At 42.2% G+C, this 72,089-nt stretch overlaps 1 protein-coding gene and 1 long non-coding RNA gene across 2 annotated transcripts; both read left to right on the forward strand.

Annotated features, from left to right (window-relative positions):
• Window positions 1–273: 273 nt before the first annotated feature.
• Window positions 274–6,842, forward strand: LOC135320807 (uncharacterized). Its single transcript, XR_010380134.1, has 3 exons — window positions 274–415; window positions 4,662–4,704; window positions 6,793–6,842. It is a non-coding gene; the product is annotated as an uncharacterized LOC135320807 (long non-coding RNA).
• Window positions 6,843–8,718: 1,876 nt separating this feature from the next.
• On the forward strand, window positions 8,719–42,330 carry LOC135320808 (uncharacterized). The gene is made up of 8 exons (XM_064483875.1): window positions 8,719–8,808; window positions 15,263–15,409; window positions 17,548–17,659; window positions 18,891–19,079; window positions 22,840–22,975; window positions 35,711–35,779; window positions 37,039–38,621; window positions 41,466–42,330. Exons 1-7 carry the CDS (start codon window positions 8,719–8,721, stop codon window positions 37,112–37,114), a joined length of 819 nt encoding a protein of 272 aa, XP_064339945.1. The 3' UTR covers window positions 37,115–38,621; window positions 41,466–42,330.
• Window positions 42,331–72,089: the final 29,759 nt, after the last annotated feature.

Raw genomic sequence — 72,089 nt, forward strand, 5'->3', positions numbered from 1 at the left:
CTCCTCCTCTTCCCGGCAGCCAGGAGCTGGCTTGACGGAGGGTCGCGTCTCCTAAACTTTGTGCCTCAGTATTGTCACAATGTCGCCAGTCGGCTGCTGACTTAGGCTCCACTAGGACGTAAACACGGACACGTGCCGCACTCAGGTGCCGCGGTAGCGGCGGCAGCGCGCACAGCCGCCCGCGTCCGTTGGCCCCGCCCCCAGCACCTCCGCCCCGCCCCGCCCGCTGGCTGCTGCGAGCCCCTCCCTTCTTCCTTCCGCGGAGCCGCCTGCGGGCTGGAGCCGCCGGTTGGCCGGCGGTGAGAGTGGCAGGTGCGCCCTGCGGTAGAGGTGGCCTCCGAACCCAGGAAAAGAGGAACAAAGACGGAGGGACTGAGAAGTTTTGAACTCCATTTATTCAAAGGGACCCTCAAGTGTAAGTTTTCCTCCATTCACCCGGGGGGATAACTTCTAAATATAGAAAGTACTCCGTATCATATGAACTATGTGCTTTATTTTATTGAGACCCCCTAGGCTGTTGAATTCTCTCCTAACATCCTTATGATACAATTTTTAAGATATGAAAGGAAGGTGTCTGATGACAACTCAGTAGAACTCCGAAACAAAATAAAATTAATTGAAAGTTAAAAAAAAAAGAAAGAAACAAACAAATAGAGGAAGGAAGGGAGGAAGGAAGAAAGGAAGAAAGAAAATACAGACACCCCAAGCCCTATTACCTCACAGCACCTCTATGGTTTCCCACTACCTCTCCTTTTCCTCCATTCTACAGTGGCATCTTACAATTATTTTCTTGGATTTTTATTTTATTTTTGCCATTGCTTCCTCTAAAAAAATAAGAACTTAATACACACTGGAGTTTCAGAGGACAGCATTTAGGATACTGAAAGGAAAATTGACAGCAGTTGAAATCAGTGTTGGCAGACGTAGTTAAGGACCTTATCATGTCTGTCCTGAACTTTTCATTCAGCAAGTGTTTATTGAGATACAAATGTGTACATGCCAGGAACTGTGCCGTATGATAAAGATGTGAAAAATAATGGAGCTTTTTTAAACCTACTATTTACTGAACACTTAAGTTGCGAGGAGCTGTACACACATTACTTCACTTAACCCTTACAATCTACAAGAGAGTTCAATGAAATTTATAAACTTTTTCCAATATGTGCTAAATGGGCTAGGACAGTCATAATCCCTGCCCCAGTAAAGTGTTTGGTCTTAGTGGAGCAGATAGATAAGTGATCTGACAATTGCAATTCTGTATGACAACAGCTACTGTAGGAGAGATACATGTGGCTGAAAGACATTGGAGGCCACCTCAACCCCTGGGAGGAAGGAGAAAGCTTCCTAGAGGAAACAAAGGCTAAATTTGACCTAAAGCACCTAAAGGATGAGGCAGCAAAGGTTGATGAAGAGAAACCGGCCACTTTCAGTGAGAAAAACCCAAAGTTGCACAATGTCTCTGTTATCCCCCCATATTACAGACAGATAAAGTGAAGCACAGAAATTAAGTAAGTTGCTCAAAGACATGGTGGCTGAACCAGAATTCAAAGTTTGTTTTCACTTCCTTGCTTATCCAACTTCCATTCTCTCATCCTCCCAGTGGTCTTTTGTCAATACTCTGAACTCTTGAACAACAGGGGTTGAACTGTGAAGGTCTATATATACACAGATTTTTCCCCAGTAAATACATGGTGAGCAGATTCCTAACATCAACTGTCACAATGCAAAACCCAGGGCCTGCACCCAACTTCTGGATGTATTTAATTTGAACAGACCCAGATACCATTGGCTAAAATGGAGGGTGAGTTCCCTTGAGAAAGGACTCTTTAATGACATAAGAATAATTATAAACATTCTACCTACCCTTCTACAAAGGGCCTTATGAGAAAAGTGTACCAAACACTTATTGGACTTAAATGATGCCCAGATAAATAAAAAGGTCTTCAGGAGGCCCAGGCAGTTGTGCAAGTTTCCTGGAATCTCAGGCCATGTGAACCAGCAGATCTGATGGTAGCTAGAAATAGCTGTGCTGATTAAAGAGAAAAAAAAATATTGGCCTGGTTCACATGTGGGTTAGGGTGGCAAACTGATGGCAGCCATAAGTGAACAGTTGTCACACTACAGCTGCACTCAGAGCTCGCCCTAAAGGAACGCATCCCTAAAGGGACATCCTCCCAGTGGGAAGAGCTCCAAACAGAACAATTCATACATTACATTATATGGAGGCAGAAGTGGCCTGAGCTATGGATATGCATAGACTACTGGGAAGTAGCAAATGACTTTTTGTCAGGGGCTTTGGTAAAGCAAGAAAAAAAAAAAAGAAAACAGAGACAAGGAAATCTGGGGAAAGAGGCAAGTGGATGGATCTCTGGGGGCAGATATATAGCATGCAGACCATTGTCTCGTGTTAGTGCCCACCAAAGAGCACTCTCTGAATAGAAGACTCTCAGCAATCAACTGGACAGCTTAGTTTGCTCTGTGAGTGTGAACTATACTCCATCCTTAACCTTTAGCGGTCCCCTGTTTGGACGATTGGTGCATGAACAGATATGACACCATGGCTGGGAAGAGCCGTGGGTACAGCAGACTGGGATCCCTCTCCCTAATGCAGATCTAGACCGTGCTCCTTTCTGAGTACCCAGCTTGTCAACAGTAGAGCCTGGTCCTGAGTCTGTGATATATTATCCCTCAAGGAGACCAGCCAGCCATTTGCTGTCAGATTAACTTTATTGGATCCCTTCCACTCTAGAGATGGCAACAGTTCATCCTTGCTAGAATTTAAACCTACAATGGTAATGCATTTTAATTCTCTGCCAGCAAAGCCTCCACCAGCACCATGAATTTGGGGCTTACAAAATGCCTTATTTATTGACACAACATCTTCTACAACACTGTGTTTGAGGGATTAATTTATGACAAAAGTTGTGAAACCAGGGGTGCATGAGCACAGATTCCACTGGGATTACCATCTGTCTCATCACCTAGAAGGAGTTGATCTGATATAGTGGTTGGATGAGCTGTTGATGGCTCAGCTCAAGTTTCAGGTTGGGGAAAGTGTGTGCTATGTGTGCTGTATCGATGGCTGACATATGGTGCTGTCCTGTCAGGAACCAAGACGTGAGAGTACAAATGGCCCCATTTACCATTACTCCTATTGACTCACTTTCAAAGTTTATGCTTCCTGTGTCTGAAGCTTTAGGCTCTACTGGATTGGAGATCTTGGTTCCCAAGAAGGAAAACACTTCCACCAGAGGACAACATAAGCATTCCACAGGAACTGACTATCATCTAGCCACTTTGGGCTCCTGATTCCAGTGATTGGCCTTCTCATTCCTGGATCATCAAACAAAAGAGAATTAATATGTTAATATATTTTCAAGATTAACTTGCCCTTAGTAACGTGAAGAACCTGGGTCACTGCTGTATAGTGGAGGCAGGAAGGAATAGTCACAAACTTCACTGATGCATCACCTGGTGTTTTGTGACAAGTGATAATGGTATCTTGGCATTTACAGCAACTATGTCCTCATGGAGGTAAAGCAAATCAAACCTAGATGAAGAAGGTCTGGCTCATTCTACCAGGCAGGCAACCTTAGATCAGCTGAGACACTGGTCAAAGATGAGAGAAATTTAGAATTAGTGGTGGGGAGGAGAGATGCTGACTCTCAGCAAGGCTTTGGGAGCAGCTGTAGCCACCAGGATATTCCACAAACCCTCTTATAGAGATTGCAGCTGGCCAGCACCTGGAAGGAGACTCAGGGGCAGATTAGAGTTAAGGGAGAGAAAAGGTGGGTCTGAGGAGTCCTAAGGCTCTAGTGCACCAGCACCCACTCTGAGCATCACTTAGCACCCTCCTGGCCCCGTGTCCTACTGCAGGCACCTGTCCTACTACCAGTTCTTGGAGACTTTGACCAGCTTCCTGCAGGTGAAACTGGGGAGTCTCTTACTCTGGCTAAGGCGTGAGCCTCTCCTTTCCTTTCCTGGAAGCTTTCTGACAAGAAATGCAGGATGCGGAATGTGCAGCCTACAAGTGCTTATGTGATAGTCAAAGTCCAAGGGCCACTAAATCCATGGCAGGTGGAAGCCTGTGGGAAAAGCCTTCTCTTCATTTCCTGGCTTTCATGAGGCCTCCCAGAAAGCCTGTGGACTCCAGAACAGGTCGGCCATGGTCATTGTGATAACATATCCATACTTCAGCATTTCCTTCTTCCCTGTTTTCACTGCCTTGTTCATTATTCCTACTCTATGGGTCACATTCCCAGATAAATTCCCTGTGAGGAGGCCTTTTTGGGAGGAATTCATGTCAAGACAGTAGTCTTATTAACTAAGTTGAAGTAATGAATTCAAATAATTCAGATCTTAATATACAATTTTGCTGCCTTATTCATATGTACAGGATTTAGGAAAAATGATGGTTTTGTAAATTAAAATAATTGTTTCAACTTAGCCAAACTTTATTCAATTTCCATTTGAAAGCTAGTAGTTGCAGGAGTAAGTTGTTATATCAATAAAATGTTCATTTTACTGTATGTAATGTGCACACATACACTTTGAGATTTATACACTGTGAATAAGAGGGAATTCTTATGCTTCGAAGTAGTATGAAATTGTCCAACACTCTTTCTATATTGTTGAATAATTAATACCGTTATATTCTCAAGGTAAATAAATATGAAAAGAAGGGAAATGATCTTCAGTAACAAGGTAAATGGAATTTGTGGCATTATTTCTGTTGATATTTGTAATGTCAATTTACATTTCCACCATCAGAGGTCATGAAAGAAAAATGGTGAAAAGAAAATTTGAGCTTTGTTGAAAAAGCTGAAGTTTGAAATCTGAACTGTAACATTCTTAGTTTTTTTTTTTTGGTTTTTTGTTTGTTTGTTTGTTTTTTACAAAGGAAGAGCCACAGTCTACTTAATTTTATATGTAAAGGAAGAAAAATAATTTTTAATAATAAACTTAACTGATAGATTACAAAAACATGAGGTTCTTATTTGACTTTGGTTCTTTCAAATTTTAGTTTAAGAATAAAATTGTAAATGCAAAACGGTGACTGCTTGTCTTGGGAATATATAATATTTATTTCAGCTGGGTTTGTGGGTCTGTAATTGATGGAAATTATCCCACTTATTAAAAAAGAAAGGAAATAAATACAATTAATACTTAGAAATATTTAGGAATACACTTCTTTGTGAAAATAATATCCACTTCATAAAGCATAATAAAGTGTGTCTCAAAGTTTTCATTTGAGAAACTGACAATGCAAAGTGTATCAAATATCTTATTGATAATAAATTTTAATATAAGTGTCTAGTATTGATATATATTTTGTTATTGGTAGCATGTGTTGATTTAAAACCTTTCTTGCTCTAAGTAAATTATTAGAAATTAAAAAATAACAGTGAGTTAAAATCATTATTTGAGTTTAAATAAAGCACAGAAGTCATCACTTGTCATGACACATTTTGGGAGATAGTAATAATTTTAAAAACCTTCTTATAAAATGAAAATAATATGTTTGCATTATCATAGTTTCATATGTTTTCAAAAACTCTGTGACACATTAAATAAGGAAGTCACAAGAAGACAACTGCTGTGTGAATTTACTTGTATGAGGTATCTGGAGTAGACAGAGTCATAGAGACAGAAAGGAAAATGGTGGGTCTGTGCATTATTTACTGGGTATGGGATTTCAGTTTTGCAAGATTTGAAAAGAGTTCTGAAGATTCTACAACAATGTACTTGTTCTTAACATTGCTAATCTGTACACCTAAAATGGTTAAGATAGTGAGTTTTATGTTATGAGTATTTTACCACTATTTTTTTAAATGGGAGATAAAAAATACTGTGCATATAAATTGACATCAGACAATCAAAATCCTGGTAGGGGGAAATTGTATTTGACTTACACAAGAAATTTAGATTAAAATGTGACACCATCTACCCAAGATTCCTCATTGATCCAACAAGTGTAACAAAAGAATCCACACCATATTGTCATGAGGAATAAATGAATTAAAACATTTAAAACTGCTCATCGGTGACTGTACATCACAATGCTCAATGCCCGTTAGCTCTCGTGTTGTTGTTGTGAAACACGTCCTCGTATGCTGCGCCTAGTACCCAGATTTAATACCTATTATTATCATCATTATTAGTTGTTCTATTTTCCAATCTAGTGTATAAAAAGACACTTTTCGTATGTATCTTGGAAGCCCAGGGACATCACAACCATCAAAAAGCCTTAAAAGGAATAAAAACAGAAGTCTTTATCTCAAAGAAGAATTCATTTTTGTGGGCTATTTGTTTAAACAGCCAAAACTTAGTCTTCACTAATGTCCGTACAGGTGTCCCTCCCCTTGCTTGTCCTCTTTTATTGAATCAGTTCTATCTTATTGGGTTTAAATAAAGTTCTGGCAGCACCCATACTGCTTACATGTGCAGCCTGCTTCTGTCTGAAGTTGTTCTCCGTGTTACAGGCAAGGACCGTGGGGGTGCAGAGGATGAGGAGGCCGATTAGCATCTGGGGCTTCAGAAATTTTCACCACAGATTTCACTTTAATTCATGCTCCTTTCTTGATAAGAGTCACTATTCTAAAGTCATTCTTTGTTGTTGTTGTTGTTGTTGTTGTTTTAATTTTACTTTTAGATTTTTTTGTTGCTCTCACTTGTTTATTTCTTTAGTAAATTTAAGGTCCATCAATTTTAACATAAAAACAGATTCTGCTACTTCTGTGAATACTGATGTGTTCTGTTAGTTGAGAAATATTTTATCTTGGTTTGTTTTAGGTTATAAAATCAATTTCAAGAGGAAAAATATAAATTAATATTTGATATGAAATGGGAGAAAACTTTATTTTCTTGAAGTCCTTCTTTGAAGACTCCTTTATCCAGAAAGTCAAAGCACACATGGCATTTTCTAGTCTCCACATAAATCTCACTGATGGGAAACAAGATTTCTTTGAAAGAAGAAGACAGTATAAAGAGACTGTTTCTACAATTCCACCAAAACTTTCACCAATGCTTCCCAAAAACTTCCAAAAGGAATTTCAGCTCCCTCCCCTCCCTTGTTTGCCCTCTGCAGGATGTTTTAATGAGCAGTGAGCTGGTTCTCATGGTGAAAGACAAAGGAAGAAAAATCCTGAATAGCCTGCCATCTGCATTGTTCCACATTCGATAATTAGGGACATTAAGAGTAGCGTTAGTTCTGTAACACCACTGCCTTATGGAAGGAATCCATTTACATTTGGGAAAACTACAAAAGGGACAAAAGAACATCCAATTCAACTTTATTTCATGCTCATATCCCCAAGCCTTCAGTGCCTTCTTATGCTGTAAGTTGGAAATGCCAGCTCTTCTTTGCTTCTATTTCTAGTAGAGAATTCATTTTTTCAGTATTTATGTATTTACTTACATGCTTACTTACTTGTTGAATACCTGCTCTTTCTCTTTCTCCTACTAGATCATAAATTCTTTCAGGGTGGGTGTTGTGTTATCAGTTTTCTTTGTAAGACCGATGTTTTGCACTAGTCAGTGTTACATAGCTAGTTGTTCAAACCATTGGCTTTAATGTTTCAGTTACACTTTATTATCTCATGGTTTAAGTTATAAGTTAAAACATTTCTAAAATGATTGTTCTATGCATGGGGTAATGGTGTCCCACTCCCCCACTAACCTACCACTATGTATTGGGGAGAGAGAGAGTCCTTTGGCCTGAGCCTGGGAAGCCACATTATTTCTAGGTGGGAGGAATCACAATCACAATCTAAATGCGGTGATGATCCATTATGACTTTCTCTAACTTCAGAGAGAGCCATGAAAACCAAATGTCTAGGGGGAGCACAGTGAGACACGTGGGAACTGTAGCATCATTTCCATCAGCTCAGCAGCTGCTCAGAGTCAACCCACATTTCTCCGCCATCCCAGGGTCTAGTAAATGGATGGATGAGTTGCTTCTCATTATGGATAAATATCGCACGAAAGGGAAATGGTTCTCATTTTATGTCTTAATTCTCAAAGGTTCAGAATAAATTAATAATATTGACTAATTGCTTACTATTTCACAATAGGGTTCCTTCTCTAGAATCAGAAAGACCATTGGTGATGACCTATGTGATAAGGTACCTGTCCCAATATCTTTGAGAAGTCTGAAGAAGATTTGCAATTTTCACCACATTTTTTTTTATAAATTAAATTAACAAGGTAAAGAAACTGTCTTCAGGAGTTTAATTTCCTACCTCTTATAAAAAATAAACACATTTAGGCTGTTCACCCACTCTGAAAAGCTATTTTTTAAACATAAGTAAACATTCAGGATTAATGCTCCCCTCCCCGTGTCCCCACTGGGAAGAAAGGAGATAATGATTTATTTTGCTTAAAAAAAGAGAATAAAACCCATGAGATTATGACCGCCATATTTCAAGGTTGTTTCCGATCTCTTGATACTATTATAAAAGAGATACATTTGAGTTAATTTTAATTGAAATTGAATCTTTTATCTAAAAATATGTAACATGGAGACTGCAAGAAATAAAGAAGTAAAGTCATATATTAACAAAAATGTACATTTTGTGTAAATCTAAGAAGAAACCTTAGGCTTATTAGGGGGACTTTCATGGCAGACCCAGCTATGACTTTAAGCGTGGCGGTAGACCCTATATAGAGCTTGGAAACGCCACCATCACAAATATACTTTGAACCCAAACATCAAGGAATATGGCAATTGAATGGCCAGAGATGTCTGTCATCCTGGAGGAGAAATTTGGATGGTCTGAGAACTCCCAGTCCTGTGCAGCAGAGCCACAGGTAAGTGAATCACAAGACTGGGGAGGCAGGGCTGGCAGGGTCAGCAGGCAATTGAATGGAAAGCAACTTGGGGGAAGGCTACTGAAAAGGTAGCATCTGACATTAAAAGAGAATTATATATTTTTGGCTCAGATCAGCAGTCTTTTTTTTTTTTTTTTTTTTTGTAGAATCTTTTTATATTCAGGAAAAATACACAAAAAAACAAAAAAGTTATCCAACCACACACAGGAAGGGTATGAGAAGAGGGAGGTGTCCATCCAGCCCTGGCCTCTGACCATGTGGTTCGGGCAGCAAAAAGGGGTGTGGGGTAATGGTCCCAAAAATAAAAATGGTGTATGTGGGGGGGAAGGAGAAGGGGGCAAAATCAGTGGGGAGCAGTAGGGGAAGGGACAGATGAGGTCAGTACTGGGAACACCACAGGAGGGAGCCATTTTATAACATTTCTCGTTGATCATACCACCGTGGGCACCTTCTTTGCCCATCAGCAGGACTAGCGTCTTGGCAGTCACGGTGACCATGATGTTGAAGGTGAGTGCGCCACCTGTGATCTTGGTACAAAGATCCATGGGAAATTCCCCATCCTGCAGCAGTGAGTCCCGGATCACAGAACATTTCTGGCCCCCAAGCCTTAGCCCACTCATGAAAAATCTTGACCAGTCTTTGCCAATCAGGACACCAACCTCAGCTGGTGTGATGCTAGCAAAGGTTTCCCTGGGGTGGCGGCCCAGATGTGGGGCGAGTCCTTAGAGCCCACCATGGCCGCATCCTGACAGGTCCCATCCACGAGCAGGTTGTGGATGTAGTTGTTCCCTGGCGCTGCTGCTGGGGCCGCAGGCGGGGCTCGGGAGGCCTCGGGCTGGCAGGCTCGGGGAGGCAGATAGCTCGGGGCACGGGCTGCCTACTGGACGGCGGCTCTGCGAGCTGTCCCAACAGTCTTCTAAGGTCTGGATCATATAACCAGAATATATGATGCAAAATGCAAAACTGGAGTTTACATTTTGAGTTCTGGCAACTCTTCAAGAACAAAAGGCTATTTTATTTTTGGTTTCTTTTCTATTTTGAAAAGCTCTCTAGTCTTTAAAGATTGAAATCTCTGGGTTTTATATATATATATACATATAATCCCCAAAAAACAGTCTGCGGTCTCAGGTGCACCCTTTGGTCAGCGGTGGACACAGGAGGGGGTTGGGGGTTTCTCAAGGCCTGGAGGGCGTCCACATGGACTTTACTGGGGTCAGGTGGACCAGAAACACTAGGGAGTAGCTGGATAAGAGCTGGGCAGGTCCCAGGAGGTCATTTCTGGGAGAAAGAATGGGCGCCCTTTGTGGTCTTTTGATGGCCCAGCCCTGCCACCGGTCCTCTCTGGTCCATGGAAGGACAAGAAAGGAGGGGGAGAGGCTGATGTTTGGTAAGTGAGAAAGTTCCTGAAGACCGAGGCAGGTTTTGTCAGCTCAGGCCTCGGCTGCCCCATCCGGTGGTGATTGTGTCACTGGAGGGGCAGCCCAGAGCCACAAAACTGTCTTCCCCGCAGAGCCCTGAGGAGGGCTGATGTTCCCCTGCCTTCGGTGAGGGCCTAGTGGCTGGGCTTGATTACAAAGTTGCTGCAGATTGGATAATCTCTGGTTCCTTTGTGTGAATGTGCCCGACCCTCCTAAGCGGGAAAAGCACGGTGCACTTCAAAAGATACTGACGGTGTTCACACCAGTATAAGAAATCTGTTGCTATTAAATGGAACCAAAAGGAACAGGCAAACTGTAGCAGAAGAAGCCTTTCCAAATACAGTTATTAGAAAGGAAGAAGGAAAGGAGGAGGGGAAGGAGGGAGGGACGAGGGCTGCTTCCTGACCTGAGCAGAAGCCCCGCTGCTGGCTCACCCACATCTCCCCGGTCCGGGTCTCCGCCTCAGGCTCTTCTGTGAGGCCGTGCAGTCATTGTCCTGCTGAGTTTCTTCTTAAAAGTTTTTCCCAGTTGACACCTTAAAATAAATGATAAATTTAATGATGAGATGGAATTTACTGTGAGTCACTGAAGCCTTGTGGCTGCCACTGATCAGTCTGCTAGGCTCCCCGCATGGCCCCAGGGAAGGGGGAGACTCGGGCATGTGCCCTATGTGTGTGTGATGTGTGTCTGCATGTTCATGTTTGTGTGTGGGGTGTATGTGGTGTGTGTGTTTATGTAGGGTGTGTATGTGGTGTGTGCTGTGTGTGTGTTTGTGTAGCACCCAGGAGCCTGAGTCTGCAGGGTGACCCTTGCAGAAGTGAAGGGCCAAGTCCCTGATTCCTGTGGAGGAGCACAGGCCAAACACATGCCCTCACATGTGGAGACCCCAGGGACAGCGCCTTGGACCCCCATGGGTCAGGTGGCCTTTGGCCTGTGTTACTTGAGGATTGGGCACAGACAGACCTGGGGTGGCACCTGATGTTTGGATCCCAGCTTTGGTACCCAGGACACCTCCCTATGAGGGAGCTCCCATCATTTCCAGTCTCCTGGGAAGAAGGGGCCACCCCCAAGTGAAGGCCTGTGGGACAGTCATGAGGATCCTCAGAGAGGCTGAGCCAAAGATTCCAGCCCAGTTCATGTGGATCGGGGTAAAGGGGGTCTGCCTGGGTTGGGCTGGAGGGAAAGGAGGGCATAGGGCCGCCCCCTGCAGCTTCATCTGCTCTGCCCCATCAGTCCTGCCCCTCAGTGCATCACCCCCCCTTTCCTGGGCATCCTGGCCAGCCTCTAGTCCCAACCCCGTGGGCTCCAGCTCGCAGAGCGCCCGCCCAGCACCAGGCCGTGCCCCAGGAGGGAGGCGGCTCCTCACTCCCGCCCTGCAGTCGGGAGACCACTGGGAGAGGTGACCCTATTTACCCAGAGTCACAGAGCTGGCAGCTGGTGGAGGCTGCATTCCCAACATCAGGGTTTTAACCCTTCTATTTCCTCTGTGATCACAGAGTCTAGTATTTACCTGTCCATGTGTTTGTGAGTTTCAGTTTCCACATTTTTACACCTAAAATAATTATTAAATACAGTATAAACCCAACATGATTATAATTTTAAAAGGGGATATACAAATTATTGTATATAAAATAGATAAGCAACCAGGATTTACTGTGCATCATGGGAAATTAAACCCGATATCTTGTAATAATGTATAACGGAGTATAATCTGCAAAAACACCAAGTCATTATGCTGTACACCTGAAACTAACACAATATTGTAAATAGCTATACTTCAATAAAAATAGAATACAAAGAATACATATCACCTTGTTAATTAAGATATTAGGAATGTTTCAAATGGGACAGCAGAAGCTAAAGTGCTTTAAAACAAAGGTGCTGTGGCAGTGGAGAGGTGGGGGCTGTATTCATTGCTCCTCTTAGTATTTTATTGTATTTACATGATTCTTTCATTGGAGGAAATGGGATTAGTGAAAAGCCACAGGTCTTTGGTCTGGTGACACAGAGGGTGGCTGGTGACTGGAGACTGAGGTAACCTCCAGCCCTAGGAAAGTGAGCACCTTGGGTGGAGATGTCTGAGGGGGGCCCTCCTGGAAGGGGAGGCTGGGTGGCAAATGGGATGGTTTCCATTTTTCTGTGTCCATCATTTCAGAACGTGGGGGCAATGAAGACAGTGCCCTGATCCATGGACAGCCACAGTGCCCCTAGGGAAAGTTATTCGACAGGTGCTAAAGATGGAACACTGTATTCAGGAGGAACTCTCCAAGGGGTGACATGGCTGGGGGAACCAGGCCCAAGTCCAACTTCGGCCTAGGCCAGTGGGGGTTACAGACCAGGAACAGGGTAGGGTCATGGATGAAGACTCACTGAGAGGAAACATCCATGGTCTGGGCTCTGGCTGGCCCTTAAGGGGTTCCTGCTGCAGGCAGGCCAGATGGTCAGATTTCTTTGGGTGGTCATATCCCAGCCCTGGCTAAGCTGACTCAGCAGGGGACTTTCCTGGGTGACATGGGCCCAGCAGGATGATTCTGAAGGTCAGATGATGGAGGTCGAGTCTGGAGGAGCCACGGTTTGGTCAGGGAAGGGTCGTGTGCCTCGTGGAGGATTTGTTTGTCCAGGGGGAAGTGCTCTCAGACTCAGACCCTGGAAGCAGGTGCTTCACACACTGCATGTATCCAGAGATGTCCTGAGGCTGTGAGTTAGAGTCTGCACTGGTGGGGGCTTTGTAAGTGGATAAGAAATCAAACTAAGTTTAGAGGCCTGGAAATTCAAGGCTCAGAGAGGGCAAGTAACTCTTCCAAGGCTTCACAGTGAATGTGTATTGCTTTTTTATACTGAAGACAAGTCTCCCATCCTCATCTCCCCTGTGAGGCGTTCCCACTACTGCTGCCCCGAAAGTCCTAGCCCAACACACTCAAAGGACTCCCCACGGTCAGCAGGTCAAAGAGCAGAACTCTTTATGTTTGCCAAGGACCTTGTTAATTTGAACAATACAGAAAACTACAAAAACGGAAAACAAGTTTCCCATAAATAGGCATGTCACTATTAGTAATATTTGTGTTGTTCCTTATGTTTAACTGCCGGAACGTGAGCTTGTATATATTCGCCATCATTATGCGTACATTATGATATGCTCACTGAGGTCATTGTAGGGTTTTAACATGAAAAATAAGATAAATAAATTAGAAGAAATCAATCATTTAATTTAAATGTAAATTACATCACATTGTGAAATTGTTGCAAATTCCCTCTCTGTTGCAATGTGTAAATTGTTTATATTTTATAGAGTAGCAAATTTCTTAAAAATTCAAAACAGCAAATACTTTTTGAACACCTGCATACACACTAGGTATATGCTATGTATGATTTATACATAATAGAATGTCTATGTGTCAATATTCATGTATATAACTGCATAGACCTAAGTGTAGATTTCTCACACTGTTCCTTGGGCTTACTTCCTACATGTAACTAGTGTTGAAGTTTGGTGCAAATCCTATTCGGTTTGTTTTGTTGTTGTTGTTGTTGTTTTTAAGTAGAGCTGAAATTATAATCCTGGTCAATGTGCTCCAAATTCCGTGTTCTTTCTATGAAATGAGATAATGCACATAAAATAGAAGGAATGCCTGGTATGTAGCAAGACTCAGCATTAGCTGTCATCCTGTTTCATTTCTATCAATATTGTTAAATGGAATTAGCTGCTTAGTCAGTGAATACTTGGTGCACACGTTGTTCTCAGCACCACAGTAAGTACAGAAGGTATCTGAGAGGGTTTCAGTGACAAAGGCTATGCAATGTCATTTTCATTTTAATATATGCCTACAGTTAAGCATAGCATAGAGGCCATTGTAATATATCAGGTTATAAAGTAGATCCCAAAGGCCACATTGATCTTAAAGTTTACAGATTGCCTTCATTCTCCAAATATTACCATTGCCCCTCCCTTGATATTGATAAAAACAGGTTGTAGGAGTGTGGCAATTTCTGTGTGGGTCTTTGCTGCAGTGTGTGTAACCAGCAGCACACAGATACACCTGGCTTTGTGGCCCACCTTTCCAGAAATATATGATTTCAAATCTGGCTGCTCTCCTGTTCAGATCAACCTCTATACCAGCCCACTTGGGATGAGGAACTGTCTCCTGAGGTGGCTCAGATAGCTCTGATTGCTAGAAAGTTCCATGTGGTGGCCTTTAAATTTAATTTGGCCCGAGTAAAATCTCACTAATTTGAGCCTTCAGACAGAGATGGCACACTTGATCTTTGTTTACACAGACCTGACGCCAGCAAATTTTCAGGATTCTCATCCAATAAAGGCCATTCAGGTTAATGTTACTAGCTTCCTCCACAGAGGGCTCAGTACACGGAAGTTTCTTTAATCATGTGCTTCTAGATGCAGAGATGGGCTCTTAGGTGTAAGGGTTGTAATTCTGTGACACTGTGTTGTGAAAGGTGCACTTCTTATGAACTTTAATAAAAGCATGAGTTAATTTAATTAATAAAACTCATAAATGAGTGAATGACTAAGGTCACATTCCTAGAACTCCTGAAAACTGCTCAGAATTTCAGAATGCCTGAAGCTCTGGGACAGTCACCTGCCCCCACCCCTTGCAACAGGAACTGTGCTTTGTGTGGGTGGCCTTCCCTGCTGTGTTCTGGAAATAATGCAATATGTTGTTTAAGTATTCTGGAATTTAGCTTTTTGATTTAGACAGCCTGGCCTTGTTCCAGATAAGATGGCCTGGATATGCAAGGGGTTACAGTTTAATTTACAAAGGAGATGTTCAAAGCACAGGAATGCGGACATGCAGACCTAAAAGATGCCAGTGATCTGGGCACAGGCCCCCTGTGCTGTGTTTGGGAGAATCAAGGGATCCACATTATTTGTTGAAGTGTTCTGAGTTGGTTTCCCATGTTTTGTTTGTAGTGACATTGAGGGGGCTGTGTTTGGATCCTGGCTTTGTTTTGTAACCTCAACTTTATGGTTTTTGACTCATCAATGTTTGTGCTTGCAGTGGATTTATTTTGACAGTAGCTCTGTGCCCGGGGTACAGGCTCATCCTGTGTTGGCAGTACCTGCCCCAGCCATTGCCATGTGTACACTCAGGGTTTCCATTCCTGAACTCTCCCCAGCCCAAGCATATTTGACCTGCTTTGAAAAGGTGTGCATATATACATTTTTAACATTCTTCAGTATCCCGATTAAGAAGGAGGACTTTAATTTCTACTAGGTAGAATGTTCTTTTTTCTTCATATTTTTTTCTTTTGCAGTGGTCCTGCGTGCCTGCACAACGTGAGTGTGTCCTGCCACGCTGCTTCACGCAACCCCACGCCCCACTGTACCACCGGTAGAGTGCTCCTTAGTTCGTGCTCTGTGATTTTACATCTGTTTTTAATATTGATGTCAGGTTGATCCAGAGGTCCTGGTGATTGTCTGTGTTTATCTCATGACCTTATTGTTGCAGAAAGAATGGCCCCTGTCCCTGACAAGCCAAATAACACAGAGACAAGGTCTTAGAGTTTAGAAGAAAAGAGGAAGCTTTATTACTTTGCCAGGCAAAGCAGACCCACAGCAGGCTAGTGCCTTCAAAACTAAGAAGCCATCTTGGGGATGGAGCAGGGTGATTAGCCATAGCTTAAACAATGAAGCATTTATAACAACCAATAGGATCATTTTTTCATCAGAAGACTTAGAATGGCATCATAATGCCTTCAGGTGACCAATTCTATAGAAGCTAGTGGTTACATCTCTTTATCTTGTAAACACTTAAGATGTGTTCTTGGTTATTTGGGCTACTTTGTAAGGTTACAGTCCCGTGACTTTCTCCCTGGAGAAGGACTCGGAGACCAAGCATGATTATGACTTTAGATTACTGGAATAAAATAGAAACAGTAAGATCAATGGCTGTAGTTTTAACACTGGGCCTGGAACTGTGGGTAGCAACTGGTCGGTCATGTTCATTAACCATTCTAAGCGCAAGCATCAGAATAAGCAGTCTTTTTACCTAAGTGCGACCATTTGATTATTCCTCTTTCATCATGACTCATTGAGAATGGAAAGTGGGGACTTCTGGGCTTCTTGCCACACTCTTGCTTTCCACCCGACATTTAAAATTTAGCTTATCCCACCCATCTCCTTGGCTCCTCCCAGGCCCTAACCCTAACCCTGCAGCCACTGAGTCTGTCCTTGGGGCCTTTGCAGGCCTCTCCCAAAGACAAACTCAGAGTCTCTACATTTTCAAGTTTTGCTGCTAATCACTTCTGAAAAAAAAAAAAAAGAAAGTACATTTAATTTTTTTCCAGGGTAGTAAAGTTATAAAGCTCAAGAAAATATTTACAGAAGCCTAAATTTCAGAATTCTTTTTATAAAATGTATTTTTAAATTCCTCAGGTAATACATATTTTGTGTGAAAACATAAGCAATACTGAAATATATGGAGTAAAAGTTTCTCTGTAGACCTTAGTTTGCTGGTTGGAGGGTTTGCACATTAAAAATTTGATAGATAATAACAAATGGATGCTTTCCAAAGGTGTCATACCATTTAAAGCCCACCACCACCGGCAGCCTTTGAAGGCTTCCCAGCAGGTTTCCCAACACTGGGAAAGTCTTTGCAAGTGTTTACCAGTTTGATAGGTTGGAAAACAGCATTTCACGTTTGATTATATTTCTCTGATTATAATAGAGTTGAGTATCTTTTACTATGTAATTGTTTGGCTCTTTTCTGAGACAGGAAATAAAAGTACTGGGAAGGTGTGAGGTGCTGTTACTGAGTCTAAACATGTTCTGCTCACCATATGACAGACCAATAAATGGGGAGACGAGGTGTTGGAGCAAGGAATAGCGACTTTATTTGGAAAGCCGGCCAATTGACAAGATAGCAGACTAATATCCTGGAAAACCATATTCCCCAGTCAGAATTCAGGCTCCTTTTATACTAGAAAGTGTGGGTTCTATCCAGCAGTAGTCCCAATGAGATGGAATGTATTACTCAGGACTCTGTGGAAAGTCAAGAGAGTGAGAAGGAATCAGGGACCAACTCAATTGAGCCTCTCAAATGCTCTCACTTTTATTGTGTAGCATGAAAGAAAAAATCGCCGACAATTGTGTGAAGGATGCAGGAACTTTGCTCTTGAGCATTGGGCTCCTAAGAAGGACATGTTCAAAGCTCCCGTCCCCCTTCCCTCTGCCCCCAGATGAATGAACACAGTCCCTGAACCCACCTGGGCTGAGCCCAGGCCATGCACACAGCCAACCGCCTGCTGTCCATCCCCAGGCTTGGCCGCATCCTCCCCTTGACAGGTCCATGTACCCATCACCTCTGCCCTTGGGGTCTGGTTCACCATCCACACCATCAGCCTGGGACCACCCTGGCGCACAGCCAGGGACACCCTGAGCCTCTGGCTCAGAGGAGGTACAGGGCACAGGGGGAAGGGCCCCTGGGCAGGAATTTGACCTGCCTCCAACCTTGCCTGCCGAGCCCCAGAGCCTGGACACAGGGCTGTTTGTCCACACACTGCACCAGATCTCTGACTGGTGGCTGTCACCATGGTGACTGGAGAGTGGACCGCCCCAGCACACATGGGGTGAAGGGTGAGGGGGTCAGCTTGGGGTAGGGGACAGACAGGATGGAAAGGGGCAGGCGCAGCCATTCAAGGAATGCTACAGCAATTAACATTAAGATGGTGAGTCAACCCCCAGTAGGCCTTGAGGCTCAGGATAATGAGGGATTAAACTTCAAGTAGATCTTGACCTTCATTATACTCTCAGTGTAATAAACTAACATGGTAAATAACACGCCCACAGGCACCATGGAAGTCCAAAGGCCAGCCACAAAAGGTCAAAGAGTGGGAAATGGCCAAATTCCCAGGAATCCCAGCCCCGTCCCCTGGCTACTTAGACCGGTCCTTCCACTTATCAGCATATGAAACCACCAAGCCCATAAAAAACAGCAACAGGGCATCTCACGACCGCCTCTCTCTCTCTCTTTGGAGACAGCCCACATTCTGTCTATGGAATGTGTCCCTACTTTTAATCTGAGCACCCAACCCCCACACCTCGTGACCTTTCTCTGGCCTTTCTCTTGCCTTTAAATGTATCTTTCTGAATAAACTACCTTCACTCAACTGTGGCTTTCTCTTGAATGCTTTCCTGCATGTAGCCAAGGACCCACACTTGGCGGGGCACATTCCAGGGGCTCAACTGAGACCAGGGACATTGCCCTCCTCACGCCCCACATCTGTTTTCCTGCATCAGGGGTGCACTCAGAGTGAGGGGATATCCTGCAGTGGGGGAAACATGCTGAGGGTTGGGCCCCTCAGAGTGGAAGTGACCCGGCTGAGGGTTAAGTCTGCAATCCCGGGGTGAGGGGACAATCTTGGAATGGGGGGCCTGGGGTGAGGTATGACGGGTCAGCTTGGGGTGCAGGGGTCTTAGATTAGGACATAGTGGGGCAGAATGTGGCGGCGGGGACCTCAGTATAAGAAGGTGTTTCACCTTGGGGGTCCTGTCAGGGACCAGGCCTGGCCTGGGGTGGGGGTTCAGTGACAGGGGTTTTGACAAGCAGGAGTGTGGTTGGGGGTGTGGCCTGGCCCAGGGCTGGTTTTGGTGGTTCTGCTTGGGCTCCAGGACCCGGTCTGTGGCAGGGTGGGGCTTTGGGAACGGGCCTCGCCCAGCCCAGCTCGCCTCGCGCTGTGCTGCAGGAGCCGCTGCCCGCCCAGAGCTCGCGGAAGTTGTGCGGGAGCCGGGCTCTCCTGGACCAGCCCGCCCCCCGAGGAGGAACACGGCCTTGGATCTGGGCAGCCGCCTGCCGTCCCCTTCGCTGGCGCCTCTGGGTAGGTGAAGGGATGCTGGTGGGGGCACGCAGGTTGGGGAGCCGGCGGGGGAGGCGCACAGGTGGGAATGCAGAGGTGAGGCTGGGGCCGCGTGGCTCGTTAGGACCCCGAGGCCGGTCTGGGGCCACCGCCATGGTTCATTGTGCCCCCCCAAATTAGTAGCCACTGAACCCCGCACCTTCACCGCCACTCATAAGCGGGTTTGGGAAAGCGGTCGCAGCCCCAGGAGGTGGGAGGGCGCCGGCCGTGCCCGGAGCACCTCCGACTGACCCTCAGGCCAGGGTCCCCTGGCGCAGGTGGTCCTGCCTGATGAGTGGTGGCTGCCCCCGACCCTTCATTGTGCCGGCCACCTGGGGCGGAATAATGGGCGAGGCCCAGGTCTTTGGGAGCTTGTCAGCCTGCCTGAGATCAAAAGCCTTTGACAAGTCTACTTTTAGTCTTTTGAGGAATCTCCAAAATGTTTTCCACAATGGCTGCATCAAACCACTTTCCCACCGGCAGTGTAGGAGGGTTCCTTTTCTCCACAGCCACTCCAGCATTTGTCATTTGTGGACTTTTGCATGATGGCCATTCTGACTGGTGTGAGGTGAGACCTCATTGTAGTTTTGATTTGCATTTCTTTGATAATTAATGATATTGAGCATTTTTTCATATGCCTATTGTGCATTTGCATGAATTCATTAGAGAATTGCTTGTTTAGTTCTACCCACTTTTGGATTGGATTGATTTTTTGTTATTCAGTTGTATGAGCTGTTTATATATTCTGGAAATTAAGCCCTTTTCAGTTTCATCTTTTGCAAATATTTTTTCTCATTTCATACGTTGTCTTTTTGTTTTGCTTATGGTTTCCTTTGCTGTGCAAAAGCTTATAAGTTCATTTGGGTCCCATTTGTTTATTTTTGCTTTTATTTCTATTGCTTGGGTAGACTGCCCTAGGAGAATATTTATGAGGTATATGTCAAATAACATTTTGTCTATGCTTTCTTCTAAGAGGTTTATAGTGTTTTGTCTTATATTTAAGTCTTTAAGTCATTTTGAATTTATTTTTGTGTATGATGTGAGGAAGAAGTCTAACTTCATTGATTTACATGCAGCTGTCCAGTTTTTGCTACATCATTTGCTGAAGAGACTGTCTTTTCTCCATTGTATGTTCTTGCCTCCTTTGTCAAAGATTAACTGACCAAAAATTTGTGAGTTTATTTCTGAGCTCCCGATTCTGTTCCATTGATCCATATGCCTGTTTTTGTACCAATACCTTGGATGACTGTAGCTCTGTAGTATTGTGTGAAATCTGGGAGGGTTATTCCTCCAGCTTCGTTCTTTTTCTCCAGTAATCCTTTGGTAATTCTGGGTCTTTTTTGATTCCATATAAATTTTAGGATTATTTGTTGTAGTTTTGTGAAAAAAAAATCCTGGGTGATTTGAGAGGTTTTGCATTAAATCTGTTGATTGCTTTGGGTAGTATGGCCATTTTAACAATATTAATTCTTCCAGTCCAAGAACTTGGGATATCTTTCCATTTCTTTAAGTCCTCTCTAATTTCCTTAGTCAGTGTTTTGTAGTTCTCTACATATAAGTCTTTTGCTTTCTTGGTCAGATTTATTCCTAATTATTTTATTTATTGGATGCAATTTTAAAAGGTATTATTAGTTTCATGTAAAGAAATGCCACTGTTTTCTGTATGTTGATGTACCCTGCTACCTTGCTGAATTCTTTTATTAGCTCTAGTAGTTTTTGTGTGGCGTCTTTAGGGTTCTCTATATGTAGTATCATCTCATCTACATATAATGACAATTTTACCTCTTCTCTTCTAATTTGGATCCTATTTATTTCTTTTTGTTGTCTGATTGCTATGGCTAGGAATGCTAATACTATATTGAATAGAAGTGATGAGAGTGGGCATCCTTGTCGTGTTCCAGATTTTAGCAAAAAGGCTTTCAGCTCCTCGTGGCAGAGTATTATAATAATATGTGGGGGCACACTCAGGGGTTAATAGGTTGTAAGGCTGCGATGCAAAAAACTGCTGCTCTGTGTCTTGCTGAAAACAGTGAGACAAACCTTGCTTATCTTCGGTGTAGCTTGTTATCTATAAGGCTGCTTCTGCTTCTTGGGAAACCATCGCATCATTCCCTTGCTGAAAACAGCAGGGCATTCTTCTCTTCTCTAGTTAGATCTTGAACTTTATGGGGTCTTTGTGCCTGCCTGGTTTCCGTTATCAGTTGTACACTCCCTGAACCTTGTAAACTTCTCCCTGAAAATGTAGATTAAGACGAGTGTTTCTATTTTTCACAAAACTGCTGACCTGCATTCTTGCACACGCCCTGCCCCTTGCACATCCCTGTGCCGTGCTTTGTCTTAATCCTTTGTTTGAATATTCTCAATAAATACGAGAGCTGCAGAGGGGCCCTGGGAGTTGGAGTTGATCTCTGGCTCCCTCTTACTCTCTTAACTTGCTGAAGTGTTGAGTTATTCATTCTTCTGCGGTGGGTCTTTCCCGGACAAAGCCCACAAGCGGTGACCCCGACGTGACAGTCTTGAGCAGCAGAACCAACACGCTGAGGGAGGAGAAAGCATTTTGGGCTGAAAACTGCCTCCTGGTAAGGGACAGCAGCCCCCGCCTGGAGCAGCTGCCACCGTGGCCAGCATATAGTGCGAGCTGTCTTTCTCTTTTCTCACTTCCTCTTTTAAGATGGACCAGCAAGTGACTAAAGAACAATTTCTTTACCTCAGGATATTACAGCAACTCTTAAAAGCGGCCCAGTGTTCCGTTCCTGAGGAACAACTAGTTAAACTACTGCAAGTCGTATGGGATTTCTGTCCTTGTTTCCTGCCCAGGGAACAATCGATTTAAAATTATGGGAGCAAGTAGGGAAAAACTTAAAAAGAAAATATGAACAAGGAGAAAGTGTGCCCGCATTTGTTCTTGTCACCTGGAGCTCAGTCCGAGCGGCATTGTGCCTTGAGGGAACAAGACGATGCCCCCCTGCCGCGTCTGCCCCCTCGGCCTGCCTTTTACAGACGGTGAGCCTGCCTTTCCGCCGCCGCCTGAGAACTCTCAGAAGTGTGTGGGCCCAGAAAAGCCCTGTCATACAGCAGTGTCTTAGAGAGGGCTTAGCCCTTGGAGAACCACATGCTGTCCCTGTCACCCCTGTGCAAGGGCCACCCCCCAGACACGATGCTCTTCTTTTTCAAGTTTTCAAAGAACTGCAGCACAGTATCGAAGGGAACGGGCTACAGTTCCCTGTACTAAGGGCATCACTGGGTTAATAGGGTGTGAACGAAATTACTGCAATGTGAGTGAAAATACTGCAACCATATCAGTAAACAAAGAATGCTGAAACCAGGTTATCAGTGGCTGCCGCCAACCCCCAATGGGGACGGGCCTGCAGCCCAGCCTCTGCAGCCACTCACAATGGTACCTTCTGAGTGGACTCAGAATAACAAAGGATGGGACACTGGCCCTGGATAGCTAGGTGCTTGTCAAAGGAATGAATTCAGTGAGCCCAAATGTTTGCTTCCTCCCATACATAGAAAAGCACTAAATTCTTTAACTTGAGATGCCTGGCTTTCTTTAGATAACAAGTAATCTTTTATTGTTCCTACTACCTGGTCTTTCTTGTAAAGCTCCTATATATCCTAGCTCCTCCCCAAACTCTTCGGAGCAGTCCCTCAGAGCGATCTGACAGGCTGTCATCCCGGCTCGAGTCCTCCCGCCAAATAAAACGTAACTCTTAACTTTTAGGCTGTGCATTTATTTCAGTCGACAGTTTTGGTGACCACAAAGGGACCCAGAGCAGACTTCTCCTTCCCCTGAGCTCTACAAGGAGCTGGAGCCTTGGTAAAAGCAGTGGCCCTTTGTGCCCACCCGTCTCCTCGGGGAGTCTAGATGAATTTGGGTGAGTCTCTCCTGGTTCTCAGATCTCCCATATTGGTTCATGATCCTGAGTTTTATTTGGTGGTGTATCCAGGTTCCTGGCCCTCCAGTTGAAAGATACTGGGGGGAAATACCTACCCAGTGGAGATGTCCCGGGTGGGGTCCGGTTGAAAGATACTGGGGTCTGGACTGAGTGGTTAGGTAAGAGGCTGGTCTAATGCTTTCCTCAATTTGGCTACCTCCGTTGAATTTGTCAGGATAAAAGTAAAATCTTATGAGGAAACTTTCAACTCCAAGAATGGGACCCTCCTCCTTGCTGGCAACAGCTTTCTCAGGTGACTGAGAAACTTGCAGGAGTGGTAGAGGCAAAGACCTCATGCCGTGCAGTTGTCCCTGCGGGAAAACTTACTAGCGATTTTATTCTGACAATCAGACCTTAGAAAGGGAAATAAAACTTTCAAAACAAAAGAAAAAGAAATGACAGATTGTCAGCCTCCAACTAATACCCCAGCCAGGTTTATGTACGTACAAAACTTACAACTTTAATTGAGAATTAAAAAAAAAATCTCACTCTGAAAATAACTAGCCAGGCCTGATAAAAACATTTTTTTTTTAAATTCTGACCTTATAAAAATAAAAGCCCCTTTAGAGGGAACTTGGATTTCTCTTACTGTGTCCTTGAAATGTAAATGTTTCATCTTTCTCTGGGTGTTTTATGTGTATGTATGTATATATATGTGTTTCCTTTTTTTTTTTTAAGGAAATCTTGGACTCTGCCATGCAAAGTTACAAGTATTATGTAAACATGGCGGCCAAGCAAATAAATTGGGATTCTTAACAATCCTTTTATTGTACCAATTCTCAGGCATTTTGCCAACTTAACCTTTGTTGCATCAGCCTGGACCACAAAGGCCTTTACTTTTTGGGGAGTAAAATTTTGAATTTTATTTAGGCAACACCCCCTCTTATGTCGAAAAGCCTCTTCATCTTATTGGTTTAAAATCACTATATATATATAATATATATATTAATATATATATTAATATATATATTAATTGATGGCCATATGACGGATCCTTTAATTTAGAAAAACTTCTAACTTGGTGAAAGTTAAGAGAGTTCTCATTATAAACATCTGTTTTATTGGTACCTATTAAAATCAATCAAGTTTAAAGATGGGAAAATATATCTAATGGTTAACCTAAGAATTTAGTTAAAAAAAAAAAACAGTTTATAAAGCTACATTTGTGTTTTCCCTTTCCCTTCAATGGGTTTTAGGGATGCTAATAAAAACATTAGAATAATTCATGTTAATTAGGTTGAGTAACTGAAAAAAGGAATGCAAAAATGTCAAAAATTTTTTTCTTAACAAGAAAAAAAAAATAAGGGACTTATCCCAAATGAATAAATGTTTTTAAATGGTTATTTTGAATGGGATAAATAAAATGGACATTTTTGGATTTAGATACAAGGTTTTGATATTACGCTATGTAAAGTTAATTAAAGGCCAAGGGGATGACCTACTGGTCCCCAACATTAAAGTGCAAACAAGTCCGCTTTATTTACCCCAGTGTAAAATATATATACTTATAGGGGTGGAAAAAATTATATATAGACTGAGATATTAGATTAATGATTGGGGCAACACACCAATTAATCAAATTAAAAATTCATAAGGGCCTAAGTCCTTTGGCTCAAACTTGGGGTTCCCAGAGACTTTTATATAAAATTAGATAAAGTGGACAAGAAATTAAAGAAAAAGGCTTCTGGCACTCCTTCTAAAATTAAAATTATTGATTAAGCCTAATGAATATTAAAATTCAAGTTATAAGAGTTAATAAAATTAAGATAAAATTTGTAAAATTGGTATATTTAAATGGGCTTTATATAAACCTCTTTTGCTTAATTATGTTGTGGAATAGATATGTTTCAATGGAAAAATGCTTCGCCTCTTGGTATTATAAGGCTTGGCACATATCTGTCCCTCAGAAAATATTAATTAAACAAACTAAAGGAAACCAATAGTTAACCTGAGCCATCCAATATAAAGTAAAACTAAAAACTGATATTCAGGGGATAATATAAATAAATAAATAAATAAATAAATAAATGAATGAATGAATGAATGAATGAATGAATGAATGAATGAATAAGTGAATAAGTGAATGAATGAATGATTAACCCCGGGGTTTAACTTATAACTCAAGGAAAAGAGATATTACTAAGTGCCTTAAGCATTTGCTTTAACATGGAACAATTTGTTTGGAGCAAATTAAGGAGATACAATTGGACCTAGGTGACAGACCAGTTCTTTGGGGAACTGGAAGCAACTGTCTTTGTCTTGCAGATCAGAAATGTAAATATAGCAGACAATGACCTGAGACTGAGCCTAATTAGCTCAATGAGGTAAAATTTAAGGTGAAAGAAATTTTTGGCATTTTAGAACCCAGAACTCTGATGGGTCCTTCAGACTGTCAAGGACAAATAGGAATCTTTAAAGTCTTTTTCATAAATAGTAAGCCTTACTGATTTGAACAAATTCAGCTTATTCCAACTGTTATTTATAAGCAATAAATTTATAAATACCCAACTCATAACTAAGTTTTAAAGTGAAGCTATGAGATATCTAGATTTGTCTGTTCATAAGTCTGTGTACACACTATAGATATGAGATATCTCTACTGCTAAAAAATTTCCAAAATTAAATTTATAAAAGAGCTCTGTTTAATTCCAGCAGTGTAACATAATGTGCTTAAAAATTAAATGTTTCTAAAATAAAAACTGAACAAACTGACTTTCAGGTTTACATGAACTGGAAAATATTCAATATTAAGTTAAAACCTGGTATTAAGTTCAGTTTAAGTTTGTTCTACTTAGTATAGATGTCTTTAGAGTCATCAATATTAAGTATAATATCTTTACTGTACCTAGGTTTAATGAAACTCAAATACGATCTTGTTATATCTGTTGCAGATTTGTCAAAAAAATAAAAAATAAATAAATGTAATTTGGTGTGATAAAATTCTAAGTAAATTAAATGCAAATGAGATAAGCGCTTTCGGGTAAATACTTTTAAATATATTTTTAGACATGTATGCTTAAGATAATCTCTATAAATATTTGGTATCTTAAAATTCTAGAGTTGTGCTAAATTAAGTTAAATAATGGGAGTTTATTAAATGTTATGCCATTTTGATATAAAATAAGATTGAAACATTAATTACTTTACACTCACTTCCTCTTACAGAGAAATTAAATGTGTTTAGATATATTAATAAATTGTTGGTGCAGAATTCTTTTGACCTCCAGCTAAATCTGGGATGCTTCATAGGGCCCCAAAACATCCCAAAGAGAGATTTTCATACTGACATAATTTTATCTGACCAAGTGTTTTGAAATTTAACAAGCTTCCCAAATATCAAATTTTAATCAGAATTCTTTTGATTTCCAACTAAATCTGGAATGATTCAGAGGGCCCCTGAAACATCCCAAAGAGAGATTTTAAACTAGTAAGTTTCATATGGTATGTTAAATAACATGGGAAATATTGCCCAATTAATAATAAATCTTCCTAGGTTATACTGTATGAGCAAACATGATTAATATAGATAATCTAGAAGTTATATGGAATCCCTAAAAATCTGGTATGTCTGAAATGTTATTAGTCATAGTTCTGGTCATTGTGACCCGATCTCTTTATTGATTGCAGAGTAACTAGGTGTTTAACCATGCTATTAAGTATTTTGTTATTTATATATAGTTATGGTTTTATTCTGATGTTTTTGCAAAATGCTTTCTCTTCAAGGAGATTTACTGGTTTCTAATAAATTAATTTCAAACTATAGCACTGATCTAAACTGGGTAAGAAATTTTAAAGATCTGATGAAAACTCTGATTTCATAAAAATGTTAACAACAAAAAAAAAAGGATTAGTTACATGGGACTAAGTAAACTGTTGAGTACGGTTATAATTTTTGGTTTTGTCTAAAATATTACTGGCTTTTAATCTGTGTTCCCCAGATATAAACAAATCCTTGTCCTTAAGCTAATTATGACTCAGCAATTCGGTAAATTATACCTATGTAAGCAGACTTGGACCAGTTATCTTTCCTCTATCTGATCCCTCCAGAGACTAGAAACTCTTAGGTCCCCAGTGGCTCTATCAGATAAATCAGGAAAATCACCTCCTAATAGGTATAGGAATCTCAAGGCATTTTGAGGACCTTAAAGAGAAGAGAATTCACCTAAATCTGTAAGGCAAAAATATATGACAAGACCTTGATGTGGCTTTCCTGGCCTTAGAAAACCTTATTAAAATTCTAGCCTGAAAGTCCTTATTAAAATTTCCAACACAGCCAAATTAAAAGAGCTTACATGATCAAATAATCAGACAACTTATAAACAAATTAATCTTGATTTGGCTATATTTTATAAAATGAGGGAACTTTAGAGGGAAAAAGATTATATTTTAGTGGGTATTAAACTCTAGTTTGCTGATTGAGGTCTATATTTTACTAAGGCTCAATTCCCAGGTCATTCCTTGCTGTTATGTTACATTGCTGCAATGTTTAATTGAATTATTAAAAGGGCACTCTAGGTTTGTTTCTTAAGCTCAGTAATCTATTCTTCGCTGAATATCCGATGTCCCATGACCTGCAACCAGGGGATTACACATACAGGAATAGACATAACTTATAGAACTGTCTCAAACCTGAATGGAAGGACACTTTATCAGGTACTCTTAACTAGACCATGCACAGTGAAAGCTAAAGGAAATTGACTTTTGGATAAATTTTCAATCAGAAAGAGCCCTTGCATTGAACTGACCTATAGAGTAGTGCTCACCTCAAATCAATGCTCAAATGGAGAAGAAGCTACCAGGCCAGGATGAGAAGAAGATGACATCTGAGGTAGACAGCTGACCTGAGACCCCAGACCAGGCCTGTTTATCAATTACTCTGATAATTGCTCTTACCTTTGATTATGAACTAATCCAATTGTAGGTTTATGGTCAATTACCTATATCTTGTACTTTTGTGTTATCTTGACAGGTTTCCCTACTCCAAGGTTCTAACTAGATAGCCCTCAGAAATGTATTTTAAAAGAGAAATTATAATTCTATTTAGGCCACTATTGACATTACAAATTGGGAGACCTCACCTGGCCAATTAATAATACCTGCTCTGAGCCTGACCATAAGTATGAATTTTCTTATAAGATCACTGAAGCTCAATCAAGACAACAAGCAAGATTTCCACCAAAGAATATAACCTCCTTTAAATATGAAAAGGACTTATATAGTTAACACCAGGATATGGACATTTAAGTTTAAAGGCTCTCTTATGTTGGAAAAATTAAACTGTACTAAGGATAACCAACCTAATAACACTATGGAATTTGGCTGGGAGACTTATGAACAATGCCTGTATAACATCTTCCTTAAAGATAAGGATTGGTACAGAACAGACTAAGTCAGAAGACCTGAGGATATACTGAGCTGCATCTAATGGAAGTTTTTCAATTAAATTCTTATGACTTTAGTAACACTGCTAACTATTTGTATTTTGTCTGTTTTACAAAATTGTTTATGCATTACCAAATGTGTAACTAGGCCTCCAACAAGACTCATGATGGCTAAACATCTTGAATAAATAGATAAAATTTATAACTCTGCATAGAATAATTGTAATAGTGTGATTCTAGGTATGTTTATCAATTACTTTGATAATTGCTCTTACAATGAGGGGTAACAATTTCCTGGATCGTAATAGACTAGTAAGACAGATGATCCAGAGAATTTTTGAGTATCAACAGGGCCAGATCCAAAAATTAACACTTGAGTGACATGTCAACACTATCTTCGGCCTGATCTAGGAATGAGTCTTCCTAGCACCATGGGACAAAATTGGTCATGAAATGTCTCCCAAAATATTGGTTAAATTTAGGACCCATGGTGAGCACTGTGAATGAAAAACACTGCAAACCCTATCAGTAAACAAAGAATGCTGAAGCCATGAAGTCATCAGTGGCTGCCACCACCCTCCAGTGAAGAAAAGCCTGCAGCCCAGCCTCTGCAGCCACTCACAATGGTGCACTCTGAGGGGACTCAGAATAATAAAGGACAGGATACTGGCCCTAGATAGCTAGATGCTTGTCAAAGGAATGAATTCAATGAACCCAAATATTTGCTTCCTCCTGTACATAGAAAAGCACTAAATTCTTTAACTTGAGATGCCCGATTCTCTTTAGATAACAAGTAATCTTTTATTGTTCCAAATACCTGATCTTTGTTGTAAACCTCCTATGTATCCTAGCTCCTCCCCTACCTCTTCAGAACAACCCCACAGAGTGTTCTGAGAGGCTGTCATCTGGGCTCCAGTCCTCCCACCAAATAAAACATAACAATGTTTAGGCTGCACATTTATTTCAGTCAGCATAGGAAAATTTAATTCCATGAGGAAGGGATTGTATTCCCACAAATTCTCAATTTTGATCATAATGGATAAATTTATGTCTTGCTAAAGGCCTCAGGACTATACATGATTCCATCTGGAACCCAAATAGCACTAACTCAGAAAGTTATTCTAAGGCTGATGCTGACAAAACTTCTTTAAGATGGCACAAGGCTGCCCTTTACTGGACACAAATTTTAAATTCACAAAAACCCTTATTGACTGTTTCCATAAAACAAAAAATTATTCCATGGCCTTGTAGACACAGGAGCAGAAGTTTCTGTAATAGCCCTACATGAGTGGCCTGAAAAATGGGTAAAAGTGACTAGTCATATGTCTGTGACAGGAGGAGGAGGCACTCACAAGCCGATGCAAAGGAAAAAAAACAAAAACAAACTCTAAAATGTATTGGCCCAGAAGGACAAGCTGGGTGTATTCAGCCATTTATTCTCCCTATTCCAGTCTCTCTGTGGGGCGGAGACCTGTTACAACAGTGGAAAGTCACAATTCAATCTTTGGGACCAGGCCACTGTTAACATACCTCCCCTTCCATTAGTCTGGAAATCTTCCACTCCTATTTGGGTCAAACAGTGGCCCCTTAAAGGGGGGAAACTTATTCAAGCTAAGCATTTAGTCCAGCAAGAGGCTGGACACAGTGAGCCACCTGCTCGTCCCTGGAACACTTCTGTCCTTACTACCCCACAAAGGCCAGGCGAGTGCGTTGCATGACCTCAGGGCTGTAAGTGCTATAATCCCACCCCTGGGAGCCCGGCAGCCAGGCCCCCCAGCCCTGCTGTTACTCCTGCAGATTGGCATGTCGTGGCTGTCGATCTTTAAGATTGCTCTTTCACTAGTCCGCTGGCAAAATCAGAGCGAGAGCGTTTTGCTTTCTCTTTCCCTTCACCTGACAATCGGGCCCCTTTGTCTCACTGTCAGTGGCGAGTTCTGCCTCAGGGAATGACTAACAGCCCCGCTACTTGCGAGTTATGTGTTCACCAGGCCCTGCTGCCTGTGCACTCTGCTTTTCCCTCCTGCCTGGTTTATCATTATGTGGATGATGTTTTACTTGCAGCCCCTACACAATCCCAGCTTCTAACTAACTATCGATTTATGACGGATCCCCTTTCCAAACACGCACTCCAAATAGCACATGAAAAACTTCAGCTTCAAAGACCGTGGAATTATCAAGGTTACATCTTTTTTAATTGAACTATTCGATCTCAATCAGGAATCTTAGATACTACTCGCCTTCCTACTTTAAATGATTTTCAGAAATTTGGGGGAGATATAAATTATGTTCGACTCATTTTAGGCATTACTATGGGACAACTTTCTAATTTATTCAACATCCTTAGGGGAGATTCACCCTTAGAGCCCCCCTGAAAATGAACTCCAGAAGCTAAACAGGAAATAGCACTCATTAAAAGGGCATCCAAGACAGACAAGTAGGTAGGAGACATTTGGACCACCCAATTGATTTGTTCTTACCCCCCAACTTTTGGACCCGGACAGGATTATTGGGACAGCTTATTAACGAAATTCAATGTATAAAATAGATATTAATTTCTCATTTCTTTAAAACAAACAAACAAAAAATCTCTCCTATGCTCAGCAGCTTATCAATTTGTTATATAAGGGCCGATATCACTGTCAGCAATTGACTGGCTATGATCCAGACATGATTTATCCAAAAATATCCTTAAGGTTTCCAACAATTAGTCTCTTGATTTCTAATCTGCCATAGCTGACTTTACGGGAAATTTGTTTATTCTCTACCCTCTGATAAGTTGTTACAACAGCTAGCCCTTATCAATGTCATTTTGCCTCACAAGATTGTGACCACTCCTATTCACAAAGCTGTCACTATCTTTATTGATGGCTCCGGAAAAACAACTAAGTCTGCATTTCCTGGACAAGGAAGGGCATAGATTGTTTTCTGCAGGGCAACCTCAACACAAAGAGCAGAACTTAAAGCTCCCATTATGGCATTGCAACAGCCTGTTAACTTGCTGATTCACAATACATGGTTTATGTCATACAAAGTATAAAACAATCATCAATTAAGAAGTGAACAGACTCCTCTCTCCTTTCTCTGTTTCTTACTTTGCAATCTCTAATAGATAAATGTAAACATCCCCTTTTGGTCATACACGTAGGGTCCCATACCAATCTACCTGGTCCCTTGACAGCCAGCAATGTTATGGCAGATCACTTTGTTGGTTTCAGCTTGGCTTTCAAAACAGCACAACAATCGCATAAATTCTTTCATCAAAACTATAAGTCTCTGGTTAAAGAGTTTCACCCAATAATCCCTCAAGCAAAACAGATTATTTCAGCTTGTCCTGATTGCCAATTATTGGCTGGAGGACAGAAATCTTGGGGTGCCAATCCTCGGGGCTTAGAACCCAATCAAATATGGCAAACAGATATGACTCACTATCTTTTTGGTCGCTAAAAGTACGTCCACGTTTCCATCGATGCCTTTTTTAAATATATCTCTGCTTCCACATACATTGGTGAAAAAACAAAACACGTTGTCACCTTCTTCATGCCTTTGCACACCTGGGCAAGCCACAACAAATAAAAACTGACAATGGACCCAGCTATACCTCTGCTAAATTTAAACTCTTGTCAAAACTGGGAAGTACAACAAGTTACAGAAATTCCTCTTAATCCCACTGGACAAGCCATTATAAAAGGTACTCATTCCACATTAAAGTCTATGATTAAAAACCAAAAGGGGAGTGGGGATACTCCCAGTAGGATCTTCACAGATAGGTTACACAGAGCAGTATAAACTAAATTTTTTAAACTGTGATGTTCAAGGCCTCACAGCAGCAGTTCACCATTTTGCTAAAACAGCTCTGTAAGAGCAGACGTTCTGGTAAAAAATATTACAGAGGAAAATCATTCATGGGAAGGGACTTTTAAATTAGTCACCCTGGGGTGAGGATCTGCTTGTATTCTTTTACCCACAGGGTTAGTTTGGCTACATGCCCGTCATGTCAAACTTCACCGCAGACTGGAAGAACATACCCTATGACCCCAACTTCCAGGAGGACAATCCTGTCCCTCAGATGGCCAGCCTTTCCCTACTAGACCCCCGACCAGAGACCTGCCCAAACACCCTTAAGGCGCCAGGTGTGACCTTGGGGCAATTTAAGAAACTCGATCAACAGACCAATGAAGTTATGCAATGTGTTGGAGTTCCCCCAATCCAGAAAACTGGTTTTTAGCATGTCTGGTTGTGGTTTCTCAAAACTCAGTGAAGGTAATACCTCTCCTGCTATTGCTTCTCTTCCTCCCTGTCACACAAGCGCCCCTATACTGGGCTCATATTGTAGATCCCTCTCTTTTCAGACCTATCTCCTGGTGGGGCGCCAATCCTCCTTTCAAGAGTAGTGACACCCCGTGGACTGGAAGAACCTGGCTCCCACCTCAAGGACCTCTACTAGATCAACGAGACTGGCTCAACTTAAATGAATCCATCTCCTTTGTCTCCCCTTTCCACCAGCCTGTTTTGCTAACATAGCCACACTCGATTGTCTTACTATCAAGCCTCATGCTTACTTACATTACACTCCTAAAGACGGATTTCATAAGATTAATTTGACTTTCATATTTACTGCAGCCATTGATGCTGGAAGTCTCCCTGATCAGAATTGCCCTCCACCGTTGGAATGCTGTCATATGACAGAAGCCTGGACCCCAGAAAGTCAAAACTGTTTCTGGAAACCATGTCCCTCTCATTAAGCTACCATGAAAACTCTTTGCTAATTTCTCCCTTTTTGTTTGGGGTCCACAAAGTTATTTATCATCTGAACATTTGTCCACTGTCTTTTAATGAAACCAGTAATTCTAGCATCTCCTGGACTTATGAGGCTTTTCCGGCCCTATTCTAAGCATTCCCAGTGCTCACAGACACAGCCCCAGCACAGTAATCTACACCATGTGGCTCTACACTTTGTGCCTCATAACATATCTCATGGGAAGTACACACTCAAAAATGGCCTATATAAAGTTAACCTTACTTCTCATGTTTCTGATCACATTCTTTCTTGTACTCCACATCCTTATATTTTTACTATGTCTTACCAAAAAATCAATATTACTCTTCAAAAGAGATTTTACTTACTTCAAGTTCATACCCCTGTCTGGTATACCTCCTTCATTAGAACAACGAATATTACACATTTAGGTCTCTCACATGTGATTGTCCTGAAGGGACAGCCACAGGTCTGTTTCCAGTCAGTCTCACACGTCCCTGGGAAGGGGCTAGCGGCTTTACTAAACTAGCACAAACTATCTCTAAATGGAGACCTAAATGCTTTATTGGATGGCCCATAGCGTTCATCACCTCTGCCGCCGTCACTACCGCTGCAGCTTCTGTAGTGACTGTAAGCTGCTATGGACGCGCGCCGTCTGTTCCACCCAATAGCCCATTGGGCAAGGTTTTGAATGGATGGTCTAATCATAGTTAGCCACCTATGACTAAGAAAAAGATGGTATTTTACTGTAATACTGCTTGAGTAATGTACGCCTTAGGCTCGAGGGAACACTGGCCTGAAAATGGGTTATTAAATTACTACATCATTCTCCAGTTAGAGCTGTTTTGCCAGAGAAAAGGTAAATGGGAAGAAGTACCATATATACAAGCCTTTATGAAAGTCCATAATGAGGAAGGAAGGGAGCCAGGTACTAGATTGCTGGTTCAAAGACAAGTAGAGAAAGAATTTAAAATTGAACAGAGAAAGGTTACCAGACAAGTGAGGGAAGAAAGAAAACATCAACAACAAGCACCTTCCAATGTCATGGTCACCCAAGGTATCATAGACGAGGAAGATAATGACTGATGGGGCCCGGGGCTCTCAGCCATGTTAAAGACCCCCTGTAACAATTGCCACCCAAGAGCCTTGGGTACAGCTGACAGTGGGGTCTCAACTAGTGGGCTTTCTAGCAGATACTGGCAGAAACTTCTGTCCCAGTACCAACGACTCAACTGCTGTTACGACATGTGGAATGCACATTTTGAGAAAGGGAGTAAGTAACTTGGAAACAAATAGAAATCTTAAATGTCTTCTATAGAAGTCAGTAAAAATGTTTAGCTATCCAGTCAGGCAGCTTTGATTTGTTCCACCTGCCAAAAACTCAATTTGTATCCAACCTCTTCTAACTGATGAGTCTTACATCGTTGTACCTAATTCATGGCTAAAGGTTTAAAATGGGAATTATGAGGTCTCTGTGTTTGTGTGTTTGTACGTACCTATATGTGTGCTGTATATATGTGGCATGGCCAAAATTAATTCATTAAAGAGCTCTATCCAATTGGCTTAAAGGAAATTAAATGCTTATATAAATACTCAGGAATATAAAAGAAACTGGCCAGAATGAAAATTGGGTTTATGTGATCTAAAAAATATTCCATACTGAATTAATACCTGGTTATTGAAGCTACCTTAAGCTTATTGGTTTGATAAATATAGACATGTCTCAAGATTCATTAATGTTAAGCATAAAACTTCTATTGAACTTAGGTTTAATAGAAACACATAAGAACTTGTCATATCTGTTAAAATTTGTCAGCAAGAAAAACAACTCGGTATAATATATTTGTAAGTAACTTAAATACAAATGAGAAAGAGCTCTTCGGTAAACTGTTTAGGAATGAATATTTCAGGAATGTCTACTCAAATTGTTAGAGCAGGCAGATAGCTAAATACGAGCAGAGAAAGGGGGACACAGACCAAATGGCAGGAATTAGGCAGAAAGGAGGGGCACAGGCCAAATGCAGGAAACCACACGTCATGTGAGCAGCAGGGATCCTTGGGCAAAGAAAGAAAAGCTGGAAACTTTGGGCTGATAATGGACCACAAATTTTGGCTTGGAGACCAACAAAGAAAGGTCAGAAAAGGCAGGAATTTCCAGTGCCCAAATGTAACCTTTTACTCATTATACCCTCATTTCAATAAAATTAGCCTTGCAGATCAGAAGTACCCATCATACACCGACGCCATGACGCTTCCTATCCAGACTAAATAAGGACAAAAATCCTTCCTCCCTTTGGGAAGCTGGAGTTGGGATGATAATCAGGGAATACGACCCCAAACCCTTCCTTCCCCAATGAATATTCCGTCCATTCATTTTTTCACCCTATGTAACTAACTTGCCAAAGAAACTCAGGGCAGCTGCTCACCTGAGCCTGCCCGCTCTCCCCTGAGGGTGTACTACCCATCCTTTAATAAATCCTCACTGTACCTTTTTAACCTCTAATTCTTGTCTCTGAATTCTTTCTGGGACGGGACAAGAACCTGGAACACCAGTTGCACCTATCGGCGACATGTTTGGCGAGCTGCAGCCAGGAGATTGCAGATCTGGTAAGCCAAGTCCTCTCGCCTCCCTTGCGCTTGGGAGGCACTAACTCTTTCTCTCTCTATTACTCTCTTATCATCTGTCACTTCTAGGGCGCTCGCCACTAAAACCAGTCTCTCCGGTGAGGGGATCGTGGACTAAAGATACGGTAGTTCTGTTCTGATAGTTCTGTTCTTTGCCTACCGCAAAACAATTTTCTATGCCGCATTCTCTAGGCACACAGTTAAGAGCTTAATACCACCCCCTCCCCGAGGCTATCCTTGTCTCCTCTCCCTGCCTCCACCTCGCTACACTTTCTGGTCTTTCTCTGCAAAAGGGAGGGGGGAAGGAGGAATTTACAGAGCACTTCCCAAACCTTGCTGCCAGGTTCGTTTTCTATTTCTCATTGTTACATATGCACAGGGCTTGTTAGAGAAAGTTCCTAACAACTTTCACAGGCAGCTAAGGACCCAAACAACCTATAGGATATTTGCCCTCTGGGTTTCAAAAATAAATACAGCTTTAAATAAACTACAAGAGAGCACAGACAGCGGCTGAGGCTGCAGTCCCTATGGGAGCTCCCTCCAGCCACAGGTGCTCACTGGGGGACCATGTCCCTGATGATGGTGGGGGGACAATCCCTCACCACGCAATAGGGTTCAGGCTATCATTTGCTTCCTACCACGGCACAAGGCCCCGGCGTCTAACAGACGCCCTCATGGTACACTATGTATATGCGGTCTATGCCTACTCCAACCCCGCCTCTCTTAATGTGGGACAGGATTTGGGCAACAGGGCCATGCTCTTGGCTGCGCCCCGCTGACACTGCACTTGGCGTTTGCCACCCAGGCCCTCCGTTCCCCCTCAGTACAGGCATGATGCTTCCACCTCGCGTCACCATATCCCTTCCCCCGTTCACAGCCCTGATCCCGCTGGACGGAGTGCATGTGGGAGGGAGAAGGGGGATGGAATGCTGAGATCTGGGGCATCACCCACAAAAGAAAGAGGTTATCCCACTGGGCCTTCAGGAAGGTCGCCATCTCGGGTTCTGCAGACCCAGGATGGGACACGGTGAGCTCCCAGGACGCTGGGACCATCACGACAGGTTGCCATGTGGGGGGTCGCTACCCCCACATCGGCCAGGATCAGGTTGCCATGTGGGGGATCGCTACCCCTACATTGGCCAGGGTCGTCAGGACTAGGTGGACAGGGACGCCTGGAACCAGTCCTGCCTTATGGAGTCTCCAGGGGACCTCCTAACATTAATGTTCCTTCTCTGTTACAGGAGCATTCTCTCCCTGAAGGATCCATGGGAAACACCTCCTCCATCCCCAAGGACTCACCTTTTGTTTGCATTCTGAGTCACTGGAACGAATTTTCTCTAGATTCTTTAAAACGGAAAAAGCTCATTTTCTTTTGTAACACAGCCTGGCCCCAATATAAACTCGGGGACAATGAAGCCTGGCCAGAAAATGGAAGCCTCAACTATAATACTATCCTACAGTTAGACAATTTTTGCAAAAGACAGGGAAAACGGACAGAAGTTCCTTGTGTTCAGGCCTTTATGGCCTTAAGAGAAAACCCAGAGCTTTGCAAGTCCTACGTAAGGGAACCTTGCCGGCTGGGACCCATTCAGGCTACACAGAAGCCCCCTACGATAGCAACTCTGGAGGAACACAAGCCCCAGACAGAAGACCCAAGCCCAGATGCTCTTTCACGTCCTCAACCCCTCCCCCACTCTATAGGCCTCCTTACCCCTCCACACCGAAAGCGCAGCCAAGCTTTCTTTGCCCCCTCCAGGAAGTAGCAAGTGGGCCTCAGGGAATTACCAGAGTCCACACCCCATTTTCTTTAACCTCAACCAGTGTTGCACTCTCTTGGGCCGATTCTCAGAAGACCCCAGTCGGTTCACTAAAGATTCCAGGCACTGACTCTCTGCTTTGATCTTACATGGAAGGACCTAAATATTGTCCTTTCCCACTGCTGCACCACTGAGGAAAAGACCAGGATCTGGGCACAGGCTCAAACATATGCTGATGGATTACACATTACCTAACCACAGCAATACCCTGTGGGCTTGACAGCAGTGTGTCTAATTGATCCCAATTGGGATTATCAGCCAGGCCAGCCTGGCATCACTACAAGGGACCACATGGTCCTTTGCCTCATTGAGGGAATGTAATGGTGCATAATTATACCCGTTAACTATGATAAGGTTAAAGAGATCACCCAGGGCCGAGATGAAAATCCAGCCCTATTTCAGGCTCGGTTGGTAGATACCCTCAAAAAGTATACTAATGAAGACCCAAACACTTTTGAGGGACATATTGCATTTGCAACCCACCTTATTAGCCAATCAGCCCCTGATATACGTAGAAAGCTTCAAAAGCTTGCCATGGGGCCCCAAACCCCTCTTAACCATCTTATTGACACGGCCTTCAGTGTCTTTAATAATAGAGACCTGGCTGAGGAGGAAAGAAAGTACCAGCGTGACTTAAGACGGGAGCGATGGCAAGCCAAGCTTCTGGCAGCTGTCATGATAAAACCTAACCCACCTCCTGGCCACCCCAAAAGTACTCCCAGAAGACCCCCACCAGAAAGGGGAGTCTGTTTTGGCTGTGGGAGCCCTGAACACTGGAGCAAGGAATGCCCAGGAAGCCAGTCTCAGCCTCCACCCAAGGTGCCATGCCCACTCTGTAAAAAGATGGGACATGAAGAGGGAATGCCCTCAGCTCCGAAGGGAGCGAGGAAATTCCCCCACACTAGTCATGGCAGTGGTTGATTGACGGGACCCGGGACCTCCCAATGCTCCTGAGAAGACAGTCGTCATTACACAGGAGGAACCACGGGTGACAATTGACGTGGCAGGTAAGCTTGTCCAATTTCTAGTGGCCACAGGAGCCACTTACTCTGTCCTGACTTCTCACGCTGGGCTGCTTTCCCCTGAAACCTGCTCTATTGTTGGGGTAGAAGGAAGGCTAAAGCTAAAACATTTCACCACCCCTCTAACTTGCGCCTGGGGAAATACCCTTATAACTCATAAATTTCTTGTCATGCCTGAATGGCCCAGCCCATTATTGGGAAAAGATTTTTCTCTCGGCCTTGGGGGCAACTCTTATGCTCCCTGAAAACCAAAAACAGGGCTTATTTTTGGCTGGAATATATATTACACAAGATACAAACATTCCAGCCAAAATTATTCCCCCAGAAAACAAAACAAAACAAAACAAAAAAAAAAACCTTGTAGATCCACAGGTCTGAGATCAGGGAATCCCAGGAAAGGCAAAGTTTGTCACTCCTGTAAAAATAACTTCAAAGGAAACTAGTAACTTCCCTTCCAGCGCCAATATCACATACAACCAGAGGCTCGACGAGGCCTCCAACCCCTAATCTCAAAATTCATTAAATATGGGCTTTTGGCGCCATGCCAATCCCCCTGTAATACTCCAATCCTACCTGTCCTCCAACCAAATGGGGAATACAGAATGGTCCAAGATCTTCGAATCATAAATGAAGCTGTAATTCCTCTCCATTCTATTGTTCCCAACCCATACACAATCCTCACTCAGATCCCTGAGGACACAACCTGGTTTACAGTCCTAGATCTTAAAGATGCCTTCTTTTGCATACCCATTCACCCTGATTCCCAATACCTTTTTGCTTTTGAGTGGACTGATCCAAACATGAATGAAACCCAACAATATACCTGGACTCTCCTTCCTCAGGGATTCCGGGATAGCCCACACCTGTTTGGCAATGCCTTAGCAAAGGAACTAAGGGAACTCAAATTAGAGACGGGGGCATTATTACAATACGTAGATGACCTCCTTATCTGCAGCCCCTCAAAGGAAGCTTCAGACAAAACACTATACAGGTCCTTCTCAGCACTCCTACAGCAGGAAAGTTACAGGGGATCACTAATTGGGTACATCTTTCTAGAATTTAACCTACCCCTCCCCCTGAGTCTTGGCAGGACACAGATTCCAGGCTGAGTACCATTATCTCCCCTTGTGCATGCTGTTACCCTCGTCCGCCCACACTGACAAATATGCTTTGGTGGATTTGCATACTTATTGTCCTCCTCTTTCTCCTGCTAGCTCTCACAGTCCTATGAGTGTCACTTTAACACCGCACCCACACCTGAAAAAAAAAGTGCTCTGTCAGTACTGGGTTTAGTAAAACCCGTTCCAAATCTGAAAGACACCCCACAGTTTCTTTTTTTCTCTTCCTTTTTTTCTTTTTCTCTTTTCCCCCTCTCCCTCTCTCACCCCCCAAATGCTAGGTACCCTAACTCCACCCTTACTTTTTCTTGTCTCATTTATCCAATCTCTTTGTCTCAAGAGTTAACATGGAAACATAACATAATAGTCAATAACCCTCGGATTATCGCTAAGGGAGCAAATCTCTCTCTGCTGGATTTGCCATCCACAACCCACCACCCCAGGAGATATAAGCACTACTCTCAAGGCCTACCCAGTCAACAACCACAGTGTATTCTCTGCTTTTAATCAGTCTACTTCTGATTACTCTAGACAAGAGTTCTCATTAATCATTACATGGGAGAGGCCCCCTCCTCTCTGTTACCACATCACACCTCCCTACTCAAAGGCTATAAATGTCACCAAAACCTCCCTTATCTGTAATCAAGTTCTAGGATGTACCCCTTGTTACAATGATACTCACAGAGGAAACACAGACCCCTTTCAGCCCGAGGCTCTCTAACAAAACATAAGCCTACCCCTAAATATCTTTAAGCCTATAAACTGGAGCGATATAGTGGGCCAGCCCCTTTACACATCATCATGCCCTCCTAACCACACACAGGTACTATTACAATTCACAAACTAATGCCAACAAAACTTCTTGTGCTAGTTATTATATCAGCTATCCCCTTACTATGACCCTCCCTGATTATGAACCCCCTCCTGGATACTCCAAACCAAAAACAAAATTCAAAATACAGATGGACCCCTCCGTAACTGTCTCCCACCTCCCGAAACTTTTCTTCAGCTATATAGCCAAACCAATCACATGGTTTGACCAGCACCACCTGGATTATTATGGCTATGTGGAACCTCAGATAACTACCTCACAGTGACCAAAGCCATTGTTCTCTCACATCTAGACAACACACTTCACTATGGGGACTGCACCTTGGGAACCGTGGCTCTAGCCCAAATAAATGTCCTCAATGTGACTCATGTGAGACAAAAAAGGGCCTTTGGTCTGGTACTAGCGGAAATTATAGGGATGGTAGGTGCTGCTGCCCCTTGGGGAGGATTTGCCTACCATGAGACAACCTTGAGGGACCTAAGCTCCTCCTTGGATAACGCACTAAAGAAAACCGGAGACACTCTAACACTCTTACAAAAGTCCCTTGATTCTCTGGCAGGGGTAGTCTTTTGACAATCGCCGAGCCCTAGACTATCTCTTAGCAAGCAAAGGAGGGGTTTGTACAGTCATAAACAAAACATGCTGCACATACATTAATGTCTCAGGAGAAGTAGAAGTAAATGTTAAAGAAATGTATGAACAGGCTTCCTGGCTCCACAGGTACAACCAAGGAAAACAGGAATGGGCTGAGACACTTAAGGGATGGTTTCCAGGATATACCTGGCTTCTTCCATTTCTAGGCCCCACAGCCACCATATTTCTCATCTTTCTCTTTGGTCCTTGTATTTTTAACCACCTAGTAAAATTTCTATCCTCTAGAATACAACAACTTCATCTTCAAATGATGATGCAACAATGATTCCAACCCATCCCACCTGAAGATAAAGACCATCAACATCCACTGGACAAGGCCTCTGCCTCCTTCTACTCCCCACTCTCCACCCCTGCCACTACTAACAATCCCGAAACCCCTATCTCTGACAGAAAGCAAGGAGATCTGGACCCACAGGTAGGGACTACGTCCATGTTCAGCTTGAAGCAGTTACAGAAGACTGACCATTGTCCCTTTTCCCTTTAAAAGATTTTAAGGGTCCAGACTCCTTGAGGGGAAAGTGTTAGAGCAGGCAGATAGCTAAATATGAGCAGAGAAAGGGGGACACAGACCAAATGACAGGAATTAGGCAGAAAGGAGGGGCACAGGCCAAATGCAACAAACCACACATGTGAGCAGCAGGGATCCTTGGGCAAAGAAAGAAAAGCTGGAATCTTTGGGCTGATAAGGGACCGCAAATTTTGGCTTGGAGACCAACAAAGAAAGGTCAAAAAAGGCAGGAATTTCCAGTGCCCAAATGTAACCTTTTACTCATGCCCTCATTTCAATAAAATTAGCCTTGCAGATCAGAAGTACCCATCATGCACCGACGCCATGACGCTTCCTATCCAGACTAAATAAGGACAAAAATCCTTCCTCCCTTTGGGAAGCTGGAGTTGGGATGATAATCAGGGAATACGACCCCAAACCCTTCCTTCCCCAATGAATATTCCATCCATTCATTTTTTCACCCTATGTAACTAACTTGCCAAAGAAACTCAGGGCAGCTGCTCACCTGAGCCTGCCCGCTCTCCCCTGAGGGTGTACTACCCATCCTTTAATAAATCCTCACTGTACCTTTTTAACCTCTAATTCTTGTCTCTGAATTCTTTCTGGGACGGGACAAGAACCTGGAACACCAGTTGCACCTATCGGCGACAAAATGATCTCCCCATATATTTGGTAACTTTAAATTTTATAATGGTGCTAAATTAAGTTAAATGATGGAAGTTTATTAAATAGCCACTTCATTTTCAGATAAAATAAGACATTGAAAGATTTATTGCTGAATATTGACTTCCTCTTACAGAGAAACCATAGATATTTAGCAATAAATATTAATAAATATGTGGTGCCACCCTGAAATATTCTCTACTACTAAGGGAAATATCTCAGTATACTAGGAAAGTAAGATGAATGTTTTCATTAAAAGAAGATATAAGAAATGGAATTATGTTTTTTTAATAAAAAAAGTGACTTTGTCCTAAAGCTACTTGCTTCTGAATGGAAAAGAAAATACGGAACAAAGTAATATGGATAGAGAAATTTGTGGAAGGTTTGTGAAAGAGGAAACATGAGAAAATGGTTTTATACATGGTCTGGATTGGCTAAGTTTAAAATGAATTTAGTCCAGAAAATTAATACTAAAAGTAAGTGGGTACAAGGCTAGATTTAGTTCGCTTTCTCTCTGTTGAGAGAACAATGTTATCTTAAAATGTTAATCTGCTTTTAGTAACAGATTTTAAAGTTTCTTTTATCCCTTAAGTGATCTGTTCTGTATTTATCTTTGAAATATTTTATTGTTAATGAATAAGTAATGTTTCAAAGTGACCTATATTTTTATTTGACCAAGTGTTTTGAAACTATAACAAGCTTCCCAAATATCAAATTTTAATCAGACTTCTTTTGAACTCCAGCTAAATCTGGGATGCTTCAGAGGGCCCCTGAAACATCCGAAAGAGAGATTTTAAACTAGTAAGTTTCATGTGGTATGTTAAATAACATGGGAAGTATTGACCAATGAATAATAAGTCTTCCTAGTTTACATTGTATGAGAAAATATTAATATAGGTATTATAAAAATTATATGGAATCCCTAAAAATCTGGTATGTTTGAAATGTTACTAATCATAATTCTGATTATTGTGACCAGGTCTGTTTACCAATTACAGTGTAAATAATTGTTTAACCATGCTATTAAGTGTTCTGTCACTTATAGACAGTTATGGTTTTATTCTGATGCTTTTGCAAAATTGCTTTCTCTTCAAGGAGATTTACTGGTTTCTAATAAATTTCAAACTATAATACTGAACTAAACTGGGTAAGAAATTTTAAAATTCTGATGGAAACTCTGATTTCATAAAGCTGTTAACAACAACAAAAAGATTAGTTACATGGGGCTGAGTAAACTGATGAATATGTTTATAATTTTTGGTTTTGTCTAAAATATTACTGGCTCTTTAATCTGTGTTTTCCAGATATAAATAAACCCTTCTCCTTAATTAATTATGACACAGCAATTTGATAACTTATACCTATGTAAGCAGACTTGGAACAGTTATCTTTTCTCTCTATCTGGTCCCTCCAGAGACATGAAACTTTTAAATTCCCAGTGGTTCTATCAGATAAATTAGGAAGATTACCTCCTAACAGGTATAGGAATCTCAAGGCATTTTGAGGACCTTAAAGAGAAAATACTTCACTTAAATCTATAAGGCAAAATCTGTGACAAGCCCTTGACATGACTTTCCTGGCCTTAGGAGACCTTATTAAAATTCCAGCCACAGAATCCTTATTAAAAGTTCTGGCACAGCCAATTTAAAAGAGCCTATATGATTAAATAATCAGAGTTAATTTGTGGGCAAATTTTTCTTGATTTGGCTATATATGATAAAGTTGAGGGTAACTTTAGAGAGAAAATGATTAGATTTTAGTGAATATTAAATTCTAGTTTTGTTAATTGAGGTCTATATTTACTAATACTCACTTCCCAGACCATTCCTTGCTGTTATGTTACATTGCTGCAGAGTTTAATTGAATTATTAAAAGAACACTCTAGGTTTGTTTGTGAGGCTCAGTAATTTATCCTTGGATGAAGATCCAATGCCTCATGACCTGCAAACAGGGGATTATACACACTGGAACAGACATGATTTAAAGAACTATCTTCAGCCTGAATGGAAGGACCCTTTATCAGGTACTCTTAACTAACACAGCAAAAGCTAAAGGAAATTGACTTTTGGATTAATTTCCAGTCCAAAAGAGCCCTTGCACTGGAGTGGCCTATAGAGTAGTGCTAACCTTAAGTCAATGCTCAAATGGAGAAGCTAGCAGACCAGAAAGAGAAGAAGATGTCATCTGAGGTAGACAGCTGACCGAAGACACCGGACCAGGCCTATATAACAATTATTTTGATAATTGCTCTTACCTATGATTATGAACTAATCCAATTGTTAGGTTTATGGTCAATTACCTATATCTAGTGCTTCTGTGTTATCTTCGTTGGTTTCCCTACTCCAAGGCTCTAACTAGATAGTCCTTAGAAAATTTAATCTAGGAAAAATAAAAGAAGAAATTATAGTTCTATGTAGGCCACTATTGACATTACAAAGTTGGAGCCCTCTCCTGGCTACTTAATAATACCTGATCTGAGCCTGGCCATACATATGAATTGTCTTATAATATCACTCAAGCTCAATCAAGGCAACAAACAAAATTCAGCCAAAGAATATAACTTTCCTCAATTATGGAAAAGACTTGTATGGTTAATATCAGGGTATGGACATGTAAGCTTAAAGGTTCTCTTATGTTTGGAAAAAATTTTAAGAATTGAACTATAGTATGGATTAGCAACCTAATAACACTAGGAAATTTGTCTAGGAGTCTTATGAACAATGCCTGTATAACATCTTCCCTAAAGATATGTATTGGTACAGAACAGATTAAGTCAGTTGACCTGGAGATACACTGAGCTGCACCTAATGAAAGTTCTTGTTTTAAATTCTTACTTATGACCTTACTAATGTTGCTAACTATATTATTTGTATTTTGCCTGTTTTACAAAATTGTTGTTTCTTGCATTACCAAATGTGTCAAAAGTGTGACTGAGCCTCTGATAAAACAATAAGGCAGCTTGAAACAGTAGACCAGATATATGTTTCTGCATGAGACCAATGATTGTAATGGTGTGACCCTAGATATGGGAAAAAGCAACAAGAGGGAATATTCTCCTGGACCATAACAGACTAGTAAGACAGGTGGTCCGGATAATTTTTGCTACTGTTAATAAGGCCTAGTCCTGTAATAGCACTATGAGTGACCTATCAACATAATCCGTGCATGGCATAGGAATAAGCAGTCCAAGCTCCGTGGGATGAAATGGTTGTGCCAAGCCATGGTCAAATGTATGATCATGCGGGCACTTGCCATCAGCCTCTACAAGGATTGGGTCACGTTGGCACTTGCCTTCTAACTCTGCTTGGATTAAATCATGAGCCACTGCAGCTGCTGACCTCCAACACACCCTTAAAGGAGTTCAGGGTTAAGGTCAGGAATGAGGCACTCTGTGCTCTGGGAAAACTGGCTGAACAGACCTTCAAATAGGTAGATTTTTTTCAGGAAAAGATCTTATGGGCCCAAATTCTTGCATCTCCTCATATCCAGAAAAGCACTAAAATCATTAATGGTGACATCTGCTTTGTCCACTAAGAAGAGAAATGCATTTGAAAATCAAAATGAAATAACTATAGTTCAGACATTCAACATAAAACTAGGTAAACATTGTAGATGTGATTTCAGACAAGTTTCTGTATTGCTGAGAACTTGAGTTTTCTGAGCGATGTCAAAATTGGGATGCCACCGCCATTCTCAAAGCAGTGTCTGCTGGCAACTTGTAGCTACAACCTAATGGGCTTAACTTCTCCTCTTGTAATTATTGAGTTCCTAGATCCATACTGCCTGTCATGCTTTCACACCAGATGAGTCCAGGAGCATCACAACTGCCCTAGAAGACGTGAAGCAACAAATACATAATGTAGGGGATTCAGATGCATATGTGGGAGAAGTTACATCTCAAGTTAACACCTGATTTTCTGGCCTCTTTTCATGGACTTCAAGGTCTCAAATGCATTCTTTCGGGAATTTTACAGTTTCTGTTTTCACTTCTGTTAACAAAAGTTTATATATATATATATATATATATATATATATATATATATATATATATATTTATACTAACAGTTTTCTGATGTCTAATGTGCAGGAAACAAACAGCTAAGGCTCTTTCTGAATCCCCAGCCATATGGCAAGATCAGGCTGGCTTGTTCCATTTCAAGGACCCCCCCCAAAAACACCCCCATTCAGCAGGAAGCAGCCAGATGAACGCGACGTCCATCTCCCTATTTCCATAGAAATGGAATGAGAAACTTACAGTGGGGATTTTGAAGTAGAATTAATAAAATGGCCACACTTAGGCTAACAGATTGCTTCTTCTCATACACACCCTTAAAACGGTCAACTGACCTGATGAACTGGTTGCTACTCACGGTTCCAGGCCTATTGTTAAAACTGAAGCTATTGATTTTACACTTTCTACTTTATTTCGGTAATCAAAATCTATAATAACGCTTGGTCTCCAGGGAGAAGGTCACAGGACTTAACCTTATAAAATAGCCTGAGTTACCAAGAAGACCACAACTTGGGTGCTTCTAATGAAGAAATGGAAAGAGTGACAAATACTGGTGGAAAATGAGCTTTTGTATATTTTCCATCATTATGTTTCCATTTTGATATAGTCACTGAGGTCATTGTAGTGTTTTAACATGAAAAATGAGGTAAATAAATTAGAAGAAATCAATCATTTGATTTAAATGTAAATTAAATCACATTGTGAAATTGTTGCAAATTCCTTCTCTATTGCAATGTGTAAATTGTTTATATTTTATAGAGTAGCAAATTTCTTAAAATTTCAAAACAACAAATACTTTTTGAACAACTATATACACACTAGATATAAGATATATATGACTTATACATAATATGACATCTACGTGTGTCAACATTCATATATATAACTGCATAAAACAACGTGGAGTTTTCTCACCCTGTTCCTCAGGTTTATACCCTGCAGGTAACCAGAATTGGTGTATGGTGCAAATCCTTTTGGGGTTTTTTTTTTTCAAACAGAACTAAAATTGTAATACAGGTCAATGTGCTCCAAATTCTGTTATATCAAGTTATAAAGTAGATTTTCAAGGTCACATTGATCTTAAAGTTTACAGATTGTCCCTGTTCTCCACATGTTACCAAAGTACTTCCTTCGATTTCAATAAAGACAGATTGCAGGAATGTGGCAGTTCTGTGTGAGTCTTTGCTGAAGCGGGTGTAACCAGCAGCACACAGATACTCCTGGTGTCATGGCCCACGTCTCCAGAATAACCTGATATCAAGCCAAGATGCCCTCCCTGTTCAGATCAGCCTCTGTGCCATTCCCCCATGATGAGGAACTGTCTCCTGAGGCAGCTCAGACAGCTCTGATTGCTAGAAAGTTCCATGCGTTGCCCTTTAAATTTAACTTGTCCGGAGTAAAACTCACTAATTTGAGCTTTCAGAAAGGGACAGCTCACTTGATCTTTGTTAACAAAGAACTTACACCAGCAAATTGTCAGGACTTTCAGCCAAAAAAGGCCATTCAGGCTAATGTTACTAGCTTCCTCCAAAGAGGGTTCAGTACACGGAAGTTTCTTTAACCATGTGCTTCTAGATGCAGAGATGGGCTCCTAGGTGTAAGGGTTGTAATTCTGTGACACTGTGTTGTGAAAGGTGCACCTCTTATGGACTTTAACAACAGAATGAGTTAATTTTATAAAACTCATAAATGAGTGAATGACTAAGGTCACATTCCTAGAACTCCTGAAAATTGCTGGGAAGTCCAGAATGCCTGAAGCTCTGGGACAGTCATCTGCCCCCACCCATTGCCTCAGGCACTGTGCTTTGGGTGGGTGGCCTTCCCTGCTGTGTTCTAGAAATAATGCAAAATGTTGTTTAAATATTCTGGAATTTAGCTTTTATCCAGATAAGATTGCCTGGATATGCAAGGGGTTACAGTTTAACTTATAGGAGATGTTCAAAGAACAGGAATGTGGACATGCAGACCTAAAAGATGCCAGGGATCAGGGCACAGGCCCCCTGTGCTGTGTTTGGGAGAATCAAGGGATCCATATTATTTGTTGAAGTGTTCTGAGTTGGTTTCCCACGTTTTGTTTGTAGTGACATTGAGGGGGCTGTGTTTGGATCCTGGCTTTGTTTTGTAACCTCAACTTCATGGTTTTTGACTCATCAATGTTTGTGCTTGCAGTGGGTTTATTTTGACAGTACCTCTGGTCCCTTGGGTACAGGCTCATCCTGTGTTGGCAGTACCTGCCCCAGCCATTGCCATATGGACACGCAGGGTTTCCATTCCTGAAGCCTCCCCAGCCCCGAAGGCCGAGCTTATTTGACCTGCTTTGAAAAGGTGTGCATATATACATTTTTAACATTCTTCAGTATCCCCATGAAGGAGGACTTTAATTTCTACTGGATAGAGTTTTTATTTTCTTTCACGGCGGCCCTGTGCGCCTGTGAAACGTGCACTGTTTCATGCCACGCCCCTTCATGCAACCCCCACGCCCCACCGTACCTCTGGTAGAGTGTTCTTTAGTAGGTGTTCTGTGGTTTTACATCAGTTTTTAATATTGGTGCATGGTGGATCCAGAGGTCCTGGTGATTGCCTGTATGTTTATCTCATGAGCCTCATTGTTGCTGAAAGATCAGCTCCCATCCCTAATGAGCCAAATAACACAGAGACAGGGTCTTGGAGCTTACAAGAAAGGAGGCAGCTTTATTACTCATCCAGGCAAAGGAAACTCACAGCAGGCTAATCCCTTCAAAACTGTGTGCCCACCTTGGCGATGGGGCAGGGTAATCATATAGCCATAGCTTAAACAACAAAGCATTCATAACAACCGACAGAATCATGTTCTCATCAGAAGACTCAGAATGGCGTCATGATGCCTCCAGGCGACCAATTCTATAGAGGATAGTGTTTAGATCACTTTATCTCTTTAGCAGTCAAGGTGTGGCCTTCTTGGTAATTCAGGCTATTTTGTAAGGTTACAGTCCTTTGACTTTCTCCCTGGAGAAGGACTCAGAGACCAAGCATGATTATGACTTTCGATTACTGGAATAACATAGAAACAGTAAGATCAATGGCTGTAGTTTTAACACTGGGCCTGGAACTGTGGGTAGCAACTGGTCGGTCATGTTCATTAACCATTCTAAGGGCAAGCATCAGAATAAGCAGTCTGTTAACCTAAGTGCGACCATTTTATTATTCCTCCTTCATCATGATTCATTGAGAATGGAAGGTAGGGACTTCCGGGCTTCTTGACACAGTCTTGTTTTCAAGGTGACATCTAAAATTAGGCTTATCCCACCCATCTCCTTGGCCCCTCCCAGGCCCTAACCCTAACCCTGCAACCACTGAGTCTGTCCTTGGGGCTCTTGCAGAGCTCTCCCAAAGACAAATTCAGAGTCTCTACATTTTCAAGTTTTGCTGCTGATTACTTCTGGAAAAAAACAGAATGTACATTTGATTTTTTTGTTGTTGTTGTTTTCCAGAGTAGTAAATTTACAAAGCATAAGAAAATGTTTACAGAAGCCTAAAGTTCAGGATTCTTTTTATAAAATGTATTTAAAATTCCTCAGGTAATACATGTTTTCCGTGAAAACATAAGCAATACTGAAATATATGGAGTAAAAAGTTTCTCTGAAGACCTTAATCTGCTGGCTGGAGTGTTTGCACATTAAATTTTGATAGATACTAACAATGGATGCTTTCCAAGGTGTACCCTTTACACACCACCACCACCGGCAGCTTTTGAAGTCTTCCCGGCAGTGTTCCCAACACTGGGAACATCTTTGTAAATGTTTACCAGTTTGATAGGTGCGAAAATAGCATTTCACGTTCATTTGCATTTCTCTGAGTATAATAGAGTTGAGTATATTTTACTGTTTTTTTGTTTGGCTCTTTTCTCAGACAGGACACAAAAGTCATCTTGTACTGGGAAGGTGTGAGGTGCTGTTACAGAATCCAACCTCGTTCTGCTCACCACACGACAGACCAATAAATCAGTAGATGAGGTGTTGGAGCAAGGAATAGCTACTTTATTTGGAAAGCCGGCAGACTGAGAAGATGACAGACAAATGTCCTGGAGAAACTTCTTCCCCAATCAGAATTCAGGCTCCTTTTATACTTGAAAGGGGAAGGGGTGTGATTGGTTGTTACAAACTTCTTGGTGTAGGAATTATTAGTTCTTGGAATCCTTTGTTCTTGCAGCTCTCCACATGATTCATGTCATTGTGCCCCTGTAAATCCTGCAACAAAACAAACATGATTTTCTATTCTGCAACTTCTCATCTTTATATGAGTTCAAAAGTGTTAATATCCTTAAAGGTCAGAGTCTTGGGAATAGGCTGTCTTGTATATTTCAGGCTAAAGGCAACATTCTTTAACAAAAGGTTCTGAGCTAGCAAGACTAAGCCTAGAAAACAGGGCACAGGGTTAAAGCCAAAGGAACAGATCTAGCATGGAGTCAGTTTTGTTCTTTTTCTTTTCTATTACAGTGCCTTTGGTGAGAGATAAGAGGATGTTTCTGGGCAGGTCCTCCTCTGCCCCTGGCAGGGATTCAGCAAGAACCCTGCCAGATTCACCATGACTGTGGATAGAACTGCTCTCCAGCAGAGAAAGTAACACTTATTCATGATTAAAATTACTTGTCAAAATATCTTCAATTGCCTGTTAACTATACCGTGTAGGGTGCGGGGAACTTCTCACTTGCCCATCAATGATCAGGCTCCCCAGATACAAGCGACCAGCGTTGCAGAGCATTCCAAGATGGCCTAGCCAAAACCGCTTCGCACTTTGCTCTTGAGCCTTGGGCTCCTAACAAGTACACTTTGAAAGCTCTGGTTCCTCTTCCCTTTTCTGCCGCACGAATGAACACAGCCCTGAACCCACCTGGGCTGAGCCCAGCTCGTGCAGACAACCACCTGCTGTCCATTCCCAGGCTTGGCTGCATCCTCCCCCTAGCATGTTCATGTGCCCAGCGCCTCTGCCCTAGGGATCTGGATCACCATCTGCGCCATCACCCACCCAAGGACTGCTGGTGGGTGGTGCACAGCCCAGGACCACCCTGGCATGCAGCCTAGGACCTCCCTGAGCCTCTGGCTTAGAGAAGGCACAGGGCATGGGGGCAGGGTGCCTGGGTGGGAATTGGAACCACCTCCATTCTCACCCACTGAACCCCAAAGCCTCAGACACAGGGCTATTTGCCCACAAACTATGCCAGAGCTCTGACTGGTGTCTTTCGCCATGATGACTGGAGCCTGGAATGCCCCACCCCATTGGGTGAAGAATGAGGGGGTCATCTCGGGTTAGGGGTGCGCTCAGAGTGAGGGTAATCATACAGTGTGGGGACAGGCTGAGTGGTGAGGGGCCGCTCAGAGTGGAAGTGACCCAGCTGAGGGTTGAGGCTTCAATTTTGGGGTGAAGGAGCCATCTTGGAATGGGGGACCCGGGGTGAGGTATGAAGGGTCAGTTTGGGGTTCAGGATCCATAGATTAGGATCTGGTGGGGCAGAAAGTGGGGGCGGGGATCTCAGTGTGAGGAGAAGCTTCACCTTGGGGGTCTGGTTGGTGACCTATCTTGGCTGGGAGTAGGTGTCAATGATGAGGGGCGGTGAGCAGGAGAAGTGGGGCTGGGGGTGTGGCCTGGCCCTGTGCCGGTGGTTGTTCTGGATGGATGCGGGGACCCTGTCAGTGGTGGGAGAGGCAGCATTGGGAATGGGGCCCTGTCTGGCCTCACACACCACATCCTGTACTGCAGGAGCTGCAGCCCGAGCGTCCACGCTGCGGGCGGGTGGAGAAGGGGCGCGCACGGACGCGCGGACACCGGAGCCAGCCCAGAGCGCGTGGGGGCTGGGCTGGAGCCGGGTGCTCCAGGGCCAGGCCCCAGAGGAGGGGGATGGCCTGGGGTCTGGGCCGCCGCCTGCCGTCGCCTCCGCTGCTGCCGCTGCCGGGCAGGTAAGGGGGCGCTGGTGGGGGCGCGCGGGTCGGGGTGCGGTGGTGAGGCCGGGGCCGCCACCCTGGTGCGTGGTGCGTAGTAACCCCCCACATTAGTAGTCACTGAACCCCGCATCTTCACCGCCGCTCGTACGCGGGTTTGGGAAAGCTGGTGCAGCCCCGGGAGGTGGGAGGGCGCTGGCCGGGCCCGGAGCACCTCCGACTGGGCCTCAGGCCAGAGCCGCCCTGCGCAGGTGGCCCTGCCTGGCGAGTGGTGGCGTCCTGGTCTCTCCAGAGCGCAGGCGACCTGGGGAGGAATAATGGGCGAGGCCCAGGTCTTTGGGAGCTTGTCAGCCTGCCCTGAGACCTAAAGCCTTTCACAAGTCTAGTTTTAGTCTTTTGAGGAATCTCCATACTGTTTTCCACAATGGCTGCAGCAAACTGCGTTCCCACCAGCGGTGTAGGAGGGTTCCTTTTCTCCACAGCCTCTCCAGCATTCATCATTTCTGGACTTTTGAATGATGGCCATTCTGACTGGTGTGAGATGATACCTCATTGTAGTTTTGATTAGCATTTCTCTGATAATTAGCGATATTGAGCATTTTTTTAATGTGCTTATTGTCCATTTGTATGTCTTCATTAACGAATTGCTTGTTTAGTTCTTCTGCCATTTTTGGATTGGCTAGTTTTTGTTTCTTTGTTTTTGTTTTGTTTTTTTTAAATTCAGTTGTGTGAGATGTTTATATATTCTGCAAATTAAGCCCTTTTCAGTCTCATCTTTTGCAAACATTTTCTCCCATTCCACAAATTGTCTTTGTTTTGCTTATAGTTTCCTTTGTTGTGCAAAATATTATAAATTTAATTAGGTCCCATTTGTTTATTTTTGCTTTTGTTTCTATTCCTTGAGTAGACTGCCCTTGGAGAACATTGCTGAGGTATATGTAAGATAATGTTTTGACTACATTTTCTTCTAAGTGCTCTATAGTGTCTTATCATGTGTTTAACTGTTTAAGCCATTTGAATTTATTTTTATGTAAAGTGTGAGGGAGCATTCTAACTTCATTGATTTACATACAGCTGTCCAATTTTCCCTACACCATTTGCTGAAGAGACCATCTTTATTCCATAGTATGTTCTTACCTACTTTTTAAAGATTAATTGACCAAAAGCTTGTGGGTTTATTTCTGGGCTCGATATACTGTTCCATTGATCCATATGTCTGTTTTTGTATCAGTATCCTGCTGTTTTGATTACTGTAGCTCTGTAGTACTGTCTGAAGTCTGGGAAGGTTATTCCTCCAGGTTTGTTCTTTTTCTTCAGCAATTCTTTGGTAATTCTGGGTCTTTTGCAATTCCCTATAGATTTTAGGATTATTTGCTCTAATTTTGTGAAAAATGTCCTGGGCAATTTCACAGGGATCACATTAACTCTGTAGATTGCTTTGGGTATTATGATCATTTTAACAATATTAATTCTTCCAATCCAAGAGTATGGGCTATCTTTCCATTTTAAGTCATCTTTAATCAACGTTTTGTTGTTCTCCTTGTATAAGTGTTTCACCTGCTTGGTGAGATTTATTCTTAAGTATTTTGTTGTTTTGGATATTATTTTAAAAGGGACTGTTTCTTTACTTTCTTTTCCTACTGTTTTATTGCTAATGTAAAGAAATGCAGCCAATTTGTGTATCTTAATATGTATCCTGCTACCTTGCCAAATATTTTTAATTTTGGTTCATTTCTGTCTTTTTCTTCTTCTTTCAGAATATTCCCTTATGGTTAGATGATTTCCGTTATTGTTATATTTGTGTTTCTCTCACCTGTTTTTGCATATCTAATGTAGCTTTTGAATTTATGGTTTTCATAAGTTTCATATACGTTGCTCTTTGACAATATCTGATTGTTTTCAAGTGATTGTCATTTAAGGTCACTTAATGTTTTAGTCCCTCTCCCCCTTTTTTGTTTGGTTTTTGATTTTTTTTTTTTACATCTTCCTATACCTCTTATAAGTGTTTATTGTAATTATAGTTGTTTTTATAATTTTTGTTTTTTAATCTTTGTAGTAGCTTATTTAAGTTGTTGATTCACAGCCATTGCTCCATTTTTGCCTTTAAACTGGGATTTCCTACTTCCCAGAAATTCTTTTTTTCCTTTTTAATTTTCTTGGGAGGTGGGTAGATTTATTTACTTATTTTAATGGGATTAAACCCATTACCTCATGCATTCTAAGCACACTGTCTACAGCTGAGCTCTACGTTCCCCCAACAAGTTCTTATTTTTGTTACAGATTTTTCCTTTTCACATAAAGAGACCTTTTAACACTCCATGTAAGGTTAATTTAGGATTGATGAATTCTCAGTTTTTGCTCATTTGAGAAGCTCTTTAACTCTCTTTAAATTGTGATTAATAACTTTTCTGACTAGAGTAGCCTAGGTTGTAGATTTTTCTCTTTGAGTACTTACTAATGTTGCTAAATGTTTACATTAGCATGTAATCATAGCTTTCCCTTCTGGCCTGCAATGACTGCTGAAAAACAGCTGATAGTTTATGAGGAATTTCCTTTCATGTGATGCTTTCCTTTTCTCTTCCTACCTTTAGAATTCTGTTATTCATTCATTCATTCTAACAAACCAAAACTTTTTTCATTCTTTGCAAAATCTATAACACTTTATCTGTTAGGAAAAAGAACAAAGAAGTGATACTTTTTTGCTGATTTTTAGAATTCTGTCATTATCTTTAAATTTTGCTTTTTGAATAATGATTTGTCTTGATGTGGGTCTGTTTGAGCTGATCCCATTTGTGACTCTGAGTTTCCTGTGCCTGGATCTGTTTCCTTTTTCAGATTAGGGAAGCTTTCAGCTATAATTTTATCAAATGTTTTCTCACCCTTTTTATTCTCCTTCAGGGACCCCTATAATATGAATGTTAATATGTTTTATGCTGTCTTAGAAGACCTTTAAACTCATTTAATGTATTTTTTCTTCTTGCTCTTCTGATTGGGTGTTTTTCATCATTCTGTCATCCAGATTGCTAATGTGTCATCTGTATTGCCTAATTTTCCATGTTACCTACACTTCTGCTCTGACTGGTTCTTTTTGTATATTTTCTAGTACTTTTTAAAAATTCTCCCTGTGTTCATCTGTTCTTTTTCCCAGTGCAGTTATCATTCTTATTACTATTGCTTTGACCTCTTTGTCAAATAAATTATTTATCTCTCTTCATTATGGTTATTTTTTTATTATTTCACTTAAAACATATCCCTGTCTTCTCACTTTAACTTTCTATATCTCTGTGAAGTTACGTGAAACAGTTACCTGTCCCAGAATTAAAGGAGTGTCCTTGTGTGAGAGCACTCCTATGCAGTCTTCTGTGCCCAGTGGATCTGTGGGAAGAATTGCATCTTAACTGATCGTGGGCTGCCATCTTCCCCCAGGATGTGCTGGCAGCCAGAGTAATGGGGGCGGTAGAGCTGGAGTTAAAGGGATTGGAGCCAGTTCCAGGTTCGAGCAGGGGCTTCTCCTCTGCTCCATGACTGTTAACAGCCCTATCAGCGGTGGCACAGGGTCCCGTTGGGCTGGAGCAGGATCTCTGTGGGAGTTGGGTTCTCCTGGGTGTGAGGGCAGTCTCTGCTTTGGTTTGGAATGTGGCTGAGGCCTGAGGGCTTGCAGTGGCCCTTCTGTACTGGTTTTACCTTTTCCCCAGTGTGCACACCTTGGCTAGAGGGTGGGTCAGGGCCAGAGAGATTGGGGCCACACCACTGAGCTGGCCTCCACCCCTCTCAGTTGTGCATGAGAAAGTGAGTTCTCATGATGGCAGCCTCTGCCCTGGTGCTTGTATTGCTCCTGCCAGAGTGTGTGAAGGGACACTAGCTAGAAGTGACTGCCTACAGTCTTTTCAGAGGTAGGGCCACATCCAGGCCAGCACCATTTTCTCACACTGTGTGCACTCTTGTTGGCAATGGAATCTACCACCTGAGTGGGGAGCAGCACCAGAACATGGAAGGCTGGAGCAGGAGCCTGTATAGTCTGGGGGCCCCACTTGAGGCATCCATGGAAGCTGCCAGAGCCCCAGGCAGTGTTCAGCCTGCTGTTTCCCTGCTGTGATGGGGAATCAGCAAGCCTCTGCACAGGCTCTTCAAGAGCAGGGTCTCAGTTTCTTACAGTGCTACAGTAAAACCACTGGTTTTCAATCCTGCCAAGTGGGCACATCATCCCGGTGCTGAACCCCATGCCTAGGGCGCCTGGTCCATGGTTCAGACCATAACATAGGCGTGGGGGACCGTTAGGGCTCGAGCACCGCTACAGGTTCATGCTGTCTGGGTGAGAGTGCCTGCAGTTCCGAGCTCTGCGTGGCTGGTGGAGGACCATGTGGTGAACGATTTTAAGTCTGTTTGGCACAGACAGATTGAGCCCGTTATAATTACTCCTTATAGAGATAGTATAAGGACAGGATATGCCATTGAATTTTCTAAGGAATTTGATATTATAATATTATAATACCCCAGCTGCCTGGTGTGAGTAATATAACCGCAGGTACTTGGGATCCCAGAACAAAAACTTGAATTATGCTTTTGGTAATCAAAGGTGTAGGTCCTAAAAGGGTGCATTTACCATAAATGCTCTTATACATGTCAGTCATAGGGAAATTCTACATTAAGAAATGGATGCTAATGATCATCAGGCACATTTATAAACGCTCAATATCACTAATTATCAGAGAAATGCAAATCTAAATTAAAATAAGGTATCACCTCACACCAGTCAGAATGGCCATCATTCAAAAGTCCACAAATGACAAATGCTGGAAGGCTGTGGAGAAAAGGGAACCCTCCTACACTGCTGGTGGCAATGCAGTTTGGTGCACTCACTGTGGAAAACAGTATGGAGATTCCTCAGAAGACTAGGAATAGACTTACCATATGACCCAGGAATCCCTCTCCTGGGCATATATCCAGAAGGAGCCCTACTTCAAAATGACACCTGCAACCCAATGTTCATAGCAGCACTATTTACAATAGACAAGACATGGAAACAACCTAAATGTCCATCAAGAGATGACTGGATAAAGAAGAGGTGGTATATTTATACAATGGAATACTATTCAGTCATAAAAACTGACAACTTAACACGATTTACAGCAACATGGATGTTCCTGGAGAATGTCATTCTAAGTGAAGTAAGCCAGAAAGAGAAAGAAAAATACCATATGAGATTGCTCATATATGCAATCTAAAAAATAAATAAATAAATACAAAACAAAACAAACAAACAACAAAAAAAAACCTCATAGACAGAATGCAAACTTGTGGTTGTCAGGGGGGTGGGGGGTGGGAAGGGACAGACTGGGATTTCAACACGTAGAATAGATAAACAAGATTGTACTTTGTAACACAGGGAAATATATACAGAATCTTGTGGTGGCTCACAGCAAAAGAGAATGGGAAAATGAATGTATGTATGCTCATGTATAACTGAAAAAATGTGCTCTACACTGGAATTTGAGACAAAATTGCAAAATGACTATAACTCAATAAAAAAAAGTTTAAAAAGTTGATACTGTTTGAGTTAAGTATTGAATTATTAGAGAATGTAATGAACCTGTAAGATTCAGGATCAAAATTAGTGAAATGACAAGAGCAAGTGATCCAAGTAGTATATGCAATAAGAAATAAAGTCCTGAATTGAATCATTTTGTCTGATTTTCTCAGTGGGTAGTAAGTGATTAGGGTTTTGACTACTGTTGTTTTGAGTAAACTATAGAATATAATCAATTGTGAAGTAGTGAAAAGTTAAGGATATTTGTAATAAGATTAGCACTGTGATAATATAGTGGGGGGGTTAATGATCCTTTGGATAGATGAAATTGGCTGGCCCTGTGTATTGGTAGACGAAGACAAGTTGTTGATGCAAGTGGAGGAACTAATAGATAGGAAGGTTAGTGAAAAGTGAAGGCTATTATCATTCAGTTGATTGAGGAAGAATGAGCTGATAAGTCTGGTTAATAGGCCATAAGATGTAGTATTAATTCAGAGGGTAAATTTTTGATAATCACGTTAATGGTATTAATATAATGTTTGGAATAATGAGTTTTAGCATTGAAAAAGGTTAAGATTTTGTACATAATCAGTACCATAAGCATTGGATATCATGGCTATTAATGATAATCCTAGTGCAGCATCACAGGCAATGAGTACTAAGAATAGGTATTGTGGTAGCTAATGAAAAATGGGTGTTTATAATGATGGCAGTTGCTATAATGAGTAATGCTGCTATTATGCCATCTAAGCACAGTAATGAGGGTATTACATGTGATTTATATATTATTATCCATATAGGATACTGTAAATGCTAAAATGGTCATAATATTGACTAATACCATTTGATAATTATGAAGTTAATTATAATTTTATGAGTCAAAATAATGTTTTTGTTTAAACTAGTTATCACATACATTCATTCTAATCCTTTTTAATCCATTCATAGGAAAACCTTATGGCTACTAGTAATAAGATTAGAATTTGTGCCATGAAACATTTAGTTTTTGTTATTCTTTTGAGATGCTCAGGGTAGGAGTAAGAGGAGGGCAATTTCTAGGTCAAATAATAGAAAAGTAGTGACTACTAAGAATAAATAAATGGAGAAGGGTGGTTTGCTGGCCCTATAGAATCAAATCCACATTGTTATTAACATGATTTTTCTGTATACACATTCAGCAGAGGAAGTCAGACTGTGATAAATACTACTTGTAAGTCTAGTCGTGTATTGGTAAATGATGTCACTATGAGCTTTATTATTCTTTCTCCAGTTACATGAAAAGCAAAACACTGGAAGTCAGTTGTACAATTTAATACTAAAAGAAAAAAATGATCATCAATAGATAGTCACCTACAGGAAAAATCATTTTATCTACAAAAATGCAATATCAGGAAGCTGATTGAAATCCAAACTGATTAGAAGTGAAATTTTAATTGGTGTAGAAATCACAGAGTGAGAAAAGTAGAACCAATAAATTTGTGTAGTCAGTGAAAGCTTTTAGATATGAAAGCTACTGAGCCAAAAACTCCACCTGAATCTGTAAATTTTATATTCTTCTGAGGCTTGCAATAATATAAAATAAATTCCTAGAGGAACTGTAATGAATCAGACTTGCAGTATTGTTAATGATTTCTTCCTATTAGATGATGGTGAGTACAAGGGATGGAAACTTCAGAGGCTCAGAACTGAAATAGTAAGAAGTTATTATGGGAACTGTGTGTGTGGTCAGTTTGTTGTTAGGTGGTGTGTGCGCATATTTTTATCATTTTTCTGATCAGAAGGTAGGATCTATGTGTATTTGCCTCTATGTGTGTGTGTTGAGAGTTTGGTGGTGGGGAGAAGCATTGTAAACTTACCGACCCTGTACTGAGAGCTGTAGGACCTCCTTCCCTGATAAAAATGACCCTGCTCTTGTCACCACATTCCCACCCGTGACAATAATTCATTGTAATGAGTGTATGTAATGTCCTGTTTGTCATGGACCAAAGCAATGCATCCATTTATAATTCATAAAGTAATTTATATTTTGAATAAAAAATACTTACATACATGATGGATTTTATGTTTTTACTCTTATTTACCTTGGTGCCTAACAATGATATAAGAAGATCCATTTCCTGAGACCAAGCTGACTTTTAGGAGTCAGGACCACACATGGACACATCCTCACCCTGTTTGTCCTGACTGGTGTATGACTTAATGTAATTGCAAGAGGAGTTTCCCAAGACAAAGGCAATGGTCTTCCTCAGAACCTCAGGGAGCATGTGACAGAAAGGGCTCCAGGTGGAATCTCTTTCCAAGTTAGACTTTGGTTCAAGGTAAAGTTAAAGCACTCACCACCCCTGAGACCCTATGGTGATTCACATCCCTTGTCTTCTCATCCACAAAATGGGTTATTGAGAGTGTTGTGTAATCGCAACACTGCACTTTGAATTTGGTCACTTGGTACATTATATTGCCCAGTGTGATACTTCAATACATTTGACCTGATGTTAATTGGTAATTTATAGGGGGTCCGGACTCCTGAGGGTTGGAAGGAATTTTTGTTGACAGTGGGAGGAGATCCAGTATCCCTGAAGCCTGCTCACTCTGGATGGGACTCAGTTCCCCCAGGCTGGGGATCCTGGGACCAGCACAGCGCCTGAAGCCCAGCTGTGGATCCAGGAAGGCCCAGCAGTGTGGTTGGAAGTGCAGCACCACGGGGTCTGTGAGGAGTCAGGGTCAACTCCCCACAGGGCAGTCTCTGGAGTTTCCTCCCAAAGGGCAGCCAATCCTGAAAGTCAACCCCAACAGGGACAGACATAGAGGCTGGAACCAGCAATCCCAAGGGAAATGGGAGGTACTAATCTTTCCAAGTATGATGACCCCTGGGGAGCTCAGCTCCAGGGAGGTCAGAGCCTTAGAGCAGGAGGCACTGTGAGGCCTGGATTCCTGCCTTTTCTGGCCCCTCCACTCTGGGTCCCTTCCCAGAGTCGCACCACCCTGGCCCATTGTCCCCCACCACGGACCCCGGGCTGGCTCTCTCTTTCCTTCTAGCCTCCTCTTGTCTCTGGTTCTCCCTACTCAGTTCCCCTGTCACCTCCTGTCACTTTCTAGGACTTGACCCCCACCTCTCTCAATCACTCACACACTACCTCTGTCCCTGCCGGTCTGTCTGTCTCTCCCCTCAGGCCCTGTCCAGGGCCACAGGGCCCCACCTCTCCCAGCCCTCCCACCCTCACTGCCAAGTTTTGGCCAAGGCCATGCTCACAGTGGCTGGAGTCCGGTTACAGAGGCTGCTCACGGTGGTGTTTACTGCTGCACAGCTGTTCGCGCCTCTTCCTGGGCAGCACAGTCACACCTCGACCTGTTGGTGGCCCAGCCTGGACCCCAGAGCTGCTGCAGGGCTGGCCACCTCCCCCCCCAGAAGGAGGCACAGCCCTGAGGGCTCGAGGGGCTACTGGGGTTTGGATTGAGGGACCTCTAAGAAGCCAGATATTTCCAGCCAACTCCTCTTTGGCAGCAGGGAGTCCCAAACCACTGACCCCTGCCCTGCCCATTTCTCCCTAAGAACACTATGGGGAGATTGTGGGAGCGCCTGAGACTTAGGAGGGAACTGCTGCTCTCAGTCCCCCTCAGAGTTTGCCTGGAATTGGGGCTTCTGGGGCAGCTGATAGGGCAGGGTGAGGACACAAAGCCTGGATTAGTGCAGGGCCCTCTCACTGGACTCCCGCGGCCACTCCTGGCACCTCATCCATTCCTAACCATCAGCAGTTGGTCACTTCACAGGGACAGATATGAGGGTCTCTCTGACCCTAGTGATGGGCAGGCCCCATGTGCTCAGTATTTATTGATTGAATGAACACAACCACCCCCATATCTATATGCCAAATCTTCCCACCGCCCCAGAAGGACTTCCCAGGTCCCCTCGCAGTCAATACTACACAAAGCATAACTTTGCTTCTGCCCCACCCGGGTAGTTTCTGCCTCTTTAGGCCTGGGTGTACACATGCATCACCAAGTGAACTGTACAGAGGTGTGACAATTTGGGCCAAAATAATAGGGTTGATTTTTATGCGTGTAGCATATGTACCTAAAATTAATGTCATCTGCTGATGTATTACAGAGAAGGATAGCCATATGGGTGTGGCGATGTGATTAAGACGGTTTGTCGTTAAGATATTTTCCATCTCGTGGCTGTACTGTCTGCCTTTTTTATGAAGTGCTGAGTAAGGGGGAGTGAAGACCTCCCACTCCACTTGTGTAGTTGATTTCCCTTGCACTTCTGTCATTCTTTGCCTTATATGTTTTCCAGCCACTGCCCATGAGAAACTCTGAGAATTTGGAAAAGGAGGGAGCGCCCAGAAGTAGGGGGCAGGGGACCTGGGTGGAGAAGGACCAGAAAGCATAAGGTTGGAAAAGTTTCCAGAGAGGACCCAGGGTTGGATGATGTGTGCTGGAGCATCAGGTAGTGGGGCGTGTTCCAAAAGTGAGGTCACTCCGAATGTCCACTGTGAGGAACCAGGGGCGAAGGTAGGTGATTGGTCGAGAGAGGGTATAAAGCTTCTGCGTTGCTATGGCATCGTCCAAACCATAGAAGGCTCAGAGAAAGGCAGAGTCTCATCCCCTCCCGCTGTTCCTGAGAGTCTGATTGACCTGTTGTTTGTTCTCCTGACCTGCTTACCTGCTGGCCTACTGACCTGTCTGAACCCTCCTTCCTCCCTTCAAGGGCTTGGTTGAGCTTGATCCTTTCTATGACCCACTTCTTCTCCTCCCAAGTACCTAAACCCCCTTCCTGTCATGCTCCCTCCCCAATCCCATCCCCAGTTCCAACTCCAACCCTTCCCCATCCCTCCCGAGCTCTCACCTCCCGTCCCACCCCTCCTCCTCCCTGGTGACCACAGGGCCCCTGAGGGGACCAGGACATGGAGGTGAGGAGGCTGCTCTTCTGGCTCTGCTTGCTGGGGTCTCCGGATACCAAAACACCAGCATGAGTAAACATTGGGCATCAGGGGTTTCCTCCTTTTTCCTGGGCTCTTTCACAGTGGTTAAAGAACTGCTTTTTCATGGGATCCTTGATGGGAACTCATCACTTGTGAAGATGGGGGCCCTCAAGACAGGTTTCTTGACCAGCCTGATGTGGTTCTGGCCACCGGCGTCCTCATCAGGGTCTGAGTCCTGTGGAGACTGCTTAGACCAAACACAGCAGGGTTGGCAGGAAGAAACCTGAAATAATAATTTTATTGTATCAAAGAAGGAAGTGTGAATATACAGAAATTCATTGAGTTATTTGCCTGATATGGGGGAATATGTGAATTGTATCTCACTAAAGCCATTTTAAAAAAGTGAGAAACTCTTATTTACTAAAAGCCATAGAGTTAGACTGGCTTCTGGAAAGCTTGTCAAGATCCTGCTTCAAGCTCTACAAGTTTGGGGTCCGTTCCCTGTGCACTGTGCTTTCCTGTAAGTACACTCTTCATATTAGTGAGGTTTGGCAGCCCTGGGAACAGTGGTATCAAAGCATTGGGCTGGTGCTAGTCTGTTAAACAGTGAAATGTCATTTGTGCTCCATGCTTTCTGGTTTGTTGAAGCACAGGCTTTCCTTCTGGGGCTGCAGGCCTGGGAGGCTGATGTCTGAGCAGAGGCACTGGTGCCCAGGGGTGTGTCAGCATGGAGGCCAGACACTGCCAGGAAATATCAGGCAGGATGAGGACCTCTGGGGTATTCTGTGGGGAGATTGTTAGAAATGCAGCATCTCAGTCCCCACCCCAGATCTCCTGCAGCAGAATCTGAATTTTATTCAGATCTCCAGTTGATTCATGAGAGTTGTTCATCTAAAGACTCATCTCTTGGCTCTAAGCTCTCATTCAGGGATGGTGGGACTTAGGTCTTCAGTCAGACTTTCTGGAGTGCAGTGTGGCCATGTGTGTGAAGGAGCCTTAAACCTACTCATACTCTTTGATGGAGCCAATATTTCTATTTCTGAGACTGTGAGCAAAAGCACCAGAAGCAGGGACAGAGAATGTTATGAATGGAGATGTTCATTGCAGTATTTATAATCAGAAACTACTGCATACCCACAAATAGGAAAGGGTGCGATAAAATGTGGCATCTTATACATTGTTATGTTACTGTTTGCAAAACTGTTTTAAAAGACATTTGCAGGCAATAGGCGGGAAATATAGTGAGAAACAAGGCAGACAGTGTCTGCCCTCTTGCAGCTGACATTCTGTTGGTGAAGACAGACAATAAGCAAGTGAAACCAATGAGATGTCAGATTGTGACAAGTATACAGAAGGAAGAATGGGTTAATGTGGTAGAGAATCACAGGTGAGTTTGGGTACCATTACTTAGATGGAGAAACAGGGAGAGCCTGTCCCAGGAACTAGCATTTAAAAAGAAATCCAAAAGATGCAGGGATCCAGCTAAATGAACAGCCAGGAAAAGATCTTCGAGGCAAAGGGAAAAGGAATTACCAAGACGATGGGGTTGAAGAGCTTGGTTGTGTCAGGGAGGTAATGAAAAATGTGTGGCTGGAGCAGGATAAGCCAGAAAGAAGTTGGAAGCTGAAGGCACTGGAGAAGTGAGTATGGCTAGAACCCTCAGGCTTTGTAGGTAAGTTATGAGTGAAATTTAAATTTTATTCTAAGGCCAGAGTGTTACAGTGTGAGAGGGTCAGTGATATCAGTAAGATGGCAGAATAGGAGGTCCCAGCCCTCATTCACCCATAGAAACAATAATCTGGCAAACGTCTACAGACAAAAATACCTTTGTGAGAGCTCTGGAGTCCATTTGAGAGGTTCCAGCCCCCAGTGGATCATAAAATGTAAGGTCAGCCACACTAAAAGGATAGAAAGAGCAGTGCCATTTTACTTGTGTCACATCTCCCCTAGGCTGACAGAATTCAGAGCCAAGAATGATCCTCCAGGCCACGACTTCTGCAGGATAAAGAGAAAGTGAGGATCTGGCTCCCCAGTCTTTTGGGACAATGTCTAAAAGCTATGCTTATCTTGATGCACCCAGAACATTGAAGAAGTCAGTATGGTTGGGTTGTCTGTGAACAGAAAAAAAAAGAAAAAAAAGAAAAGTGTGGAGGCTCATAGAAAAAGACACACCCCCCAAGAGCTGCAGTTTCCCACAGATAGTGCCCCAGAGATGACACACACACCTCGGCAGCCAGTGCCATTCTCAGAAGCCAGCTTGACTCTGCAGGATCAGAAGCAGGTGAACAACCCTGAGACTGCGCCTTCAGAAGGGAGGGGCATAAGTGGGGTTGAACCTATTGTCTTGGCCTCTCAGTGTACTGCCATATGGAAAGAGGCAGGTGACTCCTGGGACTCGACATAGCTCTGTAGAATAGGGAAATGGCATACATTTCTAAGACATACCTTCAGAAGGAAGAGAGGAGAGTGCTGCTTGCATCTAATGCCCTGGCCTAGCAGGGCACTGCCCTAGGGAGAAGGAGCAAACAGCTCTCAGAACCTTACACAGTTCTGTAGGATCAGGAGGAGGCACGCAGTTCTAAGATGAGCTCCCCAAGGAGGGAGTTGGAGGAGTAGAGTGGGCATATCTATAGAAGAAGTTGATAGATCACCAGAATTTCTAGCTGAGTTTTCTGGTGAAGGCCTTTCCCTTCAAAGCCAGCACATAAACCCTGGAATCGATGATTACTTCTTCAAGTGTGCAGGCATCAACACAGGTTATAAGGGTCACACAGAATTAGGGAAACATGGTATCACCAAAGAAACAAAACAAAATACCAGTAACTGACTTCCCAAAATGTAGATCTATGAGTTGTCTGACAAAGAATTCCAAATAATCATCTTAAAGAAGCTCATTGAGCTATAAGAGAATGCAGACAGACAGTTAGACAAAATCAGAAAAGTAATAGATGTTCATAATGAGAAGTTCAACAAATCATAAAATAATAATAATTAATAATAATGATAATAATAATGATGATGATGATGATAATGATAATAATAATAACCAGAACATAATTTCTGGAGCAAAGAATACAGTGACTGCACTAAAAGGTTTAATAGAGAGCTTCAACAGCAGACTTGACCAAGCAGAAGAATCATTAGACTTGAAGACAGGTTGTTTGAAATGCTCTATTCACAGGAGCAAAAGTGAAAAGGAGTGAAAAAGAGTGAAAAAAGCCTACAGGACTTATAGGACACAGTCAAGAAAAATGATAAGTAATGAGAGTTCCAGAAGAAAAAGAGAAAGGAGAAGAAAGCTTATTTAAAGAAATAATGGCTAAATTTCCCCAAAATTTGGGAAAGGAAAAGGACATCTATATTTATAAAGCCCAAAAGATCCCAAATAGGTTGTAACTAAAAGAATTCTACACTGAGACACTTTAAAATTGTCAAAACTTTAAAATGAGAAATTTGAGAAGAGAAAAAAAAAGAAGACTCATCACATACAGTGGAACTCCACTAAGACTACCAGCACAATTTTTAGCAGAATCCTTGAAGGCCAGGAGAGAGTGGGATAATATATTCAAAATGCTGGGGGAAAAAATCTGCCAACCAAGAATACTATGCATAGCAAGTCTTTTCTGTGAGATGAAGGAGAGATAGAATTTCCTGTACAAACAGAAATTGAGAGAGTTTGTTAACACTAGACCTGCTGTACAAGAAATGCTACAGAGGGGTTGTCAAGTTGAAAGGAAAGGACAATAAGCAACAACATTAAAAGGAAGTGTATAATTTACTGGTAAAGGTAAATATATAGACAAATACAGAGCAGTGAAATACTCTAATGATAGTGCACAAATCACTTCTAACCCTCATTGATAACTGAAAAGAAAAAGATACTAAAAATAACTATAACTACAATAATCAGTAAATAATTACTTTAAATTTAAATGGGTTAAACTCACTAATCAAAAGAAAATGAGTGACTGAATGGATACAACAAGAAGCTACAACTGCATGCTATGTACAATTTAGCTTTAAGAACACCCAAAGGTTGAATGTAAAGGGATAGAAAAAGATATTCCATGCAAACAGTAACCAAAAGAGAGCAAGTGTGCCTATACTTACAGGAGACAAAGTAGGCTTTAAACGTTTAAAAATGCTACATGAGATAAAGAAGATAATTATATAAAGATTGAAGGGTTTATTCAAAAGGAAGATATAGCAATTATAAATATATGTTCACCCATTTCATTCTTGGATACATATCTGGAAAAAAAAAAAACAGCTAATTTGAAAAGCTACATACATCCCAATATTCACAGTAGTATGATTTATAACTGCCAAGATATGGAAGAAACTTAAATGTCCATCAACAGATGAATGGATAAAGAAGATATGGTAAAGGAATACTACTCATCCATAAAGAATATACTGAAATGTTGCCGTTTGCAGCAACATAGATGGACTTGGAGGGCATTAGGCTAAGTGAAATCAGTCAGACAAAGACAAATGCTGTATGATATCATATATATGGAACCTAAAAAACTAGTGAATATAATGAAAATGTAGACTCACAGAAATAAAGAATAAATGAATGATTACCAGTCGGGGGAGGGGAAACTTTGGGATTGGAAAGTGGGGGGTACAAACTCCTGGTTGTTAGACTCAAGGGGGTACTGTACAACATGGGGCATATAATCAGTAATTGTTAGTAACTGTAAATGGAAAATAACCTTTAAAATTGTTTTAAATGTTCTTAAATATAAAAATATATATATATGCACCCAACACCAGAGATCCTAATTACATAAAGCAGATGTCTGTAGATCTAAAGGGAGAAATAGCCACACAATAATAGTAGGAGACTTCAATACTCCACTTTCAGTAATGGGTGGAACATCCAGACAAAAAATCAATAAGGGAAAAAGAGATGAACACCACTATTACCAATGGACCAAGTTTTAACAAATCTAAGAAAATTGAAGTCATCCCAAATGTCTTTTCTGATCACAATGGAATGATACTACAAATCAATAAAAGGAGGAAAATGGGAAAATTAAAAAATACATGGAAATTAAAGGACATAATCTTTATTAAAAAAATTCCTTTAAAAAAAAATTGGGTGGGGGTGTAATTGTTTATACATTTATTTAAGTTTTAAATGGAGATACTGGAGATGGAACCCAGGGCCTTGAGTACCTAAGCACATGCCCTACCACTGAGCTATACCCTCCCCATAAACAGCACACCCTTGGATTAGGTATCACCTCACACCAGTCATAACAGTCATCACTCAAAAGTCCACAAATGATAAATGCAGGAGAGGCTGTGGAGAAAAGGGACCCCTCCTGCACTGTTGGTGGGAATGCAGTTTGGTGCAGCCATTGTGGAAAACAGTATAGAGGTTCCTCCAAAGATTAGGAATAGACTTACCATATGACCCAGTAAGCCCACTCCTGGACATATATCCAGAAGAAACCCTAATTCAAAAAGACACCAGCTCCCCAATGTTCAAAGCAGCAATATTTACAATAGCCAAGACATGGAAACAACCTAAAGGTCCAACAACAGATGACTGGATAAAGATGTTGTGGTATATTTATACAATGGAAGACTATTCAGCTGTAAAAATGACAACATAACACCATTTGCAGCAACATGAATGTCTCTGAGAATGTCATTCTAAGTGAAGGAAGCAAGAAAGAGAAAGAAAAATACCATATTATATCACTCATATGTGGAATCTAAAACAGAAGGAGGAGGAAGAGAAGGACAAGGACAAGGAGAAGGAGGAGAAGAGGAGAATGGACATAAATATAAAACAGACTCATAGACATAGAATATAAACTTGTGGTTTCCAGGGGAGAAGGGGGTACGAAGGGACAGACTGGGAGTTTGAAATTTGTAGATACTGACAGGTATATATAGAATAGCTAAACAAGTTTATACTGTATAGTACAGGGAAATATATGCAAGGTCTTGTAATAGCTCATGGTGAAAAAATATAAAAATGAATATATGTATATTCATGTATGACTGAAAAATTTATACACCAGAATTTGGCACAACATTGAAAACTGACTGTAACTCAATAAAATTTAAATAAATAAATACATAAGTAAACAACACATCCTTGGGTGACATTGGATCAAAGTAGAAACTCAAGGAGTAATTAGAAAATAATTCGAGACAAATGGAAATGAAAATACAACATACCAAAACTTATAAGATGTAACAAAAGCAGTACCAAGAAATACCAATAAACACCTACATCAGAAAAGAAAAAGACTAAATTAACCTAAATTTTTAACTCAAAGAAGTAGAAAAAGAACAAACTAAGCCCAAAGTTAAAAGAAGGGAAGAAATAATAAAATTCATAGTACAAATAAATGAAATTAGAAAATAGGAAAACAGTAGAAAAATAGACAAAACTGAGTTTGTTTTTGAAAAGAGAAAGCAAAATTGACAAGCCCGTAGCAAGATTAAGAGAAACAGAGAAGACTCAAATAAATAAATAATAAATGAAAGAGAAGATGTTACAGCAGATGCCACAGAAGTTTCTTTTTTTTTTTTAAGTATTGAAACTATTTTGAACACTAAAATACCAATAAAGTGGACAACTTAGAAGTGGATAAGTTCCTAGAAGCATACAAGCTACCAAGATGGAATCAAGAATAAACTGAAAGTTTGAACAGAACAAGAATAAATAAAAAGATTGTATCAGTAACCAAGCATCTTCCAACAAAGAAAAATCTCAGAATCTGTTGTCTTTACAGGCAAATCTACCATTTAAAAAGAAATTATCAATCCTTCTTAAACTCTTCCAAAAAAATGGAAGAAAGAACACTTCTAAACTCATTTGATGAAGCCAGCATTACCCTGACACCAAAATTAGACCAAAAAATTAGAAACAGAGCTACCAATTGATCCAGCAATCCCACTTCTGTGTATGCACACAGGGAATTGAAGTCAGGCCCCCAGAGAGATGCCTGCACTCCCTGCTCACTGCAGCAGTGCTCACAGCAGCCAGAACATGGAAGCTGCCTGAATGTGCATTGACTGATCAATGGGTAAAGAAAAGCTGGTATATACACAAAATGGAATAGTATTCAGCCTTAAAAATAGAAGGGAATCCTCCCATTTGCAACACCATGAATGAACCTGGAAGACATTATGCTCAGTGAAGTAAGCCAGACACAGAAGGACAAATTCTCCATAATACCGCTTATATGAGGAATCTAAAATTGTCGAACCCATAGACAAGAGTAGAAGGGTGGTTGCCAGGGCCTGGGGAGAGGAGGAACGAGAAGGTGATGGTCAAATGTACAAAGTTTCAGTTAGGCAGGATGAATCAGTTCTAGAGTTTTGCAGGGCATGGCACCTGTAGTTAATAATGCCATATTGTGTACTTAAATCTTGGCTAAGAGGGTAGGCCTTCTGCTAAGGGTTCTCATCCCAATACCAAGTGAAGAAGGTGGAGGAGACTTGGACTTGATGGATGTGCTCATGGCACAGATTGTGGTGTTAGCTTCACACACGTACAGTTATCTCCAGAGTCACTGTGTCATATACATTAAACATGTCCAGCTTTTTCTATGTGAATTATAGCTCGATACATTGGTTGAAAGAAGTGAATGAAACCTGTTATAGTCTAGGGACCTGAAGACCTCATGGACAAAGCCATTGGGACACATTTACAATCCACAGTAAGTGACATTAAGTGAGCAGAGCTGGCAGAGTATAATACAAACTCTCCTTTTGACTATATAAAAAATAGGAAACTTGCAAAAATATTACAGTGATTACCTCCAGGTGATGAGGTTACAGATGATTTTAACTTGTTTTTATTAAGGTTTCTGTATGTCTTCCACACAGGAAAAACAATGGAGGTCATTTCAGAGTCTGAATTTGTATCAGTCACAGTGATTTGTTATAGATGGCTGAACCCACTTTTTGTGGTCTGAGCAGAGGTGGACTTATTCCTGGGTGTTAAGACTGAGATTCCAGTACTACCAGGGAACAAGAGTGGATTCTCCATAGCCAGGGACAACCAGCCTGCACAATCAGCTAACCCTACCTGTGACTGTTGCCATGGAAACCCCACTGTCTGTGATGCTCAGGCCCAGACACTGCGGCTGCTGCTGTAGGAGAACCAGACCCCTCGTTCCCTGCCAGCCAGGAGCCCCTTCCCTACACCGCCCTGTGTTGTTCGCTCCCACCTTCATATCTTGAGCAGCCATCAGTCATCTGTCCAGAGGAGCCGAGGCCTCCTGCAGAGCCCTAGCTGCCCAGGGACTGGGAAATGTAGCTTTCAGGTTTCCCAGAGACTAACATACACAAGCCATAGAAGGTGGGGGTGGCACACATGTTGAATGAATCAGTCTGCAGCGTCCATCACAGAAGTGAGACAATGGTGACAAACCACCACAAGTAGCCTTGACCTTCTGAAGTCCACATGGTGGCTCAGGTATCCATGGTCTTATGATAAGGATGGCAGGAGGTTCTCTCATTCCAGGGAGTGCTGGCTGTTGGAGACCCTGTCTCTGGCCTCCCCTCACATGAACTGGCAGATGAAGTGTGGAGGCTTACCCTTCCCTGGAAGCTGACTCAGCCAGGACACCAGCCACCTCTCTGCAGCGGCTCCCAGGCTTCCTGATGGACCATTTCCCACTGCCTGCACTGGGGGAGTAGGGGGAACCCCACAGCAGCAGTTCCTGCAGCGGGGGATCCTGCAGTGGGAGGATCCTGCAGGGGGGCTGTACAGTGGAAGCAGATGTGTTAACAGCCATACTGAGGCACCTTCCCTTCCTCTTCTCACTTCCCTACACCCTTGCCTTCGTCTCCCACATAAACTCCTTGTTCCAGAAGCCTCATCTCCAGGTGGGTCTGGGGCAGCTCCGACTAAGGCACCTCTGGCCTCAGCGTGAGCACATGTGAAGCCTCATCCTGGCTCCTGCTTGGGTCAGTCCCCTGGACGTGAGCTAACAGGTGTGAGACTGCTTCCATGACCTCACACATATTCACGTCAGTTTGGAAAGTCATCCTGTTCCTAGTTCTTGTCTTCCCAAGCAGGAAACCAGGGGGCTCTGAACTGCTCCCGCCGCCTGCTGCCCAGTCCATGGTGATGCCACGGACACGTGCACACACAGGCAACTTCTGCCTGAGTCCTGCCCACCCCATCTCTGTGTCCTGCGTTGCTCCTTCTGTCCTAGGACCAGCAAGGATGCACCATGGGGTTCCAGGGTGTCCTCCTAATGTGCCGTCTTTGGCTTATATGTGACCCTGCTGTCAGCACGTGAGGTGGGCTCACACAACAC

This window comes from Camelus dromedarius, unplaced genomic scaffold (genome assembly GCF_036321535.1).
Source record: "Camelus dromedarius isolate mCamDro1 unplaced genomic scaffold, mCamDro1.pat HAP1_SCAFFOLD_20, whole genome shotgun sequence".
NCBI classification, from domain to species: domain Eukaryota; kingdom Metazoa; phylum Chordata; class Mammalia; order Artiodactyla; family Camelidae; genus Camelus; species Camelus dromedarius.

Excerpts from the sequence above, each read along its gene's own strand:
- LOC135320808 (XM_064483875.1), top strand. The coding sequence starts at position 8,719 with ATGGCAATTGAATGGCCAGAGATGTCTGTCATCCTGGAGGAGAAATTT. Across the intron at positions 17,660-18,890 it reads GAGCCTCTGGCTCAGAGGAG|GGTGGGGCTTTGGGAACGGG; the intron begins GTACAGGGCACA and ends GGTCTGTGGCAG. Across the intron at positions 22,976-35,710 it reads GGGAGTCTAGATGAATTTGG|AACCTGGAACACCAGTTGCA; the intron begins GTGAGTCTCTCC and ends GGACGGGACAAG.